Raw genomic sequence first — 72,089 nt, forward strand, 5'->3', positions numbered from 1 at the left:
CATGTTGAGCTATATTTACGAATGATGTCCTTATACCGATGATAAAATTTAGTAAATGTTTTGACTAGTTTGTGATATCAAAATCCCTGGTGTAATAATTTTTCAATAATACATAAATTTCTCTCGTTAAAATCTAAAACAGTGTTACATACACGAGCGAGTCGTACAAGTTGAGATATATAAACACCGTAAGATCATGAAGATGGTGACAAGGGAACGTCACCATCTAAAAATGGATAATTAATGATAGGAAATGAAAAATCACCTCTTTTTTATAAATTTTAGTATTAAGCTTTCCGTCAGTTATATAGATATCAAGATCGAAGAAAGGGCAGTGGTCATTGTGAGTATTAGGTTTATTTAAAGTAATTTCAACAGGATAAGTTTCGCCCTATCTCTTACAGTAAATTGCTTTAATAATTGGCAATAGTTCATACATATAAAAGAAGAAGATGTGGTATGAATGCCAATGAGACAACTATAGGTCACTGTACAGCCTTCAACAATGAGCATAGCCCATACCGCATAGTCAGTTATAAAAGGCCCTGATATGACAATGTAAAACAATTCAAACTATAAAACTAACGGCCTTATTTATATACAAAATGAACGAAATACAAATACGTAACACATAAACTCAATAAGGCAGTCATCGAACATTAACAAAAGTCATATGAAAATTGGTTTAGTTTTTCTATCAATTTGAATATTTTTACCTTGGTAGACACACAAATAACAGTACACACAACACAACATAGAAATATAAAGACTGAGTGACAGGAACCTCACGAGGGCATCTCAGGTGCTCCTGAAGGGTAAACAATTCCTGCTCTGGCACTTGTCGTGTTGCTCAATTGCATAATGTAGTAACAGTGTTTTCTTCCCATAATTTGTGCTCATTATTTTCGTATAATCAGCTATAAAAGGCCCCGATAAGACAATGTAAAACAAATCAAACGAGAAAACTAACGGCCTTATTTATTTAAAAAAATGAACGAAAAACAAATATGTAACAAATAAAAAACGACAACCACTGCATTTCAGGCTCCTGACTTGGAACAGGCACATACATAAATAATGAGGCGAGGTTAAACATGTTAGCGGGATCCCAACCCTCCCCCTAACCTGGGACAGTGGTATAACAGTACAACATAAGAACGAACTATAAAAAATCAGTTGAAAAGGCTTAACTGACAGCTAGTTCAAATCAGATGGACAAAAACAAGTGGACGTGGCCCGGTACTTATACATCATGACACAAAAAGACACAACGAACAGATCTGAGAGTACTTGCAGTTATCTGACAGCTAGTTCCTCAAAGCCACTAACAACTAATAAAAAAAATCATGCATCTAAGACTAAACTATCAATCCGTACACATCCAACATCCAATAGATTTAGTGTAAAGACGTCATAAACAGCCAGAGAAAAACATGACCTTGTGCAATGCCAAGTTACAGGTATCGACAGATTGTAGATCCATGAATATGTATGTGCATATAACATACTAGTAATATTGAGCTAGGTTGATGGCATTGATATACTTGATATATGTATTGATTCTCCTCAGAAATTTTAAGTTCCCACCAAAAATGTCTCTGGACGCTGCAAGAATAATCATTAGTGGGAACTATGTGTAAGTATACATCAGTAAAATACTAAAAGTTTGTAGATACATTCTACTGTATCCACACAGTAAAGAGACAACTCTGTAAATAGGGTTGCCTTCCTTTCATTTCAGAATTTTCAAAATTTAATCTGCTTTTGTCGAAGGACGTCACAGAAAAAGCAATAACATCCAGAGGTAATTTTGAGTTTAAAAAAAACCTGACAAATTGTAGAGATACTCTATAAATAGAATAAATAGAATAATGGGTTTTACTCATTGTTGAAGATCAATTACCTATAGTAATTCTACATTTCTATGTTATTTTGTCTCTTGTTAGGAGTTGTCTATTTGGCAATCATATCACACTTCTTATCTATATGTCCAACTTTTCATGGCGGAGGATTCAAAATTTAATCTTTATATAAAGATTCTGGCCTTATTTAAAAAAAATAATTATGGGGTTGATACTGTTTCTCTGCAGAACTTAGAACTTTGAAAGTACATTCACCAAAAAAGGCGTGGAGATATCCTAAGATACATTCTACTTTAGCCACACGCCACATAGTGAATAGACAATTAACTCTGTAAAAAATGTGGATGCTGCATCAGCAAATTCTAAATATTCTACATTTGAAAATGCCTGTACCTAGTCATGAATATGACAGTTCTTGATCATTCGTTTTTGATGTATTTTGTTATTTGATTTTGCAATGTGATTATGGACTTTCCGATTAGATTTTCATCTTAAGTTCAGTATTTTTGTGATAGTACTTTTTGTTAGCCGTTTATATAAAAGTAACAAATTGGTTTTAATTTAACAATAAAGCCACACACATATTCTTAAGTATTTTCACAAATTAGTTGCCAATAAAGAAGTCACAACTTATCAATTGAATGTTAAATGTTTTGTGTTTGGCTGTTACTGTGGTGACAGGTGTTCATTATTTAGAGGTAAATAACTTGATATTTGCATATAAATTAACAAATCCCACTCTTACGTGGGCTTACTCTCGCAATAACAACTGCAAATTAGACGAAAAAATAAGACAACACTGTGAACATATATCAAAACAGCAAATGCTTAATAAAGGCAACAGTTGTATACCGCTGTTCAAAACTCATAAATCCATGGACAAAAAACAAAATCGGGGTAACAAACTAAAACCGAGGGAAACTCATTAAATATTAGAGGAGAACAACGACACAGCACCGAAACGGACCAAGCAACAGACAAAAAAACACGAGAATAACAAATATAACATCAAAACCAAATACATAAATTTGGGATAGACAAGTACCGTGCCACGTCTTATCTCAATATCTCAAAAATAAGAGAAAACACAAACGACTCCACGTTAATATGCAACACACACAGAAACGATCAATATTATAACAATGGCCATCTTCCTGACTTGGTACAGGACACTTTTAAAGGGGAATAAAAGTGGTGGGTTGAACCTGGTTTTATGGCATGCCAAACCTCGCACTTTAATGGCAAAGTTAAATATAACATTGAAATGACAACATAATATTACAGGACTACAATACAAATAAAAAGGAGAACATATTAGACAAAATAAAAAGCATGATTAATAGATAACAAAAAGCATCAGGTTTAAAATCCAATACGCCAAAAACGCGTCTTGTCCACACAAGACTCACCAGTGACGCCCAGATATAAAAGATCGGAAGTGAAAAAAGTACAAAGTTGTACAGCACTGAAGATCAAAAATTGAAAAGGTTTTGCCAAATACGGCATTGTTTGTATGCCCGGGATAAGAACATTCTTATTATATAGAACAATCCCAGTCCACAGAACACTGCACAGAAAACTAAATTTCAACAAGAGTGCACACACTGAAATGTCTCGCCTTCTTTTCTAATCATTGATATTATGTTGATAGTCCTAAGTATAAAGCTTTGTTACAACTGTCACATAAACGTTACATTAACCAAGATAACTAAACAAAGATCAATGAACCATGAAAATGAGGTCAAGTTCAGATGAACCATGCCAGGCTAACATGTACAGCTAACAAGGCTTACATAAAACAAATATAGTTAACCTGTATACTTATAGTTTAAGAAAAATAGATCAAAACACAAAAACTTAACCCTGAGCAATGAACCGTGAAAATGAGGTCACGGTCAAATAAAACCTGAGCGACTAATATATAGATTATAAAATATTTCCATACACTTAATATAGTTGTCCTATGGCGTATAGTATCAGATAAAAAGACCAAAACTGAAAAACTTAACTTTGACCACTGAACCATGAAAATGAGGTCAAGGTCAGATGACACCTGTCCGCTAGACATGTTCACCTTACAATCATTCCATACAACAAATATAGTTGACCTATTACATAAAGTATGAGAAAAACAGACCAAAACACAAAAACTTAACTATAACCACTGAACCATGAAAATGAGGTCAAGGTCAGATGACACCTGCCAGTTGGACATGTACTCCTTACAGTCCTTCCATACACCGAATACACTAACCCTATTGCTTCTAGTATCTGAGATATTGACTTGACCACCAAAACGGAACCTTGTTTACTGAGCCATGAAATAAGGTCGAGGTCAAGTGAATACTTTCTGACGGGCATGAGGACCTTGCAAAAGAGGGACGAAAGATACCAAAGGGACAGTCAAACTCATAAATCTAAAACAAACTGACAACGCCATGGCTAAAAATGAAAAAGACAAACAGAAAAACAATAGTACACATGACACAACAAGGTACGTACATACCAAATATAGTAATCCTATTACTTATAATAAGAGAGTATTCAACATTACAAATAATCTTAACTTTTTTTTTCAAGTGGTCACTGAACCATGAAAATGAGGTCAAGGACATTGGACATGCGACTGACGGAATCTTTGTAACATGAGGCATCTATATACAAAGTACAAAAGCTCAAGAAACTAAAATCAGCAATACCGATTTTTTTTTAATATCATATGCCAAAATCAAAAGCTCAAACGAATGAAAAACAACTCTTTCCTGACTTGGTACCTGTATAGATGTTTCCTTGTAAAAATCTGAGTCTTGAATACCGAAATGTGTATCCCATATGCAGGAGAAGTTTGTATTTTGCTCGTAAAGCGAGAGAAATCTTTAATTTAAAAAAAAATAAACTTCTTGTTTGCCATAGATTTTGGTACTTATTATTTGACTGCTTGTATTAAATTAAGGTCTAAACCTCAAACGAGGCGGCGGAAGCCATGTATGGTGCTTCTTTCTTTTCACGTTCTTAATAATATATCAAAAGACTATTTATTTCCTCATCTTTTACAAGACATTCACAGTAGTACTAATCATACATGTCATATATAAACACAATAATTTGTTTTCAGTGAAGAGGGATTAATGGCCTGTTGCCCAATCCAAATCAATTAAACTAATATTTTTATTGGATGATGGAGCTATATCCTATTTATCGTAAAGAGACAATAGACATTTCACAGTTTCAATTTTCCTGAATATGAACTTGATTTATATAGTGTTTTCAACTTTTTTCGTTTTTTTCTTTAACTCATTTTGACAATGTATCCGGTTCAACTTCTTCTCGTTTAGCCCATGCTTTGGAGTAGTCCTAAATAGAATCTATAATTATTTTGAGTAGTCCGCAATGGAATCTATAATTATTTGGAGTAGTCCACAATGGAATCTTTAATTATTTGGAGTAGTCTTCAATATAATCTATAATTATTTGGAGTAGTCCTCAATGGAATCTATAATTATTTGGAGTAGTCCTCAGTGGAATCTATAATTATTTGGAGTAGTCCTCAATGGAATCTATAATTATTTGGAGTAGTCCACAATGGAATCTATAATTATTTGGAGTAGTCTTCAATAGAATCTATAATTATTTGGAGTAGTCCTCAATGGAATCTATAATTATTTGGAGTAGTCCTCAATGGAATCTATAATTATTTGGAGTAGTCCTGATTATTTGAAGGCATGGCTCCAATAATAGGATGGTGTTCTTTGAACTTAAGAAATTGATATACGAGTATATATCACCTTTCGGAAATGTTCATGTTGAATTATGTTAGAATCTCTAATATTAACATGGCCAGATAACTACATTAATGGTGAGTTGGAACAGTCACATTTAAGTGATTTTTATGTATTCTTGTAAATTATTGACCTTGTAGATGTACAAGAGTCAAATGAGGAATATTTCCCATAGGATGTTTCGTGGAACACACAATTGAAATGGTACTGTAACAGTACAATTTTCTGCGTAGCAGAAGAGGACCTTTGTAATCCGGGCAACGGCGTCTTAGCAGTTTGTTCTTTGTATTGAAGGATCATTTTCCGGTTGATTAAAATGGTTATAATAGGTGTTGATTCGCCGAAGCGGAGCTACCGAAAATATTAATAGAACATGGTTTAACTTTAGAAAATTATCTGATTTTGGAAGTAAAAATTACCTTTAAGCTGTAAAAGAGCGACGAAAGATACCAGAGGGACAGTCAAACTCATAAATCGAAAATAAACTGACAACACCAAGACTAAACATGAAAAAGACAAACATAAAAACAATAGTAGACATGACACAACATAGAAAACTAAAGAATACACAAGAATGTGTCCAAAGTACACGGATGTCCCACTCGCATTATCATTTCCCATATTCAATGGACCGTGAAATTGGGTAAAAAGTATAATTTGGCCTTAAAAGTAAAAAGATCAACCAATGGGGAACATTTGAACTAAGTTTCAAGTGGATTGGACTTTAACTTCATCAAAAACTACCTTGACCGAAAACTTTAACCTGAAACTCACACTTTTAATTTCTATGTTCAGTGGACCATGCAAATGGGGTCAAAAGTCTGATTTTGCTTTACAATAAGAAAGATCATATCATAAGGAACATGTGTACTAAGTATTAAGTTGATTGGACTTCAACATCATCAAAAACTACCTTGACCAAAAACTTTGACCTAAAACTCACACTTTTAATTTCTATGTTCAGTGGACCATGAAAATGGGGTCAAAAGTCTAATTTTGTCTTAAAATAAGAAAGATCATATCATAAGGAACATGTGTACTAAGTATTAAGTTGATTGGACTTAAGCTTCATCAAAAACTACCTTGACCAATAACTTTAACCTGAAACTCACACTTTTAATTTCTTTGTTCAGTGGACCATGAAAATGGGATGAATAGTCTAATTTGGCATTAAAATTAGAAAGATCAAATCATAAGGAACATGTGTAATAGGTTTCAAGTTGATTGGACTTCAGCTTCATCAAAAACTACCTTGACCAAAAACTTTAACCTGAAGTGGGACGAACGGACGGACGGACAGACAGACGAACAGACGAAAGGACGCACAGACCAGAAAACATAATGCCCCTCTACTATTGTAGGTGGCGCTCAACAACAAGAACCCCACCAAAAAAACTTTGGGTGATCTCAGTTGCTCCGGAAGGGTAGGCAGATCCTGCTCCACATGTGGCACCCGTCGTGTTGCTTATGTGATAACAAATTCTGGAAATAGTCTAATTCGGTAGGTCACATTCATGAAAGGGAAGGGGATTGTAGTTACGACGAAAGTAACATATCATTTGTGAAACGGTTATTCTGGGGTTCGTGTTGTTTATTCTTTAGTTTTCTATGATGTGTCATGTGTACTATTGTTTGTCTGTTTCTCTTTTTCATTTTAGCCATAACGTTGTCCGTTTATTTTCGATTTATGAGTTTGACTGTCCCTTTGGTATCTTTTGTCCATCTTTTATTCCATAACAGTCAATCGACTCGTGATGGCGTCCGTAACATTTACGAAGTGATGATTTCAACGTCACCATTTGGAACTCTTGGTTTAATAGCTTTCTTGTGAGCAGCAACCCTCTGTATCAATTGGGAGATATATACACCGTATGAAGGTGCTGCTGGAATGTTGTTACTTAGAAATAGAAAGTTCACAATTTGAAAGCTGAAATCATCTCTTTTGTCGTAAAGTTTTGTTTTCAACCGACCCTCATTTCTAGATGTAATTCAAGATATGAGGCCGACTTAACTGTGTCTGTTGTATCCTGTATCTATAGTTCGATGGGATAGATGCGTTCATAATAGTCACCAAATTTTGAATTATTTAGTGAAAGAACATAATCTATATAGCGGAAAGTAGAGTTAAAGGATATTGCTAACTTCTTATCTTTCTTCCTAAGAAGTTCCTGTATGAAGTCAGCCTTATAATAATAAAGAAACAAGTCGGCAAGAAGAGGGGCACAACTTGTTCCCAGTGGAATGTAAGTCAATCAGGGTAATCCCGTAGGATGTTCCGTAGAACACATAAATCAGATGATACTACAGTATTCTATGAAGCAGTACCTTGTTAATCCGGACGACGTCCTAGCAGTTTGTTCTTTGTATTGCTATTCATCATGCATTAAGCTACCAAGTTATTGATGCCCTCAGGGAATAATCCATCAGCAGTAAAGTTTTTCGTAGGAAGAAATTTGACATCGACTTGGTTGTAGTAATAGGTAAAATAACAATACATTCAAATTCTGACCGAAAGGACAATTTGATAGCTAGTGGTTTGAATACGTACAGTGTAAGAACATCAACATGAATGTTCCAGTGAACAACTTTTGATTAATGAATCATTTACGGATATATTTTAAATAATATAGATGATTAATTAAGCTAAGTTGACTGATCCCTTTCACTTGAAACCTGAACTACTGGGGACATTTGTTACAATCGGATTGGTCTTATCTTGCAACGCATTTATTTTTTCTATGAGTTTTTGTAAGAATTTAAGCATTATATCTGGCCTATCACTAGCTTTTCCCAGTTTTTGTAACATGTGGGTATATAAAAAACCATAATGAAAATACCGAAATTTCAAAATTGGCAAATTCAACAGTAAAAGATCAATGAAAACTGACAAATTGAAACACTACCAAACAATGAAAAAGTGAAAACAAGTGTCATAATCCTGACATGGAACAAACAAGAGCTTGCATAATGCGACAGAACCAGACAATTAGTTAGATGCTTTTGATTTAAAAGTTTATAATCTTGTAAATATTTTTCTAAATTTTTTTCGACATTAACTTTGGAAAACCCAAGGGAAAATATATTGTTATAATTTGACATTTTAATGTCGCTTGTTCAATTTATCTGGGTGTTGACCTCCACAAGCTAAGAATGTGTGTTTGAATCTGCAAAGTTGCAACGCTTCTATTTTGCGTTGTTCACATTTTATGTCCTTGGTGGCTAAAAAAATATGCTGGCCTGATGCATGCTAGATTTTTAATTGGGTCCACTTCATTATCAATTCTTTGGCCTTGATCAACCATAGCTGTTAAAATGGGAGGAGAAGACCATAAGTCTAAATTTATGAACTGATTTTGTTCGTTAAATTTGACAGATAAAGGTACGGTCCAAGTAAACGTCTGGGAATACGTTTAATACTGTAAAAATCAACAGCTGGCTGCCCCCAGGTCTGTCGATATTTTTCTCTAATAGTTTGCTGGACATCGATCGGTCTTCTCTCCTTAATTTCATGTCTTCTTGCAGTATTTAACCTTCCTGCATATTTGCTTGCATTGGCAAACGTCTGGTCAGGGAACAAAAGGGGTGTCTCCAGTAGTTCAAAGCAATAGTTGTAAAACATTGGATTGATTATATTTACGTAGTATGATCTTACAAATGCAAAGTTGTTTTGTGATCTTCATGAGTTACAGGGGCGGATCCAGCCATTTTAAAAAAGGGGGTTCCCAACCCAGAGTAAAAGAGGGGGGATCCAACTATTTGCGTTCATTCAAATGCATTGATCGTCCAAACGGACCCCCCTTTGATACACCAATGAATTAAACATGTAACAGCTTTTCAATCCAAATGTTTGTATTATAGTTTATCGATTCTGCAATCAAGTGAAGGTATCAGGAGTAAGAAATTTCAACACGCTTTACACTTTTAAGAATTCAAAACACGCGATAATAATCATTCTAAACTAACAGATGTAGACATTTATAACACATTATTAAAAAAAAATACCGTGCGCCAATAGATATAGGAAGATGCGGTGTGAGTGCCAATGAGACAACTCTCCATACAAATAACAATTTAAAAAGTAAACCATTATAGGTTAAAGTACGGCCTTCAACACGCAGCCTTGGCTCACACCGAACAACAAGCTATAAAGGGCCCCAAAATTACTAGTGTAAAACCATTCAAACGGGAAAACCAACGGTCTAATCCATATAAACAAAACGAGAAACGAGAAACACGTATATATTACATAAACAAACGACAACTACAGTAACTGTACATCAGATTCCAATGTCCACATTAAAATCAGGTATCTAATATACATTTTTTTTAAATATGCGAGCCCGACACTTTTTCCGCATTGTTGATGAAACGAAGAATCCTTAAATTGAAAAACATAATGTGCTTATTATTGAACTACCTAAATCCATATTCTGAGTTAAAGTAGCTGTTGAAATTATTGTTGTTGTTCTTTTGCAAAGCCTCAAACAATATTATATGTGTAGGTAATTCCTCGTATTACGAGTGTGTTATCAAACAATTAGGCTTAAATGAAAACTCTTATAATTCTACGTAAAAAAACTGTAAACTTCAAAACAGATGGGATAGTGTCATACATTGTACCACAAGTCCTCTATAGTGCCGCATTGAATATTTCAATAAAAAACACATCTGAAGCATCGGAACTAAACACATTTATTTAAAAACCAGTTGTTGGCATGACACGGGTTGTTCTTCTGATACATGTTATGATGGTATGATACTAAACCCCTAACGGAAGGAGTGTGCCTGATATTCATATGATGAAGACATAATCTTTCAATCAGTTTAATTGAAGTCTGGAGCTGGCATGTCAGTTAACTGCTAGTAGTCGGTTGTTATTTATGTATTATTGTCATTTTGTTCATTTTCTTTGGTTAAATCTTCTAACATCAAGACTCCTCTTGAACTGTATTTTAATGTGCGTATTTTTATGCGTTTACTTTTCTACATTGGTTAGAGGTATAGAGGGAGGGTTTAGATCTCATTTACATGTTTAACCCCGTCGCATTTTATCGCCTGTCCCAAGTAAGAAGCCTCTTGCCTTTTTTAGTCTTGTATTATTTTTAATTTTAGTTTCTTCTGTACAATTTGGAGTTTATTATGGCATACATGATCACATAACTAGTATATATTTGTTTAGGGGCCAGTTGAAGGACGCCTCCGGGTGCAATAATTTCTAGCTGCATTAAAGACCTGTTGCATGGTGACCATCTGCTTGTGTCTGTTCTATGGTCGGGTTGTTGTCTCTTTGACACATTCCCCATTTCCATTCTCAATATTATAACCTTGTTTTTGTTAGATACCTAAACTCTACAGGACTTGGTAAAGAATTAGTGGAATAATTGAAATCTTTGTATTTTTCTGAAACACATTTAAGCAAGACCATCGATTTGCCCATTCTTTACACCACCATATCACAAGCTAAATAATAATTCATCGTCTTAAAAAGCATCTACCATGTCTTTATCCATAACAATAGAACAAGATATATAGCTGACACGATATGTTCCATAGAACATGGAGTTGTCAACTGAAGCCTGAAGACCCTGAACGTTGACCGTGGAAGTTTTACAAACATGATGACACACCCTTTGGCGTTGGTTAATATGCATGTCAAGTATAAAGTATGACAATATATTGTTTATCTTGATATAGAACGGACTCAATTTGTTGCTGACTGATCACTATAGGCCTTTCGCATGGCCCATAATAATGTAAAATACTCCAAAATTCTGTAATGTGCATTTAACCAATGTTTCTTTCTACATGTTGGTGATTTCAACTAGTCTATCCATATGATGGTCGAATACTAATGGAAACTGCAAAATATCATTTAACCAGATGCTCCACAGGGTGCAGATTTAAACGACCGCAGAGGTCGAACCCTGAACGGTTGGGGCTAATATGGACACAACATTCAAACTGGATAGAGCTCTAAATTTGGATTGTGATTAAATAGCTGACACAGCATAGGTTTCTGACACAGAATGAATGTGGTCTAATGACATGAATGAACTTAAAATGTTTTGGTTTTTTTTTTGCTTTTGAGCAATTCAATATGCTGTTGAATATTAATCCTTTAATATTTGGAGAAATTTTCTTTTTCATTTCTGAAATAAGAAAAATTGAACCCCTCCAAATTTTGTTCACCTCCCCCTTTCCCTTATTCCAAAAATTCTCTCAAGTCAAATTTCTTATGGAGTTTTCAACAATAACTACTCATTTAAATACATCATAAAATATAAAATATCATACAGTCATGATTTAAGTTTATTTAAATACTATTCTGGACAAATAAAGAGAACTCCGATGCAACATTTTTTATTGGCAAATTTCCAATGAAGTTCATTAAACCAAAGTTTTTGGCAAATTTCAAATGGAATTTATTAATAATAAAGTGTTTTGCAAATTTCCAATATACATAGTTTAAGAGCAGTTTAGGTGGGATATTAAAATGAGTTTCAATTACCAACCTTTCACTGCTTTTAAATTATGTTTTGTACTTAAGTAATTGTCCATTAACCTGAAAACCCTTTTCCCCCTTTTTTGCACCTTATTCCTTTATGGTTTGAGCCATAACTCCCAAAGACAATTCTTACCATCCCTTTGTGGTATTCCAATATCCAACATCTAGATGCATGGTTAGATTCATCATATCAAAGAACCCCAATAATTCAATTTTTTATGAAATCAAATAAAGTTAAATTTTGGACCCTTTAGACCTAAATGTGAACCAATTTGATAACCGGTCCTAAATATTAAAAATCTAAATGCATGGTTAGATTCAGCATATTGAAGAACACCATATATTAATGTTGGACCCTTTGGACCTTAATGTAGACCAATTTGAAAACGGGACCAAAAATTAAGAATCTAAATACACGGTTAGATTCTGTATATCAAAGAATCCCAATAGCTCAATTTGGACGAAATCAAACAAAGTTTAATTTTGGCCACTTTTTGCCCCTTATTCGTTCGGACCAAAACTCCCAAAATCAATCCCAACCTTCCTTTTATGGTCATAAACCTTGTTTTCATAGATTTCTATTAACTTATACTTAAGTTATGGTGCGAAAACCAAGAAAAATGCTTATTTGGCCCCCTTTTTGGCCCCTTTTTCCTAAACTGTTGGGACCTCAACTCCCAAAATCAATCCCAACCTTCCTTTTGTGGTCATAAACCTTGTGTTTAAATTTCATAGATTTCTATTAACTTATGCTAAAGTTATGGTGTGAAAACCAAGAAAAATGCTTATTTGGGCCCCTTTTTGGCCCCTTGTTCCTAAACGGTTGGAACCTTGACTCCCAAAATCAATCCTAACCTTCCTTTTGTGGTCATAAACCTGGTGTTTAAATTTTTTTGATTTCTATATACTAATACTAAAGTTATTGTGCGAAAACGAAGATTAATGCTTATTTGGGCCCTTTTTTGGCCCTTCATTCCAAAACTGTTGGGACCAAAACTCCCAAAAGCAATCCCAACCTTCCTTTTGTGGTCATAAACCTTGTGTCAAAATTTCATAGATTTCTATTTACTTAAACTAAAGATATAGTGCGAAAACCAAGAAAATGCTTATTCGTGCCCTTTTTGGCCCCTTATTCCTAAACTGTTCGGACCAAATCTTCCAAAATCAATCCAAACCTTCCTTTTATGGTCATCAACCTTGTGTTTAAATTTCATAGATTTCTGTTTACTTATACTAAAGTAATAGTGCGAAAACTAAAAGTATTTGGAAGACGACGACGACGACGCTAACGTGATACCAATATACGACAACAAAAATTTCAATTTTTGCGGTCGTATAAAAACGTGAAACGTGTGTGGGGAAAAGTCGAGTTGCTGACTTATTGATGTAATCTACCTTCAGTTTTGCATATAAACTTTTCATCATGTACTAATAATAACAAAACAAAGAAAGTTAAAGTGTACTTAAATGTATTTATTCAATTTTCTATTTCATAATCTGTGTTAGTATGAATATCAAATCAATGGCGGGTCTACACATATCAAAAGTAGGATATTATTTATTTAACAAGAATTTAAGTAAATAATATAATTTGGTTTTCAACGCATGGGCATATCCACAACTTTCACTAGTTTTATCATCAGTATGTGGTATAATGCGTTATAAAACAATTATTGGATTCCGAAAAGAAACAAATATTTAAGAAACTTAAACTCTACGAATATAAAATGAGATTAAAAAAGAACATTTACAAATTTTGAATTTTAATACCCATATGTATTTGTGTGTGTATATAAGAAAAGAGGGGCGAAAGATACCAGAGGGAAAGTCAAACTGAGTCTCATAAATCAAAAATAATCTGACAATGCTGTGGCTAAAAATGAAAAAGACCAACAGACAAATGATAATACTAATGTCAAAATTTAAAAAAAAAAAAAGACTACGCAACATGCATGAACCCCATCAAAAATTGGGATGAAGAGAAGGGTAAAAAAAAATATTATTTGTATAAAATCTACTGAACAACAACAACATTGAATATGCTGTTTGTGCAGTCTATGTTTTTTTCTTGTATGTTGGCATTTTGTTACATATACAGGCATATACACTGGCTCACTTATCAACATTGTGAAGCAAAACAGAGATAGAATACTAGTACCAGGTTGATGTATGGATTAGTAGACCTGGAAAACAATAAATGTCTTCCTCTTAGTTGAGGTACAGATTATACGTGACATTTAAACATAGTGTTTTTTTTCTAGCAGAAAATGCAAGACATGTTTTAGTGAACTGAATAAACAAACAATCCTAAATCAATTTGAATTGTTACATAGCAGCTATGTTAAATGCGTATATTTCAAGAAAATTTTTAAAAAGATTAAAAAAAGAAATATATGAAATCTTTGTCTGAGAAAATAGAACATTGTATGGATATAAAACAACTATCTATGCGAATACAGAAAACACAACCAACAACACAAACAATTAAAAACGTCCGCTAAAATGCCATGCACTGCTCTTAACAGGATTTCTACACGGCATAAACAATACAAAGCATCTCAGTCGGCAATACAGAAGTGTTATAGATTGCTATTTTTCATAATAATCGTTCATTAATATTTGACTTTATAAAAAAATCCTCATTAAACTTTTTTTTTTAATTTCATCTTTTCCCCTGAGAACACAGAACAATATGTGTAGTTTCTTAATCGAGACGATTTTTTTTTTAAATTTAGCTTTTATAAATGTCGATCTTATGACTCATCGCTCTTGTTTTTTTTATGAAACCCCAATTGTCGCTAGTGAAACTAAAAAAGTATGTTCGAAATATGGAACGTCATAGCTGTCTTATGTGGAACTATGATACTACTTTTTGTTATTTTGTCTTTACTAAATATGGTTTTGACATTACGTAATGATATTTTAATATAACTTACTATGGAATAGTCATTACTTGATGATATTTCGATATTACACGATATGGTTCCGTTTTGACTTGCTATAGTTTTGTCATTACTCAATATGGTTTTGTCATTACTCGATGTGGTTTCACCATTATTTAATATGTTTGTGTCATTAGTCAATGTGATTTTAACATTAGTTGATTTTAAAGGTACTGTCCCAGTTAACGTTTGGGAACACCTTTGAATATTGTAAAATTCAACAGACAAATCGACTCATCAGATATGTTTATAGTTCTCTAGTAGTTTAATTGCTGGGGATCGGTCGTACTTCTCTCCTTGATTGATGTCTTCTTGCAGTATTAAACTTTCCTCCATATTTGCATGCATTGGTAAACGTCGGGTCAGGGAACAAAAGGGGTGTCACAGCAATAGTTGAAAAACCCTTTATTTACTATTTGTAAAAGTAGTATGTTACCATGGTTATAAATGCAAAGTTGTGTTGTGATCTTCACGAGTAACAAGGGCGGATCCAGCCATTTAAAAAAGGGGGGTCCCAACACAGAGTAAAGGGGACGGGGAGTTCCAACTAATGCATTGATCGTCCAAAACAAAAGGGGTTCCAACAACCACCCCCATCCCCATCTCCCTTGGATCCGCCAATGAGTTCAACATTTAAAAGTTTTTCAATCCATTTTTAGCTCACCTGGCCTAAAAGGCCATGTGAGCTTTTCTCAACACTTGGCGTCCGTCGTCGTCGTCGTCGTCGTCTGTCGTCGTTAACAATTTTTCAAACATCTTCTCCTCTGAAACTACTGAATGGATTTGAATGAAACTTAGCATGATTGATCCTTAGAGTATCCTGCACAAAGTGTGTGCTTTGATTCTTGATACGTCAAAAAACATGGCCGCCGTTACTTAAAATAGAACAAAGGGGTCAAATGCAGTTTTTGGCTTATATCTCAAAAACGAAAGCATTTAGAGCAAATCTGACATGGGGTAAAAATGTTCATTCGGTCAAGATCTATCAGCCCTGAAATTTTCAGATGAATCAAACAAACCATTGTTGGGTTGCTGCCACTTAATTGGTAATTTTAAGGAAATTTTGCAGTTTTTGGTCATTATCTTGAATATTATTATAGATAAAGATAAACTGTAAACAGCAAAAATGATCAGCAAAGTAAGATCTACAAATAAGTTAATATGATCAAAATTGTCAATTGACCCCTTAATCGGGTTATTGTCCTTTAATGACAATTTTTCACAATTTGTTCATCATATTTGCTAACTTTAAAAAATCTTCTCCTCTGAAACTGCTGAATGGATTTGCATGAGACTTAAGATGATTGTTCCTTAGATTATCCTGCACAAAGTGTGTGCTTCGATTTTTGATACGTCAAAAAACATGGCCGCCGTTACTTAAAATAGAACATAGGGGTCAAATGCAGTTTTTGGCTTATATCTCAAAAACAAAAGCATTTAGAGCAAATCTGACATGGGGTAAAAATGTTCATTAGGTCAAGATCTATCAGCCCTGAAATTTTCAGATGAATCAAACAAACCATTGTTGGGTTGCTGCCACATAATTGGTAATTTTAAGGAAATTTTGCAGTTTTTGGTCATTATCTTGAGTATTATTATAGATACAGATAAACTGTAAATAGCAAAAATGTTAAGCAAAGTAAGATCTACAAATAAGTCAAATTGACCTCTTAAGGAGTTATTGCCCTTTAAAGACTTTTTTCACAATTTGTTCATCATGTTGACTTACTTTAACAAATCTTCTTCTTTGAAACTGCTGTATCAATTTCAGCCAAACTTAGGCTAAATGAGTTTTAGAGTTTCAGAGTATCTAGTATAAATTTTATATTTGATTTCCTTGTATGTCAAGAAACATAGCTCCTATGGCTAAAATAGAACATAGGAGAAAATGATTTTTTTTTTTGGCTTTTGAAGAAAGACGATTCAAAGAACATTTAAATAAATTGAAAAGCCAAAATAATCATTGATGAGAGATTAAACCTAAAAAAAATCAGGTGAGCGATTCAGGCTCTTGAGAGCCTCTTGTTTGGTATGATAGTATTATCAATACTGCAATCAAGTTAAGGTATCACAAGTAAGATAGTTCAACGCGCTTTACTCTTTCTTAAAAGTATTTAAAGCACTTGATAATAATAATTTCAAACTAACAGAGGCAGACACTTTGATTTATAACAGTGACACATTATAAGAAAAATTAAGGTATGTCAATATCCTCATGAAATTCAATTATTTAATATATAATAATTTTAAATATGCGAGCCCGAAACACTCATCGCATCGTTGATGAAACGAAGGATCATTACATTGAAAAACATAATGTGTTTATTAATGTTCTACCTAAATCCATATTCTGAGTCAACGTAGTTGCAATTGTGTAATGTCGGAAATATCTTTAAATAATATGTTGTTGTTCCTCTGCTAAGCCTCAAACAATATCATATGTGTAGGTAATTCGTATTACTACTAGACACGTGTTATCGTAAAATCAGGCATAAATGAACACTCTGGTTATTCTACTTAAAAAAAAGGTAAACTTCGAAAAAGATGGAATAGTGTCATACATTGTACTACAAGTCCTCTATAGTGCCTCATTTGAATATTTCAATAGACAACACATCTGAAGCATCGGAACTAAAAACATTTATTTAAAAATCAGTTGTTGGCATGACACGGGTTATGATCTTCTGATATATGTTATGATGGTATGATACTAAACTCATAACGAGAAGGATTGTTCCTGATATTCATATGATGAAGACATAATCTTTCAATCAGTTTAATTGAAGTCTGGAGTTGGCATGTCAGTTAACTGCTAGAAGTCTGTTGTTATTAATATATAATTGTCATTTTGTTCATTTTCTTTGGTTATATCTATCTTCTGACATCAGATTACTCTTGAACTGAATTTCAATGTGCGTATTGTTATGTGTTTACTTTTCTACATTGGCTCGAGGTATAGAGGGAGGGTTGATATCTCATAAACATGTTTAACCCCGCCGCATTTTTGCGCCTGTCCCAAATTAGGAGCCTCTTGACTTTGATAGTCTTGTATTATTTTTATTTTTAGTTTTTTGTGTACAATTTGAAGTTAGTATGGCGTTCATTATCACTGAACTAGTATATAGTTGTTGAGGGCAGCTGACGAACGCCTCCTGATGCGGGATAAGTGACCATCTGCTGTTGTCTGTTTTATGGTCGGGTTGTTGTGTCTTTGACACATTCCCCATTTCCATTCTTAATTTTATTAGCTCTCTTTTGAAGCTTGACCTTTCACCATGTAGTTAGACAATTAATATAGGAAATCTCCCCTTTAAGGGTGTTGCCGTAGGCGTTCATGCACAATATACAAACATATGGGACAGTAGAAAATACCACACCAATCACCAACAATCTAATCTACCAAACAATTAGACGTATACAAACAAAACAATTAACACATAACCACATGCATATTTGTTTGGTCCATACACATGATCCATACACATGACGTCTTACTCACAGAATGTTGTGGTTAAACAGTAAAAGTTTTAAAATTAAACACAGTTCTCAACTTATTAGAAGGTCAAAGCCCAGATCGAAATCGGACAATATATACAAATAAAAAAATAGCATGGTCTGCATAAAATAACACGTACACAACGAGTACCATCTTGTTTTTGTTGGATACCTATACTCTACAGGACTTCGTAAAGAATTAGTGGATATAAACTATGAAATGGTTCTCAAGATATAGAGCGGACACGATCTGTTTTATAGGTCATGGGTTTGTCAACTAAAGCGAAAGGTTTTGACCCTGAAATTTGACCAAGGTAGTTTTACAAACATGATGACACACCCTTTGGTGCTGGTTAATATGCATGTCAAGTATAAAGTATGACATTATATTGGTTCTCTTGCTTTAGAACAGACTCAATGTGTTGCTGACTGATCACTATAGGTCTTTCGCATGACCCATAATAATGTAGAATACTCATGAAGCCTGTAATGTGTATTAAACCAATGTTTCTTTCTAGATGTTGGTGATTTCAACTAGTCTATCCATATGATGGTCGAATATTAATGGAAACTGCAAATATCATTTAACAAGAATGTGTCCTCAGTACACAAATGCCCCACTCGCACTATCATTTTCTATGTTCAATGGACCGTGAAATTGGGGTAAAATCTCTTATTTGGCATTAAAATTGGCATTAAAATTGGAAAGATAAAATCATAGGGAACATGTGTACCAAGTTTGAAGTTGATTGGACGTCAACTTCATCAAAAACTACCTGTGATATTCTGGTAGTTTATAGGTTTAGGCGTTCAGACAAAGACAATCGACTTGCACATGGATTTAATAAGGAAGTAGCATAATCATAGTATTATACAAAACAGATACGGAACAGATATGTAGTACAACTACATAGGTCTGTGTCCCAAGAAAGATAACTCAATTCTTACAATGATAAAGTAGGATATTACACTACCTTGACCAAAAACTTTAACCTCAAGCGGGACAGACGGACGAACGGACGGACGAACGGACGCACAGACCATAAAACATAATGCCCCTCTACTATCGTGGGGCATAAAAACGTATCTGGGTAGAATATTAATGGAAACTGCAAAATATCATTTTAAAAACGTGTCTTGTGAAAAAGTCGGGTTGCTGTCTTATTGATGTAATCTACCTTCAGTTTTGCATATAAACTTTTAATCATGTACTAATAATAACAATACAAAGAAAGTTAAAGTGTACTTAAATGTATTTATTCAATTTTCTATTTCATAATCTGTGTTAGTATGAATGTCAAATCAATGGCGGATCTACACATATAAAAAGTAGGATATTATTTATTAAACACGAATAAAAGTATATATAATATGTGGTTTTCAACCAAGGGCATATCCACAACTTTTATGACTAATTTTATCATCAGTATGTGGTGTAATGCATAATTAAAAAATAATTGGATTCCGAAAATAAGATATTTAAAATATTTAAGAAACTTTACCTTTACGAATAAATAAGATTAAAAAAGAACAGTTATATAATTAAATTAAAAAACCCACATGTACTTGTGTGTATATAAAGATATCAGAAAAGAGGGGCGAAAGATACCAGCTAGAGGAACAGTCAAACTCATAGATCGAAAAAAGACTGACCACGGCATAGCCAAAAATGAAAAAAACTGACCACGGCATAGCTAAAAATGAAAAAGACCAACAGATAAATGATAGTTCATATGCTACAATCTAAAAAAAAGAAAAACAACTACGCAACATGAACCCCACCAAAAGAAGAGAAGAGAACGTTAAAAAAATATTATTCGTATAAAATCTACAGAAAAACGACAACAACAATGAATATGCTGTTTTAAGTGCAGTCTATGTTTTTTCTAGTTGTATGTTAACATTTTGTTACATATACAGGCATGTACACTGAATCAAAACAGAGATAGAATACCAGGTTAATGAATGGATTAGCAGACCAGGAAAACAATCCCTGTCTTTCTCTTATAGTTAAGGTGCAGATTGTGCGTGACATTTAAACATAGTGTTTTTTTTCTAGCAGAAAATGCAAGACATGTTTAAGTTAACTGAATAAACACACAATCCTAAATCAATATGAATGGTCTCATAGCAGTTATGTCATGTATGTTAAATACTTATATATATTTCAAGAAAAATGATAAAAAATGATAAAAATAATATATAAAAACTTTGTCTGAGAATACAGATGGAATAGACTGACATTGTATAAATATAAAACACTTATCAATGCAAATACAGAAAACACAACCATAAACACAAACAATAAAAAAAAGTCCGCTAAAATGCCATGTGTATCCGACAGAAACTATATAAATCTTAGTCGACAATACAGAAGTGTTATAGATTGCTGCCTTTCATAATAATCGTTCATTAATATTTGACTTTAGTACCTTATTAAACTTCTTTTGTTTGTAATTAGTTTACATCTTTCCTGATGAGAAAACAGAACAATATGATCACGAATACATTTTTTTAAATTAAATTTAGCTTTCATAAATGTCGATCTTTAATGACTCATCGCTCTTTCTTTTTATGAGGGTGCATGGTTAAGGGGTGTGCTTGCACGAAAAAAACGTGCAATAAGACATAATTTCACGTTGAACGTGAAATAATTTCTGTCATAAACGTTGCACGAACAATAAAGACTTTGACTTTTGTGACTGAGTCACGATCTTTTTGTATTTAAAAACTCTGTTTTACTGGATATTTTCGATTTAGTATACACATTTATGATATAAATGGTTTACGGCTATTAAAAAGTATTTCTTGACGATTCCTGCCAAGTGTTTGACTTTTATTTGAAAAATATCGACCACGCAAAATTCACGATGCACGTCAAATTAAATTAGAAAACACGTTGAACGAGGCACCTGTCTTGCAAGACTGAACGTCAAATTAAAAAGTAAAAACACCTTGAACCTGAAATAAAAAAAGGCGATCACGTTGCAAGAAAATAACCCTTTACCACCCCCTTTTATGAAAGCCAAATTGTTGCTAGTGAAACTAAAAACGTATGTTTTGTTTAAAACGTTCATTAATTTGAAGGTAATTGTTAATAATTCCAAATTTTTTTATAATTTTCTAGCAAAAGCTTAAATCTGGAAACTATAATACATTTAAAGAAGTGGTTCGTTATTTGTGTTGCTGAGAATATAAGCAAAAACATATGAAAACAAAACAAAACCATATGCTCCGTAGGGCGTAGCTTTATACGACCGCAGAGGTTGAACCCTGAACGGTTGGGGCAAGTATGGACACAACATTCAAGCTGGATTCAGCTCTAAATTTGGATTGTGATTAAATAGTTGACACAGCATAGGTTTCTGACACAGAATGAATGTGTTCTAATGAACTTAAAATTTTTGTTTTCTCTTAGAGCAATTCACTATGCTGTTGAATATTAATCCTCTCAAAAAAATGTTTGAAGAAATTTCTTTTTATTTATAAAATTTCAAATGAGAAAAAATTGAACCCATTTTTTTTAATCACTTCCCCCTTTCCCTTATTCCAAAACTAATCTCAATTAAAATTTCTAATGGAGTTTGCAACAATAACTACTCATTTAAATACATCATAAAATATTAAGATGTAAAAAAACTGCTTGTTATCACTGAATGGTAAAGATTATTTTAATTTATCAGTTGGTAGTAAAAAGTGAATATACATTGTATATTGTATATAACAAAGATTTAAGTTGATTCTGGACAAAGAAAGATAACTCCAATTAAAAAAAATCTTGCTATTGCACAATATTGTGCAATTAGATATTTCTTGCTTACTATTCTGGACAAAGAAAGATATCTCTAATTAATTTTTTTTTTTGCTATTTCACAATATTGTGCAATTAGATATGTCTTGCCATTGCGCAATACTGTGCAATTGAAAAGACTTGCTATTGCACAATACTTAATATAATAATTTTAGATCCTGATTTGGACCAACTTTAAAACTGGGCCCATATTTAAAAATCTAAGTACATGTTTGGATTCAGCATATCAAAGAACCCCAAGATTTCAATTTTTGTTAAAATCAAACTAAGTTTAATTTTGGACCCTTTGGACTTTAATGTAGACCAATTTGAAAACAGGACCAAAAATGAAGAATCTACATACACAGTTAGATTTGGCATATCAAAGAACCCCATTTATTCAATTTTTGATGAAATCAAACAAAGTTTAATTTTGGACCCCGATTTGGACCAACTTGAAAACTGGGCCAATAATCAAGAATCTAAGTACATTTTAAGATTCAGCATATCAAAGAACTCAACCGATTCATTTTTTGTCAAAATCAAACTAAGTTTAATTTTAGACCCTTTGGACCTTAATGTAGACCAATTTGAAAACGGGACCAAAAGTTAAGAATCTACATACACAGTTAAATTCGGCATATCAAAGAACACCAATTATTCAATTTTGATGAAATCAAACAAAATTTAATTTTGGACCCTTTGGGCCCCTTATTCTGTTGGGGCCAAAACTCCCAAAATCAATACCAACCTTCCTTTTATGGTCATAAACCTTGTGTTTGAATTTCATAGATTTCTATTTACTAATACTAACGTTATGGTGCGAAAACCAAGAAAAATGCTTATTTGGGTCCCTTTTTGGCCCTTTATTCCTAAACTGTTGGAACCTAAACTCCCAAAATCAATACCAACCTTCCTTTTGTGGTCATTAACATTGTATTCAAATTTCATTGATTTCAATTTCCTTAAACTTAAGTTATTGTGCAAAAACCAAGAATAATGCTTATTTGGGCCCTTTTTTGGCCCCTAATTCCTAAACTGTTGAAACCAAAACTCCCAAAATCAATCCCAACCTTTCTTTTGTGGTCATAAACCTTGTGTCAAAATTTCATAGATTTCTATTAACTTAAACTAAAGTTATAGTGCGAAAACCAAGAAAATGCTTATTTGGGCCCTTTTTGGCCCCTAATTCCTACAATGTTGGGACCAATACTCCCAAAATCAATATCAACCTTCCTTTTTTGGTCATAAACCTTGTGTTAAAATTTCATAGATTTCTATTCACTTTTACTTAAGTTAGAGTGCGAAAACTAAAAGTATTCGGACGACGACGACGCAGACGACGAAGACGCAGACGACGACGCCAAAGTGTTAGCAATATACGACGAAATTTTTTTTAAATTTTGGGGTCGTATAAAAACTGAGCACTTTGATTTTTTTTATCAGAATAATTTTAAAACAAAAAATGAATTCCATGATATATGGTCATCAAAAAATTTAACATACTGTATTTGTAAAATTTATTGAGGTTAACATTTATTACAACTAAACAAAGTTACAATAGCCATTCATTAAGTGAATATATTATTACTTAATACCAACTTAATGTCATAAGGTGTACTTCTTGTTCGACAGGAACTCTGTTTAACACCTCTTCATATGTCTGTGCAGTTCTCTGCTGTTAAACCACCATTAAGATTTTTGTAGTTAACAAGTTATTTTTCACTCACCATCTTGGCAGAGAAGGATCGAGCAAATCTTATGTTTAGGTGTTGCCAAAAGCAGAAATTCTTTTCATGGCCTCCTGCACGTGTGACAATGACTATATTTAACAATATATCAACAGGATGAGGTTAATTTAAGTCAAATTTACATAATTGAATACTGATTCAAAGAAATATTGATTAAATACATGATACTTGTATAAATAGAAGTCAAGCATTTATGAATAGTACCATGGCTTATAAAAATGATTTCTACATACATACTATTAGCAAACAAATACATTACAAGAGTGCATAAAAAATATTTCTTTTGATAATGTGAATTATTTTCTAGACAATACATGGTCAAACAAGGATATAAAATATACCAAGAATAAGACATGCATATTCTTCAACATGAAATTGAATTCAAACAAAAATTTATATCGTAGAGCAATTTGAAGAACTCAATTACAATAAAACCTGTTCATAACAAAACATACACTGCTCAAAATGCGATTATTTCAGACTATGAGTGCTTTTACAGGATTTACGTCAAATGCAAAAATAATGGTTTTTACTTAACTTAAACGTCATAGTATTTCATACAATGGTATTAAAGTGTATATTACAACACACAGATAACAATATTTATTACAATACAACGATATGAGAGTTTATAACAATACAAAGATACGAGTGTTTGTTGCAAAATTAAACATGTGCATGATACAAATCACAATGTATTCCGTAATAACAGTAAGCGTGCATTATAAAACAACATGATAAGATAGTCTATCAAAATAAACCTACAGAGGGTCTTTAAGAAAAAAATACTATGCAAACAAAATAATTGTTATTAAAAAGAAAAATAAGAAAAAAACATTAACTGTATTGAGTGAATAGCCTGTATCCCTTCACTATAAACGTTCATGAAGTGTCTTTGTGACCATCACTGTGAAGGATGAACTAGAAATGATGTTTGTTCCGCATGTATACTTAATCACAATTCCTTAAACACAGCAGTGTCAATTTTGAGAATTCAATTTGGTAATAATTCTTGCAACATTATAAGCACCATAGTTTTCCAACAACTCTCTCAACATGGGAACAGAAGTACCGATGGTCCTAAATGCACAAATGATGTTTATTTAAACCATTGCTTTTGACAGAAATCCATGGAACTCAACAGTTTTCTATTGCATATACCATGTACACATTGACCGATGACATTAACACATAAATAAACCAAAAAATCACATGCATACCTTCCTTGAGATACATACAATGGATATAATGACTATTCAAATACACTCCATGAAAATATACATAACAGACATGCAATGACCAATGACATAAACTTCATGATAAACCAACTATTAACATTGTATTTCATAGATATACTGACCAATTACATACACTACATACACACACATACCAAGTTCATAGACCTATACATATACTGATCAATTACCTAATCTGTCCAATAACATACGCTCCATACATGCACTGACCAATAACATGCAGACTAAAAATATGCACTCCTTACATACATTGCCTCATTGCACACACTCAAGACATGTACTGACAAATTTCATACGCTCCGTACATACACGGACAATTTACACACACTCCATATACATAAACTAACATCATTTACATACTTTCTGTACATATATAAATCAAATAAATACACTAAAAAAATAAACATAAACTCTATACATATTAAATACACACCATGCAATAATAGCCTGAGTTAACTTCTTAGTGAATTGATTATATAATAACAAATTAATTTTCCTTCATCATGCATACTATTGTTGTGTATTGTTTGTGTATATATGTAAATATTGTATTCCTCTTATTGAAAGTATGTAGTGATCAAATAAAATAAAGTTCAAAGTTCAAAATAAACTTTACAAGTTGTGTTGAAATAATAATGCTCTTTTATATATCACTTATTTGAGTCATGTTTTTTTATAACTTGCAAAATTCAATAAAATCAATGTCATAAGAGAATGTAGAAATTATTAAATATTGTCCAGGCATTTGCTGTACATATTGTAATCTCAGATAAATCGTGTTAGTTATTTTGGTTGTTTATTCCTTTTGATAACCTGAATAACTGATTAAAAATAATGTTATGTTAAAGTAAAACCTTGATTATGTATACATACATTGACTTCCTTTATAGTGATACCATTATTATAATGTTACTATATGTCTTCGTTGTAAAATATAAACTCAAATTCATGAAATGTTTACTTTAATTGTGATTCTTTTAGTTGAAGATGTTCCTCAAAAATATTTACAAGTTCCTCACATTGTGATGCATGGGCAATATCAAGTGGTGTCTGACCATTCTTATTATGCAATGTGACATCTGCTTTCCGTGCAAGTAACGCTTTAACAGTTTCAAAGATTCTCTTAAAATATTGTGTCATAAAATATTGTGTCATAAATAAAATATTGAAATATAAATCAAAATTGCAAACCGCATGTAAAGGAGAATCTCCATTTGTATTACACTGCGAGACATCTGCCTTTTTCTGCAGTAACAGTTCTACTATATCTTTATGATTGTCTTCACAGGCCACGAACAATGGAGATTGTCCATCCTCATTACACTGATTGACATCAGCATTGTTCTGAAGTAACAGTTCTACTGTATGTTTATGTCCTTCTTTACAGGCCACATACAATGGAGATTGTCCATCCACATTACAATGATTGACATCAGCATTGTTCTGAAGTAACAGTTCTACTGTATGTTTATGTCCTTCTTTACAGGCCACATACAATAGAGACTGACCATCAATATTACACTGATTGACATCAGAATTGTTCTGAAGTAACAGTTCTACTGTATGTTTATATCCTCCTTCACAGGCTTCATACAATGGAGACTGACCATAAATATTACACTGATTAACATCAGCATTCTTCCGCAGTAACAGTTCTACAGTATCTTTATACCCTTCTTCACAGGCCACATACAATGGAGACTCTTTATATATGTTACATTGAGATACATCAGCATTGTTCTCTAATAATAGTTTAACTACAGCTGTATGTCCTCTTTTAGATGCCTTATGTAATGGAGAATTGCCTTGTTCGTCTGTTTTATTCACATCACATTTAACATCAACAATCAGAAATTCAACGATATCAAAGTATCCCATTGTTGCTGATTCTATTAAAGGAGTTGTATAATAGTTTCTTTTAAACAGATATTCTAGATTACCATCTTGGATTGTTTTGCAACCTTGTGTATCAAGCTTCTCTAGTACTATTTTTGCATCCTCATTCATTCTTAAAAAGCTTATTAATTTATCTCTAAATGTCTGATGAATTAACTGGTAGTTATCGAATGTACTTATAAGGACATGCTTTGTTAAGTCACATAACAGTCGTTCAAAATAATATTCTTCTTCATCTTTCGATAATACAATTAAATCATCATTTCCATGGACTTTCGTTACAGATTCAAAAATGAAATTATCCCGAATAAATACAGTTGGAGCATATTTGATAAAACATTCTGTAAGGTGTTGTCCACAGATTACAGCTGCCATTTGATATATTTTGTCATGTATCATTCTATACTCTGTTCCTCTCAGTTTTAAGTAGGTGCCATTTAATGTTGAAAAGCCAGCTTTTAAAGAATTTCTATGCTTCTGTTTGCTTAAGTCTATGTCAAATTCTTTAACAATGTTCTCAAGTTTGTCCGTTTCCATGTTCTTCCTTTCTGAAACTGATCCTAATTTGAGCCAATCTGTATCGAATCCATCATTAAAAACAATACACAGAACAAGAGCACAGAATTGTTCTTTGTTTTCATTTATAATGTTGTTCATGTTCTGTTTAATACTGAATAAAGGAGCTGTAAACAGTTTCTTCACTTCCTCAGATGTTTTGTTTTTTGACAATTTACAAAGTAAGGGAAAGTAATCAACATTCTCTGTGACTTGTTTTATATTGTCAATGATGTCATCCGGAAAATACTTATGCAGCATATGCATTCTTTCAACTTCCAGCAGACACAACTCGGGTGATAATAAATTGCACTCTTTTTTTGTGAATAATGAAATATGTTGAAATTGTGCTTCTTTATATATATGCAGTCTACAAGACAGCAGTAATTTTGAACTTGATACCTTTAAAACTGTTTCATCATTTTTACCTACAACATCTTTTTCTGCAACTTTAAATATTTTCTCCATTTTTTCTGAATAATCTCTCCACGTCTGTAATGTCTGCATGTTAATTGTTTCCTTTCCACAGATGTCATCAACAATAAACACTTGTTTTTTATTTTCATTATAATAATTCATAATGTCTGTTGGTCCTGTTAACACTGGTATTATCTCATATTCCAAACTGTCACGTAAGTGTAAGGCAGCTTGATGTATGTTTGAAGATTTTCCGCAGCCCGAGCTTCCTGTCACAACAATACAGTTATGTAAGGATAGAGACTCCAGTATGTGACGTGTTGCTCTGGTTTCAAAAAAGGTAGTTTGATCTTGCTCCCATTCTCCTATTTCTTGTCCATGGTGAGCTGCAAAGAAAAGAAATTGTACAAACTGATGTCTGATTTGTAAATTTAATTTTGACCATGAACTGAAGATATATGCCTGGATAATCATTTACAAATCTCCATGTCCCTTCCTCTGTTCTAATATTAAATTATGGTCCATGATTAATCTGTTCTCATGAAAACAGCTCATGAGTCAAGCTCTTATGAAAACTGCTGAATACTCTTAAAGACTCTCCCGAGTGTCCTTTTTCATTTGTGCTGATGAATTGCTGACCAATTTGTGTATAAACAACACTTTATGGGGTTCATACTTAAGATAATTTGATAGAACTATTTGCTTGATTGACTTTTGATCAACGCCATATCACCAAATGATGCAATACCCTTTCAAGCTATACATAACTTCTTATAACATAGCAACTGACCTCATCACATGAACATTGATAAAAGAACAATGATAAAAGAGTTCCAATGTCCCCCTAAAAAAATGCTTTTTTTTGGCCCCTAATTAATAAACCGTTGGATCCAAAACCACCAAAATTAACCCAAACCTTTCGCTTGTTGTATTAAACCTTCTGTTTCATTTTCTAAGAGATCCATTTACTTTAACTTAAGTTATGGTCTGGAAACCAAATGTCTTCGGATGCCAACGCCGTAGCTGACAACGACCACAGCGACATCATAGTATTATAGTACTGCAACCAGAGTTCATATTTTAAAACTTTAATGGTCCGGAAGAACACACACCTAAATCATATATCGATGGAAAGAAGAAAACATGTACAATAAGAAAAGTTGGGTCGTAAAAATCCAGAGTGGTCACAATTTTGTAAAATTGAGGTCAAAGGTCAGACCCAAAAATATCAATATTTCAAACACAAGGACAAAAAGGAGAAATATTCTAATATTTATTCAATAGAATGCTACAAAAACGATTCAATTATAAGCATATGCTATTGACGATGTTAAAACGACAACTTTGACTACTTATATGAAGAGCTGTCATTACAAAATGGCGTTGATTTGGAACCTTCTGATTTTTTTCCATTTAAGACATAGCAAAAGAATAAGAGGCCTTGACCTTTTCACATCCATAAACATTCATATTGTGTATAATGTTTCACTACAGTATATTACAGAATTATTTTCTAAACTATAAAACACCAGTTTATCAAATTATTTCAATATTTTTTCTATCTTTGAAAACAACAAAATTCAAGCACTGAAACAGTGTTTTTAATTTTGCATCGTGAAGGTTGTGTATTTTGTTAAAATTAGTTTCTAGTTATAGATAAATACATATTGTTTATTTGCAAAGCCTGGACCGAGCAGTTATAACACAAAATATACTTTAGTCACCCGAGGCGAATGCGAGGTTTAAAAAAATGAGTGTAAAACAAAGTCAGTTTAGTTAATGAACATTTTTTTAGTGGAATAATCCTGGTAAAAAAGTTAACTCATTATTTTTTTAAGGGAAGGATGAAAAGTTATACAATGCAATGCCAATTTTCTAATGTTGTAATTCAAAATCAGTCATAATCATTATATAACTTTTAAAAGCGACACACAATAGCTCAAGAACTCATTAAACAGGGACATGAATCGATCTCTTCGTCATCATATGCGGATACAGTACGCGTATTAGCATTATTAGACACTTCCCTTTTTTATAAGAACAAGTTCGGCGCAGGACAGAGTTTGTTCAAAGCAAACACATTTTTGTTAGTACAAATTCTATCTGGAGCGTAAATACCGTCATGATTCGGTCAAACTCGTCATATACAGTCTTACCTTTGCATAGGAAATACACAAGCATTGTGAGTACAAAGTTTCGATCAATGTTCGTGACACATATTCCCATATGCATACGCATGATATATCTACACTGCCAATCCCAAATGTAATGGGGCGAATGTTGCTTCAGAAACGATTGATTCTGTAATAGCCATACATTTACGAATTTTTGTTATCTTTAGGGACAGAATACGGTTCAGAAGCGCCTTTGTGTTATTTTTTCATCAATTAACTAACAAATGAACTTTTGAGCCTAGGCTCCGTGTTGAAGACCGGACCGTGATCTATAATGGTTTACTTTTATAAATTGTGACTTGTATGGTGTGTTGTATCATCGGCACTAATACCACATCTTCCTATATCTATTAAGAAGTTTTGCGGGCATCATTTCCATAGAATTACCAAAACGAGGACATAGCTCATAAGAACACTGGTGGCAGGGTGAAGTAATTGTTCTTCTTTTAATGTATCCTTCATTTTTTCATTAACTCCTTGGTGTAATTCTGAAAGTCTTAACATAGACTTCAATTTTCCTGCAGAAGATATGGCATCCCCTATATTGAATTCAGAGCTAAACTCTATACTAGTATTTTGATATCCCATGGCCCCCTGTGTCTGAATTGTAAGGTGTCACAATGTCTAGTTAGTTCTGGAGCTTGGCAGTTTGGTAAGCATCAGAGACAATATTGGGTAAAAGTGATCGGTATATGTAGAGTATGTGATACATGAGAAAGGCTTGTTCTTATGGAAGAACAAGTCACATCACTAACAATCGTTATTAATGAACTGACAGCAAGTTCAAATTCTATTTTTTCAGTAACTATTTTACTTAATTGCACAGGTGTTAACTTCAATAAGTACTTGGTTATGCATGAATAAATGATTACTCACATTAATAAGCACAATAAGACTGTCAACACGTTTAGAGGACTCAGTTTTGTGTAGTTTTCTGTTTTTTGTAAAGGTTTTTCTTTTACAGAAAAACACGGTTTTCATATCCAAACTACAAAGAAGAAACTGAGCGCGAGATCTTATAAAAGTGTCAGGTTGTGAGGATACATGTCGATCAGTTTGATCACAGATATGAATTTCTGTTGTTTCTAATTTAAAGTTCCCCATTGGTGACTGGGGAAACGAAATATGGTCACTTAGTCTTCTTCCGACCGGCAGTAAAACGAAGTGGGACGTCTGTTTTGCTGTGCGGGATGAATCAAGTTCGCAGTCACGTCCGGTCAGAATGGGGACTTAAAATCCGATGCCTCGTGTAAAGGGAGAACCACGTTCTTTGCACGTTAAAAACCCTTGCAACAACTCTTTGAGGGGTCCGTTGCAATGGAAAATTTCTGTCCAAGTCCTATAGACCATCATTTTCCAGTGGCAGTCTAAATTTTCCAGACCATCATCCCTAATGGCCTCTATTATATGACAAAACCTACCTATTGTTTTTATTCTTAACTTGTTCTCGTTCTGAACATGCATAAAATATTTGCCACTGGACGTTAAGCAACCAACGATCAATCAATTAATCAATCTAATTTAATGACGCACCAATTGTGCCTTCTGGTGCAATTAAGTCTCATAACATCACTGATGATTCGCCAAAGGAAAGCAGAATGTTAAGAGAAGTTGGTTTTAGCATCACCTTGTCACACACCAAATCTCTGCGAAACTTATAGTACTTTTTCCCCCGACAACTTGCATGCATATCAATTTTTCTGAAGTTAAACATTAACATACAATGTATTTTCACACAATATCAACTAAGTCATTATCCGGAAAAAAACTCTTATCCAAAGAATTTGGTTAACTTTTATAAAAAGTCAAAATTGTATAAACAAAAATATAACTTATTTACAGAAAATACACGAAGGAACTACTATATATATTCAAATCACTCAAAAATAAAATAACTTCTCCTACAAAATCTACATAATCACATCGAAACTGTATTGTCACACTCCGGAAATTTACGGATCTGTTCCGTCATTATGTTGATTTTTATGATGATGTCTGCCAATCGGCAACAGCGGCAAAGCCAAACAAACTTTTTTTATGGTATTCAACCCTCCACAGGGTGAGTTTTCTGATAAACTGTAGTTTATAACCTTTATTTGTATGTCCGATTAACGTATTTTAAGTCTAAGGTCAGTCCTTTTGATTTAAATTGTGATTTCAAACGATTCTCAGGAGTCATATCTCACGTCACACTTATTTTGTATTTTACATGTTAAATTAAGCATTCCGATGTTTATTTGATGGTTATATATATTCCTGCATTTATTAGACACAATTCTCAGTCAATTTAAGCTTCTTAATTTGCGATTTTTGATTTTACTCCGTCGGTTTGTCAAAATATTTTTTGTATGGAACGCCATTAGAGCCATATATTTTGGCGTACGTTTTTTCCTAAAACAGTATGTGTATGGAACGCTTTTCGGGTTATAATTTTGTTATGCAAAATGTAATTCTATGGTATTTTTTGATCATTTTTTGTTGTTTCATAAGATAGACATATTTTTCAATGTATGGAGAACATTGTTAAGACTAATTGTACTATTATTTTGTGAAAATTGTCGATTGTGAACATTGTGCTTATTAGATTCATTTTTGTATATTTTCAGTTTTTTACCCTCTCTGGAGGTCTGCAATAAAAGATAGTAACAACTCAGGTTCAGCTTATCTTTGACATTACAGTAAAAAACCTCGGTATCGGGAAGAATAACCATGGATTCAGAAAGAACTTTTCGTGAGGCAAGGAGACTTACTCCAGAAGGACAATTGATGTTCGAGGAGAATGTAAGACAGTTTACTTCAAAACTACGAATTCAACACAGATATATAGACATGATTTTTGGAGATATACATGAGCACACCCATATGACTAAACCATTAGCTTGTACTTATAAACAAGAACTAATGAAACATTTTAAGGAATATGAAGAAATTTCTCGCAAATATGACGACTATTTAATTTCTCAACGGTGTGATGAAAGTTCTCGTGAAAGATCTTCGCATAATTTGATTGCTAGTTCGTTACAACAGCAAGTCTCTAAAGCAATAGATAAGCTAGAAGCAATGTTGCAAACCTTTGATATGGAAGAACTAAATAAAATTAAAAGTGAACAATTAACAGAAATCATTCAACCACCTGACGCATTTAGAGAACCGTCAAATACTGGTGTAGATAGAAAATCTAATTGTTCAAGAGGAAGTTCTCATCTTTCTCGACAGAGAGCCAAAGTTGAAGTCGCAAAGACCAGAGCAAAATTTGCACAAGAAGAAGTTGAACTTATGCGTAAACAAACAGCCATACAAGCAGACATGAAACTTCTAAGTGTGAAACGCGATATAGAGGAAGCGGAATGTGAACTCAGAGTCTTGAATGAGAATTTTGATGAAGATTGTGCTATTTCAGAGCCAAACAAAGAAGACGTCAAAAGACGTACTGCAGAATTCATACTAAAACAAACTGATCAAAATGCCAATATGCCTTTAACTCAAAATTTAAATGTTGATGCACCTACATTTAAACCAGCAGTAGTAAATCAAATGCCTACTGCCACATTTACTCAGACAGACGCCTGTAGAGAGTTTACACAATTCATTGTTAAAAAGGACTTGTTGTTATCACGGCTCTGTAAATATGATGACACACCTGGTTATTTCTTAGCTTGGAAAGCAAGTTTTACAAATGTAATGCGTGAATTAAACGTTACTCCGTCTGAAGAATTAGACTTATTGGTAAAATGGTTGGGACCCGAAAGTTGCAAACAAGCATTGAGCATTCGAGCAGCTAATGCAGGAAACGCATCTCAAGGTGTAGCCAGAATTTGGGCTAGACTTCAAGACAGATTTGGAAGTCCCGAAATTGTAGAAAGTGCTTTACGTAAGAAACTTAATAACTTTGCCAAAATCGGTAATAAAGACAATAAACGTTTATTTGAGCTTTTTGACATAGTTTCAGAAATAGAAGCAGTTAAAGAGAATGACATGTATAGAAGTATTTTTAGTGTTTATGACTCATCGGCTGGTGTAAACATTATAATAGCAAAACTGCCATATAATATCCAAGAAAAATGGACAACAGAGGCCACCAGATATAAGACTCAAAACCACATGGTATATCCACCATTTACAGTATTTACCCAGTTTTTGCAAAGGATTGCAAAAATGAAAAATGATCCCAGTTTTTTCTTTGAGGATTGTCGAGAAGCCAAAGTACAGAATACTACAAATACAACAAACAATCGTTATGGAAATACAAGAAATCAGATATCTTGTGCACGTACTGAAACCTCATTGTCGAAACCGTTCACTGATAAAGTAAAAAGTTCAGACTCGGTATGTCCTGTGCATGGAACTAATCACTTACTGAATGAATGTAGAGGATTTCGCATGAAACCAATTTCAGAACGAAGGGAGTTCTTAAAGAAGAATGGAACTTGTTTTCGCTGTTGTGGGCCTAAACGCCATCTTAGAAGAGACTGCAAAGAGTTCTTGAAATGTTCAGTCTGTCAAAGTCGGGAACACCCTTCTGCTTTACATACCGATATCGGAAATATTAGAAAGAACAAACCCACAGAATCTCACGAGGGGGAGAATGAATCAGGAGAAGTTATAACAGCATGCACACAAATATGTGGTCAAGTATCTGGCACCAGTAAGTCATGTTCAAAACTTATGTTAGTAAAAGTGTATCCAAAAGGACAACCTGAACAATCACACATGATGTATTCTTTAATAGATGATCAAAGTAACAAGTCATTGGCCACTTCCAACTTCTTTTATTTGTTTTCTGATAATGGACCAGAAACTGAATATGTTTTGTCGTCTTGTGCTGGAAAATTTACATCATCTGGACGTTTAGCTAGGGACTACGTGATAGAAGCTTTAGATGGGTCATGTGCATTTGACTTACCAACTATCATAGAATGTAATGACATTCCGAACAATAGACAGGAAATAGCGTCCCCTAATGTGGCTATGCAATATCCTCATCTTGTAGACATTGCTCCTTACATTCCTGAAATCTATGAGCATGCACAGATTGATCTTTTGATAGGAAGAGATTTGATATTAGTTCACCATGTACTCGATCAACGTCTTGGCAAAGGTAACCTCCCATATGCACAGAAGCTGCCTTTAGGTTGGGCTATAATTGGTGAAGTGTGTCTCGGAAAAACTCATCCGCCTGGCATTCTAGATTTCGTTAATGTAAACAAGACTACCATTTTGAGTAATGGCCGTGCTACTTTTCTTAAACCTTGCCAAAGTGAATTACAAGTAGGTACAAACATTTTCCGTACAACTGACAACGATGAAAAAATTGGAGCATCAATCGAAGATGATACATTCCTGAAGATCATGAATTCAGGTTTTGTTAAAAATTCAGATGGTTGTTGGGTTGCTCCATTGCCCTTCCGTGAGCATCGGCCAATATTAGAAAACAACAAACAAGTAGCTTTGAAGAGAGCAAAATCTTTCGATTACAGCTTGAAAATTAATTCTACAAAACGAGAACATGTCATACAATTCATGCAGAAAATCATTGAAAATGGTCATGCTGAAATAGCGCCACCATTGGCTATATCGTCTGAATGTTGGTACTTACCTATGTTTGGGATATATCACCCCAGAAAACCTGACAATATCCGAGTGGTATTTGATGCGTCCGCAGTGTGTAATGGTCATTCATTAAATAACGTTCTGTTAAAAGGACCAGACCTCACAAACAGCCTGTTAGGCATTTTACTACGTTTTCGAAAAGAGGCTATAGCAGTAACTGCTGACGTCGAACAAATGTTCTATAATTTCAAAGTGAGTGAAGAGCATCGTAATTACCTTCGTTTCATTTGGCATTCTGATAATGACATAGAAAAACCATTGATTGATTACCGTATGACTGTTCACGTGTTTGGCAACAGTCCCTCGCCGTCAGTGGCAACTTATGGACTTCGAAAATCTGCTGAGACTGCTGATCAAGATGTGAAGGATTTTGTAAATCGCAACTTTTACGTAGACGATGGTCTGTTGTCGTGTCAAAATGTTGAGACAGCTGTTGATTTAGTTAAGAGAACTCAAAGTGCATTGTCAAGTGGTGGTAATCTGAGGTTACATAAAATAGCCTCAAATAGCAAACATTTGTTAAGCCAGTTTCCAGTTGATGATCTGGCTAAAAATCTCAAAGATCTGAAATTTGAAAATGACTGCTTACCTTTGCAAAGAAGCCTAGGTATGGCTTGGGATATTAACAATGACTGTTTTACCTTTCAAGTAGCGCATGACATCAAGCCATTTAGCAAGCGTGGTGTATTATCAACGATCAACTCACTGTTTGATCCGATTGGCTTCACAGCCCCTGTTTCAGTTCGTGGTAAACTTCTCTTACGTGATATGATGACTTCACTAGGACACACTGAATGGGATGACCCATTACCTGATACTTACCTACATCCATGGAAGCAGTGGATTAATACGTTACCTGATCTTGAACAATGCTGTATTCCGCGTATGTATAGTGACATCTCATATGCAGAAGCTTCGAACAGAGAAGTTCATATCTTTTGTGATGCTTCCAAAGAGGCAATAGGTGCAGTGGCTTATTTGAGATTAATTGACTCACACCATGTAACAGTTAGTTTTTTATTGGGAAAAGCTAAGGTTGCGCCTTCGCATGGGAATACTATTCCTCGATTAGAACTGTGCGCTTCTGTTCTTGCCGCAGAATTATCAGATCTTGTCAAAGAGCATCTAGGTATAGATCAAAGTGAAATGTACTTTTACTCAGACAGCAAAATAGTGTTAGGTTACTTGACAAATGAGTCAAAGAGATTTCATGTATACGTAGGAAACCGAGTGCGACGAATTCGAGTCTCTTGTGATCCAAAACGATGGAGTCATGTTTCAACTGAAAATAATCCAGCAGATATTGCAACACGTGGAATTAACCCTGCAGAGTTATCAAATAGTTTATGGATAAAGGGACCAGCATTTCTTTATGACATATCCCTTGAAAATTTAGATAACGGTCCACATCAGTTGGTTGATGCTGATAGTGACAAGGAGATTCGCCCAGAGGTGCAAGTAGCTAAAACACAAACTGTAGCTCAAAATAATGTACATAGATTAGGGACACACAGATTCTCAAAGTTTTCAGAATGGAGAACTTTAGTCAGAGCAATTTCCTCATTGAAACAACGTGTTAGAAATCGAGCTCATCATGACGATAAACCTGAACATTTAGATGCATACAAACAACCAGATGCTTTGAAACAAGCTCAACAATTCATAATTCGTGAGGTTCAAATGGAAAATTATAGAGACGAAATAGACAGTATCAAACATGGAAAATCGTTACATAACAACAGTTCTCTCTCGCAACTATCGCCCATACTTGATGTTGATGATACCTTAAGAGTTGGTGGTCGCTTACGAAACTACAAAGATTGTTCAGATCTTTCAAAACATCCTATTATCTTACCAAAACATCACCATATATCATTACTTATTGTTCGACACTTCCATGAAAAAGTGGCTCATCAAGGCAGAAGCCTCACAGATGGTGCTATCCGTACAGCTGGTTTTTGGATTTTAGGCAGTCGTCGTTTAGGTTCTTCATTGCTGCATAAATGTGTGATATGTCGTAAGCTTCGTGGTTGTTTCGGTTGGCAGCAAATGGCAGATTTGCCTCAGGACAGATTGACACCATCACCGCCATTTACATTCGTCGGTGTTGACACTTTTGGCCCATGGCCTATAGCTTATAGACGCACTCGTGGAATACAAGCTAATCAGAAAAGATGGGCACTTATGTTTACATGCCTTGTCAGTAGAGCAATTCATATAGAGGTCATAGAGGAGCTCAGCAGTGCTTCATTTATAAATGCGTTGCGTCGTTTCATTGCCTTAAGGGGTGAAGTTAAACAATTCCGTTCAGATAGGGGAACAAATTTTGTTGGCAGTTCAAAAGAGTTAAATATGATTACTGAATTTGTTGAAAAAGACTCTGTGAAAAGTTTTCTCTCAAACAACGACGTCTTGTGGCAATTTAATCCTCCACACGCCTCCCACATGGGAGGCGTGTGGGAAAGGATGATTGGTGTTTCACGTAAGATTCTCGATTCAATGTTATTACGAGAAGGTTCGAAAAATCTTACGCATGAAGTTCTAACTACCTTGTTATCGGAGGTAACAGCAATAGTGAATGCAAGACCCTTGGTTCCAGTGTCAACGGACCCAGAATCACCATGCGTTCTTTGTCCGGCAATGCTTTTAACACATAAAACAAATCAGGACAATATTTCTTTTCCAACGTTTGGAAAGAAAGACATGTTGAAATCTCAATGGAAGCACACTCAATTTCTAGCAGAAGAGTTTTGGAACCGCTGGCGTAACGAATATTTAAACCGTCTACAAACTCGACAAAAATGGACTGGTGAAAACAGTAATATGAAGGAAGGCGATTTAGTACTTTTAAGAGATAATGAATGTGCTCGCAACTATTGGCCAGTCGCAATCGTTGAAAAGACATTCCCTAGTTCTGATCAGAAAGTCAGAAAGGTTCAAATTCGTGTCGTGCGTGATGGGAAACCGGTTAGTTATGTGAGACCAATCAACGAACTAGTAATGTTGGTAGAGCATGTGGAAATAAAAGAAAGTGAAATAGACTAATGATTATGATTTTAATTTGTTGAATCTTCAAATAGTCAGAACATTTAACAACAGTTATAACATTTTGCATTGATAATTTGTTCATGTTATTTTAAATTTGTTTATAAATTGGTGATTTCAGTTTGAAATCAGAGGGGGAGTGTATTGTCACACTCCGGAAATTTACGGATCTGTTCCGTCATTATGTTGATTTTTATGATGATGTCTGCCAATCAGCAACAGCGGCAAAGCCAAACAAACTTTTTTTATGGTATTCAACCCTCCACAGGGTGAGTTTTCTGATAAACTGTAGTTTATAACCTTTATTTGTATGTCCGATTAACGTATTTTAAGTCTAAGGTCAGTCCTTTTGATTTAAATTGTGATTTCAAACGATTCTCAGGAGTCATATCTCACGTCACACTTATTTTGTATTTTACATGTTAAATTAAGCATTCCGATGTTTATTTGATGGTTATATATATTCCTGCATTTATTAGACACAATTCTCAGTCAATTTAAGCTTCTTAATTTGCGATTTTTGATTTTACTCCGTCGGTTTGTCAAAATATTTTTTTGTATGGAACGCCATTAGAGCCATATATTTTGGCGTACGTTTTTTCCTAAAACAGTATGTGTATGGAACGCTTTTCGGGTTATAATTTTGTTATGAAAAATGTAATTCTATGGTATTTTTTGATCATTTTTTGTTGTTTCATAAGATAGACATATTTTTCAATGTATGGAGAACATTGTTAAGACTAATTGTACTATTATTTTGTGAAAATTGTCGATTGTGAACATTGTGCTTATTAGATTCATTTTTGTATATTTTCAGTTTTTTACCCTCTCTGGAGGTCTGCAATAAAAGATAGTAACAACTCAGGTTCAGCTTATCTTTGACATTACAGAAACTATCAAACTGATTGTGAAGGAAAAAATAAAAGCTGGAGTTGATTGACGGATAGGAAAGTTCCGTAGTTAAAAAAGGTACAAATGATGTTTTTATTTTTGAGTTTTTGACCAAATTGTTTAGAATCTGCCCAAAAAAATTTGCATGCAGTATCGCAATAATATGTTTTGTTCTCTCAAATGTCAAATACTGTTTTTGAATCATACGTTTTCTCGTTTTCAAAGAAAAACGCGTTAAATTTCTATCTAAAAAAACAGCCAACTTTAAGTTTGAAAGTTTTACTTGGAGATGGTATTATATTTATGTCTTCATCATTCCGATGATCCTTGATGATATGTGCATAGAAAATATTTACGAAAATAAAGGTTAATTTAACCAAAAAATATATTTTTGGATTTTAAGGTAACTACCCAAAACAGTAAATTGAGGGGTACCCCCATTAAAGATATAAAATACAAAAATGTGACCATAGAAACATTTTACGACCCGACGGAAATTAAAATATAGATATTATTCTATCATATAAAACAATTTGCAGCCGTGTGTTATTCCGGACCATTAAACTCGTTAACTAAGCGTCTTTTTCGATGTCAGTTGCAGTACTATTATACGAAAGAAATTGTTTTTTGCGGTTGTATAAAAACAGACTATGCAATAACAATTGCAAATTCCTGATTTGGAACAGGACATTTTAAGAAACAAGAGGCTCTCAAGATCCTGAATTGCTCACTTCTTTTTCAGCTGAGAAGATTTTAAAATGGATGAGCAAATTGTGAAAATTTGTCTTTCAAGGGCAATTACTCCTTAAGGGGTCAATTGACAATTTTGGTCATATCAACTTTTTTGTAGATCTTACTTTGCTGAACATTATTGCTGTTTACAGTTTATATTATCTATAATAATATTCAAAATAATAACAAAAATATGCAAAATTTCGATAAAAGTACCAATTCAGTGGCAGCAACCCAACAATGGAGTGTTAGATCTTGACCAAATGAACAATTTTACCCCATGTCAGATTTGCTGTAAAAGTTTTAGATTTTGAGAGATAAGCCAAAAACTGCATCTGATCTCTATGTTCTATTTTTAGCCATGGCAGCCATGTTTGTCGATGGATCAAAACTTCAGATACAATTTATAAACTAGATCCCCTAAGGAACATTTATCTAAAGTTGTCCGATTAATCAATTTTAAATTCTTTTATAGATTTAGGAGTGGAGTTTTAGTATGACGTCCACTATCACTGAATTTCAACATGTAATATACATTTTTGTTTAATAGCCAGCTGAAGCACGCCTCCGGATGCAGGACTTTCTCGCTGTATTGAAGACACATTGGTGGCCTCTGGCTGTTTTCTGTTGTCTCTTTGACACATTCCCCGTTTCCATTCTTAATTTTACTTACATTTGTAATAAATTTTTTATTAATGTCCTTAAAAATTGTTAGGGTATCTGAAATAGGTATACCAAAACATTTTTTCTGAAGTGTTTCCTAATAAATGGTAATGTCTATGAGTTTTGAAAACCCTTTGTTTAAACAGTAGGTCAATGAAAAACAAGTTAATGTATTTTTATCTCCTCATACATTTGCTTCAAATCAAGGAATTTGCAACAAAAGCTGATCATCTTAACTTGTATTTCCAAAGAAAAGAAGCTGGATTATGTATTTCTTTTATTTTTTGCTTCTTGAGCGCTGCAGTAGACTTCAATACTTTAAATTTCCTGTGATCCTTGTTGTAGAGTGGTAAGATGAATTAAATGACAGCAAAAAAGTGCTTGTTCAAACCTAGGAGGTTAGCAAAAATAAAATCCTGTAATAACTTAACTTTACTCAAAATTCAATTAAAAAAAAAAACAGCTATTAAAATACTTAACTAAATGACAGCAAAAAAGTGCTTGTTCAAACTTAGGAGGTTAGCAAAAATAAAATCCTGTAATAACTTAACTTTTCTAAAAATTCAATTTAAAAAAAACCCAGCTAAATACTGAACTAAATAACAGCAAAAAAGTGCTTGTTCAAACCTAGGAGGTTAGCAAAAATAAAATCCTGTAATAACTTAACTTTACTCAAAATTCAATTAAAAAAAAAAACAGCTATTAAAATACTTAACTAAATGACAGCAAAAAAGTGCTTGTTCAAACCTAGGAGGTTAGCAAAAATAAAATCCTGTAATAACTAAACTTTTCTCAAAAATTCAATTAAAAAAAACCAAGCTAAACACAGACAAAAGTCAAGTTCAGGGCAGCTGATCTTTAATTACAAAAAATATATCTAACACGTTATACTCTGATACCATGTTCAGATTTAACTAACTTAATGTTCTGTTTCCGGTGTAGTAAAATTTGTACTTTATAAACTTTTTTTTTCTCTTTCGATTATGGAATTGTATATTATTGCATATCCGGTAGGTTACTTCTGAAAATTGAAACTGGATACAACACAAAACCTTCATCAATAATATACAGGTTGCATGAAAGATGAGGGCTATTATCGGACCACAGATGAATTATCACGTTGTGATTGGTTAAACGCCGTCACCTGGTGACCCCCTATGAGACCGTATAGGGTTAGTAAGTTTCATATGGGGTCCATGACGCGTTAATGGCGACGGCATCTAGTAATGTTGTGTTTCATTGATTATTTTTCAACAAAACGCCACAGAAAAAGTCCAGCATCCGATAAATTCGTTATACGGTTAACTACTGACCCCCTACGGATCCATAGAGGGTGAATAAAATTCATAGGGGATTTGGCCTTCGGCCTCACCCCCTATGGATTTTACTAACTCTCTATGGATCCGTATGGGGTCAGTAGCAAACCATATGACTTATATTTTTCTCTTCAACTGTTTTTGTCCATATACATGTTATACATCTTTGGCTTTCAAATAATTGGCTTTAAGTGTTCCTTACAAAGGTAAATACAGAAAGGAGCAATGGATGCATCAAATTATTAAACATGCTGTTTTCAATATGTTCTATCCCATCAACTATCTACCAGTTTATATAAATGTAGAGCACTAGCTATCTGTTATAAATACATACATAAATACATAACAACTGATGGGCTTGCATGATAATTAATAATAGAGACTTAGTTAACTACAAATATGCATACCTCGAATGTGATGGGGAATATGATCTTCAACTTGCTTTTTTCTTTCTTCTTTCAAGGTATCTGAAAAATAATTGAAATTTCCAAATCTCCTGATCTGAGTTTCACAGTCCATCAAATGTATATAATTCAAGTTGCAATAGATCACACATTTTTTTATGTTTATTCTATCTTTTCTGTCTTCAGTCCTAATTAAGCACTTGTTTTAATTAGGAGTGTCTTTGTTGTATAGATAAGAAGTTCCTTCAATGTTCTATATTGCTCTCTTTTCTTCAGTGTTTTTTATTTATGTCTTTGTTTGTTATGTTTCGTATCTAGTGTTTCCTTATGTCTTTGTTTGTTATGTTTAATTCAAGTGTTTCGTTATGTCTTTGTTTGTTTGTTATGTTTCATATCTAGTGTTTTTTTTATATAAATTGTTTTGTCCAAGATGAGGTCGTTAGTTTTTTCGGTTGAATTTTTCTTCCAGCCTTTTATAGCTGACTATAGAGTGTGGATTTCCTGATTGTGGATTGCCATACAGAGACCTAGCTATAGTTGTTTAAATTAGCATCATTTTGACTCATTTGGATAGCTGTTGGCTGCAATCATACCTCATCTCCTTATTATTGTATTCCTGATTTAAAAAAACAAAATAGAAACCAATTGGTTTCCCTATAGGTTAAATTAAAACTTGGCATCTCTAACCTTATAAGCAAAGTATCCAAATAGCTGTAACAGTTATCCTTCGGCTATCCAAATTTTGATTGCTTTTTTTTAATGTTTTTGGGAATTGTTAATACATTGATTTACACTTCGTAAGCAAACAGTAAAAAGATATTCCTGGTCATTAATTTAATTAAATAAGATGATTTCAACAGTAATAATGCTTGTGAATTCTTTTAGACAATAGCATGAATAGTGAATCACTATTTCTATTGTTAAATATGTTTTAAAGTTTGTTGTCTTTTGGTATTAACCCAAGTATGATTTCTACCACAAGCCTCTATAGAATTCGAAATTAGTAAATGTAATGTAAGAAATATCTTTAATATTCTTTGAAAAGGTATTGATAAACCAGATGCTCCACAGGGCACAGCTTTATACAACCGCAGAGTTCGAACCCTGAACAGTTGGGGCAAGTATGGACACACCATTCAAGCTTGATACAGCTCTGAATTTGGATTGTGATTAAATAGTTGACACAACATAGGTTTCTGACACAGAATGAATGAGGTCTAAAAACTTAAACTTAAAAACTTAAAAATTTTAAATTTGACATTTATGGTCCAATATCCAAAATCTAAATACATGGTTAGATTCAGCATATCAAAGAACCCCAAGAATTCTATTTTTGATGAAATCAAACAAAGTTTAATTTTGGACCCCGATTTGGACCAACTTGAAAACTGGCCCTATAATCAAAAATCTAAATACATGTTTAGATTCAGCATATCAAAGAACCCCAAGGATTCAATTTTTGTTGAAATCAAACAAAGTTTAATTTTGGACCATGATTTTGACCAACTTGAAAACCCAGCCCATAATCAAAAATGTAAGTACATGTTTAGATTCAGCATATCAAAGAACCCCAAGAATTCAGTTTTTGTTGAAATCAAAATAAGTTTAATTTTGGACCAACTTGAAAACTGGGCCCATAATCAAAAATCTAAGTACATGTTTAAATTCAGGACAGCATATCAAAGAACCCCAAAAAATCATTTTTTATTAAAATCAAGTTTGATTTTGGACCCTTTTGACATTAATGTAGACCAATTTGAAAACAGGACACAAAATTTAAAATCTACATACACAGATAGATTCGACATATCAAAGAACCCCAATTATTCAATTTTTGAAGAAATCAAACACAGTTTAATTTTGAACCCTTTTGGCCTCTAAGGACGCAAACTCCCAAAATCAATCCCAACATTCCTTTTAAGGCCCTAAACCTTTTGTTTAAATTTCATAGATTTCTATATACTTAATCTAAAGTTATTGTGTGAAAACCAATGTGTCTTCGGATGACGACAACGACGACCCCAACGTCATACTAATATACTTTTGTTGTCGTATAAAACAGAATTTATGTGCTATTCCTTTGCTTTTGGTGTGCTTTTAACTTTTGGCTGTGCATGTACTGATTATGTATCATAGATGAATACTCCATACCCTTGTTGTTCCTATTACAGGTATATGACTGAAACAATTTTAAATATACTCACTTAATGTTTCATCATGCTTCATAGATTTCTGAAAAAATAATTGAGTTAAGGACATTTAATTCAAAACTATATACATCTCAAAAGTAACTGTATAGTAATGAAGCAATCAAGTAAATCAGTGTTGATGTTAAGTTTGGTGTGTGGTGTGAAAATATTATTTACTCAAGACACAAGATTGCACCTACTTGATATAATTTTTTTATGTGAACAGATTCTGTTCTATTTTGAAGTGAATTTACTCATAAAGAAAAAAGAGCTGGAGATTAAGAGAGGCATGAAAAGAACAGAAACAGGGAATCACAGATCCATATCAGATAATAAAATTGAATCGGAAATTTAAAGTTTGAATTTCATTTAATTGAAACTATTAACTTACAAACTTCCAGAAAATTTGGATTTTTTAATTATTGTTTAGCTGATATCAGTCTTTGACCATCTTCAATGTGTAAGCACCTTGATTTTCATTCAATTACAAGAGAGGTTTTTTTTTGGTTTTCAGGGGAATTTCTGTTGTAGAAGTTTCAAAGTTTTGTATGGAGATCCACAATTTGAATCCTTCTTAATACATTGGAATCCTTCTGAATCTGTCTGAATCCATCTGAATGTTGACTGAATATTTCTGAATGGTGTCTGAATATTTCTGAATGTTGTCCGATTGTTTCTTAATCTATCTGATTAAGGGGGCTCGCGGGTCTAAATCATATTTTTTTATTTAATATAAGATTTTGCTATATTTTTCTATAAATTAACTTTATTTTATACCTAATAGAAAAATGAAATAAAAATATGGGGTCACTTTCCATTTACGCTCACAACCTGCCTTCGAAAGAAGCATACATTTTTGCTATGTCTTTTTTTTCTGTTGAATAATAGGAGAAATAGGGGTAATGTAGAAATTAAAAAAGAACTAAATTACAGAAATCGCTAAAATTTTACAATTATTTAGTTCATGTACAGTTTATTTGAAAACAACAATAAAAAATCATCGGTCACCGATGAGTTAAAAAAGATATTTAAATTTTAATACAAAATTTTTTTATTTTTGTACCAAAGAGAGATAATTTGGAGCTTTTTCAATGATATCTACATTTTAAAAGTCACCTGGGGCCAACACATATTGATTTTTTGGAATAATTTTTGTACCATATGATAAAGTAACAACTTTTATATCCACGTGCCTCCTTAAGTTCAGAATTTTTCTAAATTCATTCAAAATAATGTTATAATTTATTCTTACATTATTCTGATGTTTAAATGCTATTCTGATTTTTGTCTGAATTTTTCCTTAAAAGTCCAATATCAGAAATTTGCGTAAAACTACATTTTCATAGCCATTCAGACATTATTCAGAAAAATTAAGAATACTTGTTATACAGAATTCAGACCCCATTTTTCATGAGGGATTAACCTATTTCTAAAATTGATAATGGAAATGGAAATTTGTATATGTATCTTTGTTTATTTCATCACACATAAGAAACAAGAGTGTGTCCCTAGTACACTGATACCCCACTTGCACTATCATTTTCTATGTTCAGTGGACCGTGAAATTGGTGTAAAAACTCTAATTTGGCATTAAAATTAGAAAGATTATATCATAAGAAACATGTATGCTAAGTTTCAGGTTGATTGGACTTCAACTTCATCAAAAACTACCTTGACCAAAAAGTTTAACCTGAAGCAGGACAGACAAACGAACGAACGGACGGAAGGAGGAACAGACAAACGGACGCACAGACCAGAAAACATAATGCCCCTCTACTATCGTACGTGGGGCATAAAAATACAGCTGATGGAATAAAAATGATTTATCCTTTTATGGATTCCAGAAAATATCGTGCATATCACTGAGTCTTTGTAAAGTGTAACTAAGGTACAATAGTTGCATATTTATTTGTTAATCTTACATACACTTTCTAAATTCTTTATTCTTCCCTGTAAATCGTTTTCTATTCTTGATAATTCTTTTTGCACTTTGATAAACTGACTGTCTGATTCTGTACATAAAGTCTGTACATATTCACTAAGAATGTGTGTATGTTGACGAATGTCCCCCACTATGTCTAAACCAAGTGCTGTTCCACAATGTTGACCTGTAAAACAAGACCATTTGTTTGCATAATCATGTATGGATTACTGATCAATGTATCAGAAACGTATTTTATGTTTTTCTTATAAGAGGAATATATTTTATGTTGTCTTCAATTTGGATCATGCCATAAAATTTGCATTGTAATTTAAACATATTTATTTATAGTGGATTGGGAAACAAGTTATTGCAACTTTTATTAATCCTTTTCCACTTTGCATGTGTGTGTTGGCCTGTTGCCGCATTAGCCTGCTCTTTGTTCCAAATCTACAAGGGTGTCTTTTACATGCAAGAGATATGGCTCTCTCTTAACACAGGTCAGTCATTTGTCGTATTTTTCCAACAGACTATTATCGTTTCCTCAAGATCATACTCACAAATGGTGCCAATGGAGAGTCGAAATTTCTCCCTGGGTAGAGATCAAACCAGCAACCTTTGTAATATACCTTTTCAACAATTGCCTACACATACAGTTGAGCACAACAACAGGTAAGATGTGAAGGGGTCAAATCGTCTCAAAAATATAAATTGAAAATAATACTATCCATCACTAAGAGATTTAATGCTTGAAATTTATTTGATTGACAATGATATAACTTTCCCACAGAGTAAAATGGCATGGATTTTTAAATTAAGAAGGAAAAAACCAAGATCAACTCATTTTCTGTATGGTGAAAAAAACCAGAAGAAAAACAGATAAAAAAACAACAACAAAAAAACAGCGATCTCTGATCGACTAAAAAGGAATCAAATATAAAGACAAAGCATACTTTCCACCGTGTGAAGTCTGTACACATTATCAACATTCTCAGGACTTGGTTCAGGCGCATAAAACATGTGACGGCGTTTTACTTATCTTATTTTTACATGGTCATAGATGTTATTTGAAAAGAATCATTAGTACGACAAAAAAAGATTTTAAAACTGGCAAAGCTTTGTCGAGGAAAAAAAAAACAGCATAACAATTTCTGATCCTAATGACAGTGTAACATGTACAATTAATGATACATGATCAACACGAACCACGTTAAACTATTGTTAAGCAATTCCCACTTCTTGAAAGAAACTCAAGAGGTCATTTTTGAGAACAGGGGAATGGCTCTACGATATAAAGGACAATGTCTGTTGTTTTTTGTCGGAACACTGGCAATTAAATTGGACAATCAGTTCGTGAGGACAACCATACAATTAAATGAGGAAAAAAATTAGTCATTGGACAGCAGTTTTTTCTGAAATATGCATATTTTTGGACCAGAAAAATGTGTCGGTTGAAGCAGGCTGTTGGAATACTCAAGTGTCGGATTAGACAGGTTAACCTGTATACATCAATAAGACAGCAGCAAAGCAATTTATATTAAACAATACTTTTACCATTCATTGCCCATCTGTTAAGTTCTCCTAAGATTCTGTTTTCCTCTCTGTTACTCAGCCTGAGGTTGCTAATAAGTTGTCCCATCATCTGGAAGGAATCTGTATATTTTGTAGCAGTCCATTCTGTAAAGTCACAATGTGCCCAGGGATTACGTATGTCTGATCGTATCTAATAAAGAGAAGTATTTCCTTGAATCAATTTTAAAAAAGACAGGACATTAATCTAGTGGTAAAGCACTAGCTGTGCATATGTGTTTGCAATATGAAAATAAAACAAAAACTGCCATCGATTTTTTAGCTGTTTTCACAATTCCAAGATTTATATTACAGAACATGGTATTTTGTTGAGAATGTCAATTCTGTTCAGATGTGTTGAAATGTTATATATTTGTATATATTCATATTTGTAATCTTAAGGAGTAATTTCAGTTAGGGCCATTATATATTTGTCCCTGCATATTAAGTCCATTGTTTTAAGTTAATGAAAGGCACGTAAGAAAGGGAAATAAGTAGAGATTTTGGTGAAAATTTGTAGGAAACGTCTGGATTTCAACAAGATTTATGTCTATAGAAACAAAGAGGCAGACTTCAACAAACTTAATAGTCTAGATATATTTGTTAAACATGTTTAATGTTATGACAAACATAAAAAATATTTTAAAAGTTTTTTTGTCAATGCATCCAGATGAGCATGGAGAAATGCCTGACGTGTTTTCATTAAAATTTTGTGAAAAAAATCAAAATGTGTGCTATTTATGAAGTCATGAAAAGAAAGCTAATATGTAAATTAAAGCTATATTTCATAGGTAAGTAAATAAATTTTTCATTGAAATTTTGTCTAAAAATGGGGGCAATGTTATGGCCTTAGCTTTAAACCACCTACTCCTTTCATTCGTTTAATATAATACATTGTTTAAATTATTTTTTAAAATACCTGTCTAGCATCAGCCCGTACAACTGGTGGGAATCTATCAATGCTAACAATGATACCAAGTAGAGCTGATGAGTCACACGAATCATCAAATGCTGTGAAATGTGCCATGTGTGTCTGAAGGAACAACCTGGATAAATCCACAGGAGTTTTGACTCGGTAATCATATCTTGCTCTATTCCGTCCATACAAAGTTTTGTTGTTATTAATTGCTTCATAATTTAGTTCTGTATTGGTAGGTGAGTATCTTTTCAGAAAACTTCCATATGTTTGTTTATGAATTTTGTTCTGACTTGTTAATGAATAAAAAAGCTTTGTGACAACATTCACAACATATGTCCTCAGTATTGGAGATATGATTGTATGAAGACATATACCCACTATTAACCATCTTTTTCTTCTGTCATCTAAATCATCTGGTGGGCCTATATATATAAAATAAAAAAGTAAGCAAATTGATTTTCTCCCTAAACCATCAACTTATTTTTGTCAATCTGATGAGTTCAGCCTTTTTCTACTGATTTTTATAGTTCGTTCTTATGTTGTACTGTTATACCACTGTCCCAGGTTTAAAAGGGGCAGGTTGGGATCACGCTAACATGTTTAACCCCACCACATTATTTATGTATGTGCCTGTCCCAAGTCAGGAGCCTGTAATTCAGTGGTTGTCATTTGTTTATGTGTTATATATTTGTTTTTCATTTATTTTTTTACATAAATAAGGCCGTACGGTTACCTATAGTTGTTAACGTCTGTGTCATTTTGGTCTTTTGTGGATAGCTGTCTCATTGGCAATCATACCACATCTTCTTTTTGATATGACCAAATACAGGACTAGGTATGTGTTTCACATACAAATCTAATGACTTTAAGGTGTAACACCACTAATTCAGGCCCGGTCAGAAAGCACATACCAGAAAGTAGTACATATTTAACCCAAAATAGTTCCTACGCATGAGTGTAACTTTCAAAATATATAGGATATTTAGGTATTTTTGGCATCAAATAAAAGCTGAAGGACTGATGATCATTGTAGAATACTTTTGGACTTTACATTTTAATCATTAAAAAAACTGCACCATTTTTTAAAAAGAGGGTACATTTGGTCTGTTTGTCAGATCTGAAGTACCTGTTTTAGTACATCCGAAGTTCCGGGAACCAGTTCTTTCTTATATGCCATGTAAGGTATGTTGATTTTTTCAGTAGAAGACACCATAAAGTGTTGCTTTGACATGCAATGATTGCCACTTTATTTGAACTTAAAATGAAAGAGGTGTGCCTGGTTGAAATGGAGGAATTTAACATAGAAAGTAATGGGACCATGAATTAGTGGTGTACTTCCTATTACAGAGAATCATCAGAAATCCAATTTTTAGAAGTTGTACCTATTCCAATGAAAATAAGTCAAATTTGATGTTAGTAATCATGTTCATTCATCTTTTTTTGGTTGACAATTTTGTTTAAGGAAAATTTCAGCTCTTAAATTGGCATACTAAGGTAACGTTTAGCCTTTTATGGTCATACAACCTGCATGCAGTTAAGACTTGACTCCAAGTTCATAATTTTGCATTATTTGTGATTGAAATCAAAGAAACATGTATATTATGACTTGTGTATGGTACAAAAAGGCTCTTGGTCAAATAATCTTATAATTTGTTTGAGTTTTATTGTTTTTCTTATGGTAGCCTTTTACAATCTAGGCAAATGGTATATACTCATATAAGAATTCCAAAATCTTACTGTACATGCAATTTTGAACCAGTTTAGCAAGTTATCTGGCTGAGGGATATATAAATTGCTCTTAATAATCTATGTTTAACCACAGAAGTATGGTTTATACAAAACAAATGCCCTTTTCCAATTTGAAGAAAAAAGGGGGGACAATATTCTCAATTATGTTTGAACTTTGGATTAATATATTTTTATTTAATGAAGAACCTCTGATAAAAATATGACTTTTGGTAAGCACATAGCCTTCCGAAAAGATACTTGATATCATTGAGATGGAAGCCATCTCTGTGGGCCCCGCTGTCAATAACGTTGGGTAAATAAATATAGTGTGAATCAAAATTGTAAGCGATGGACAGACCAACAGACAGACAGACCTTTGACCTAGGAAATTGTACATACATCATGACACACCCTCTGGTGTTGGTTAAAATGGATGTCAAGTATAAACTTTGAAATCATAAGGGTTCTCAAGATATAGAGCGGACACGATCATCACCACAGGACACAGGGATGTCAACTGAAACCAAAGTTTTTTTTACCTTGACCTTTGACCTAGGAAGTTGTACATACATCATGACACGCCCTCTGATGGTGGTTAAAATGGATGTCAAGTATAAACTTTGAAATCATAAAGGTTATCCAGATATGGAGCGGACACGATCTTTACCACAGGACACAGGGTTGTCAACTGAAACCAAAGTTTTTGACCTTGACCTTTGACCTAGGCAGTTGTACATTCATCATGACACACCCTTTGGTGTTGGTTAATAAACATGTTAAGTATTAAGTATAAAATCAGAACGGTTATCTAGATATGTAGCGGACATGATCTTCATCACAGGACACGGGGTTGTCAACTGAAACCAAAGTTTTTGACCTTGACCTTTGACCTAGGAAGTTGTACATACATCATGACACACCCTCTGGTGTTGGTTAAAATGGATGTCAAGTATAAACTTTGAAATCATAAGGGTTCTCAAGATATAGAGTGGACACGATCATCACCAAAGGACACAGGGTTGTCAACTGAAACCAAAGTTTTTTTACCTTGACCTTTGACCTAGACAGTTGTTCATACATCATGATACGCCCTCTGGTGGTGGTTAATAAACATGTAAAGTATAAAGTATGAAATCATAATGGTTTTCTAGATATGGAGCGGACACAAAGTTAAAGTGTTACGGACGGATGGACGGACGGACAGAAGGATGGACGGACGGACGGACAGACTGATCACTATAGGGCGACCAGACTTTTAGTTGGGGCCCTAATTAATAGATAAAACAATGATATTAAGAATAAAAAAGCATGTTGACCAAAATATGATATCCATATGCAGTTTTCTTTGGATAATCAATATATTACTACCAGTCCAATTTGAGCTTAAAATTAGTAAAATAGTATTTGGATTAAAGCTTTATATGTTTTTTATTGCTTGAAATAGGTCATATAATGAAATAAAGTAATGCTCAAGTCAATATAGCAAGTTTGGTTCTGTTATAGGTGTAACACCACTAATTCAGGCTCAGTCAGAAAGCACATACCAGAAAGCAGTACATATTTAACCCAAAATAGTTCCTACGCATGAGTGTAACTTTCAAAATATGTAGGATATTTAGGTATTTTTGGCATCAAATAAAAGCTGAAGGACTGATGATCATTGTAGAATACTTTTGGACTTTACATTTTAAATATTAAAAAAAATGCACCAACTTTTAAAAAGAGGGTACATTTGGTCTCTTTGTCAGATCTGAAGTACCTGTTTTAGTACATCCGAAGTTCCGGGAACCAGTTCTTTCTTATATGCCATGTAAGGTATGTTGATTTTTTCAGTAGAAGACACCATAAAGTGTTGCTTTGACATGCAATGATTGCCACTTTATTTGAACTTAAAATGAAAGAGGTGTGCCTGGTTGAAATGGAGGAATTTAACATAGAAAGTAATGGGACCATGAATTAGTGGTGTACTTCCTTAAAATTGATTTTCAGAATACTCAATTGTTCAACTAACAATTAATTTCTATCTTAAGATATTTGTGAAACAAGCCTTTTTCAACTGATTTCTATAGTTTGTTCTTATATAACAGTCCAAGCAATTACTGAAAACCGTAATATTTCGTCATATGGTCATTTTATGTAATATTACATAAATCTGTAATATTACTCTTTTCTGTAATACAACATTTTTAAAAAGGAAGTAAGAGTTATCTCCCATTTGGTACTACAAATAATTACATTTATTGCAGAAAACCATTTTCTTGTTGGTTTTTCTCTTTCTTTCAAAGACTAATAGTGTTGAGAGTTGAAAAAAAAAACCAACAAATTTATCAAATTGAATTTATTATGTTCATCGTTTACTTAACAATGAAAGATCAAATAAAATAATATAGATATCATACACTTGGACTATTAAATTAAAAGAAATGTCACTGATTTCCATGAGTTCCCATCATATGTTTGCAATTCATAATATTTTTTTAACAAATGTTAACCAACAAAAAATATCAGGAAGAAAAAAGGCGTTTTAAATTGAAATTTTAGAGGGAATCTTCTTCAGAATCCAGTTTAAATAAAAGCTCAGCTATTGCTCATTTTAAGACAAATATGTTATCTGCTATTTTAGGATTATTCAAATCTTAAGGCATATTTGCTTTTATTTAAACTAGAGGCTCTAAAGAGCCTGTGTCGCTCACCTTGGTCAGACCTGCCATTTTTTGAAAATCTCCATGGGGGATTTAGCGCGCGACAAGAATTTTAAGGGTTACAATTTTAGTGACCTTTCTGTGAGCATTGTTTTTTACTCCTAAAATAGTCTAAGTTCTCTTCTTTTTTCTTTTGGTATACTAATGATGACATGGTAGGCTTTGATTTCTTTTATTTGCATGATTCTTGTACTGTTAAATTATAAAATTGACAAAATAACTGAGAAAATGGCATTAAAATAAAGGATTCAGATTAGAGATCCCCCCTTTTTTCCCCCTCCATAGACCTTCTCATCTATGAACCTTGACTCAAAACACCTAAAACCACATGTCCTAAAGTAAAAAGGATGAAGACAGATTTTGATTTAGTCAGGCTTACTGGTCTTATAAACTAGAGGCTCTAAAGAGCCTGTGTCGCTCACCTTGGTCTATGTGCATATTAAACAAAGGACACAAATGGATTCATGACAAAATTGTATTTTGGTGATGGTGATGTGTTTGAAGTTCTTACTTTACTGAACGATTTTGCTTCTTACAATTATATCTATCATGAACTTTGCCCATTAGTAACAGAGAACTATATTTGGTAAAAATTTACATAAATTTACCAAATTAATGAAAATTGTTAAAAATTGACTATAAAGGGCAATAACTCCTTCAGGGGTCAATTGACCATTTAGATCATGTTGACTTATTTGTAGATCTTACTTTGCTGAACATTATTGCTGTTACAGTTTATCGCTATCTATAATAGTATTCAAGATAACCAAAAACGGCAAAATTTCTTTAAAAATTACCAATTGAAGGGCAGCAACCCAACAACCAGTTGTCCAATTCATCTGAAAAATTCAGGGCAGATAGATATTGACTTGATTAACAATTTAACTTCTTGTCAGATTTGCTCTAGATGCTTTGGTTTCATAGTTATAAGCAAAAAACTGCATTTTACCCCTATGTTCTATTTTTAGCCGTGGCCGCCATCTTGGTTGAATGGCCAGGTCATCGGACACATTTTTCAAACTAGATACCCCAAAGATGATTGTGGCCTAGTAGTTTCAGTGGAGATTTTGTAAAAGATTACTTAGATTTATGAAAAATGGTTAAAGATTGACTATAAAGGGCAATAACTCCTAAAGGGGTCAACTGACCATTTTGGTCATGTTGACTTATTTGTAGATCTTACTTTGCTGAACATTATTGCTGTTTACAATTTATCGCTATCCATAATAATATTCAAGATAATAACCAAAAACAGCAAAATTTCATCAAAATTACCAATTCAGGGGCAGCAACCCAACAACCGATTGACCAATTCATCTGAAAATTTCAGGGCAGATAGATCTTGACCTGATAAACATTTTTACCCCATGTCAGATTTCCTCAAAATGCTTTGGTTTTTGAGTTATCAGCCAAAAACTGCATTTTACCCCTATGTTCTATTTTTAGCGGTGGCGGCCATCTTGGTTGGTTGACCAGGTCACGCCACACATTTTTTAAACAAGATACCCCAAAGATGATTGTGGCCAAGTTTGGATTAATTTGGCCAAGCAGTTTCAGAGGAGAAGATTTTTGTAAAAGATTACTTTAATTTACGAAAAATGTTTAAAAATTGACTATAAAGGGCAATAACTCCTAAACGGGTCAACTGACCATTTTGGTCATGTTGACTTATTTGTAGATCTTACTTTGCTGAACATTATTGCTGTTTACAGTTTATCTCTATCTATAATAATATTCAAGATAATAACCAAAAACAGCAAAATTTCCTCAAAATTACCAATTCAGGGGCAGCAACCCAACAACCGATTGACCGATTCATCTGAAAATTTCAGGGCAGATAGATCTTGACCTGATAAACATTTTTATCCATGTCAGATTTCCTCAAAATGCTTTGGTTTTTGAGTTATAAGCCAAAAACTGCATTTTACCCCTTTGTTCTATTTTTAGCCGTGGCGGCCATCTTGGTTGGTTGACCAGGTCACGCCACACATTTTTTAAACTAGATACCCCAAAGATGATTGTGGCCAAGTTTGGATTAATTTGGCCAAGTAGTTTCAGAGGAGAAGATTTTTGTAAAAGATTACTTTAATTAACGAAAAAAGGTTAAAAATTTACTATAAAGGGCAATAACTCCTAAACGGGTCAACTGACCATTTTGGCCATGTTGACTTATTTGTAGATCTTACTTTGCTGAACATTATTGCTGTTTACAGTTTATCTCTAACTATAATAACATTCAAGATAATAACCAAAAACAGCAAAATTTCTTTCAAAATTACCAAATCAGGGGCAGCAACCCAACAACCGATTGACCGATTCATCTGAAAATTTCAGGGCAGATAGATCTTGACCTGATAAACATTTTTACCCCTGTCAGATTTGCTCTAAATGCTTTGGTTTTTGAGTTATAAGCCAAAAACTGCATTTTACCCCTATGTTCTATTTTTAGCCGTGGAGGCCATCTTGGTTGGTTGACCGGGTCACGCAACACATTTTTTAAACTAGATACCCCAATGATGATTGTAGCCAAGTTTGGTACAATTTGGCCCAGTAGTTTTAGAGGAGAAGATTTTTGTAAAAGTTAACAACGACGACGGACGCCGGACGCCGGACGACGACGGACGCCGGACGCAAAGTGATGGGAAAAGCTCACTTGGCCCTTCGGGCCAGGTGAGCTAAAAATGAGAAAATGGATAAAATTTGAGTTATCTTTCTTTGTATTCAGAGGTGCTCTTACCGGCGGAGGCTTATACAGTAACACAGTAGAAGTGTATACAAAATGGCGTCGATTTTAAATCACATTTTTACAACTACATACCCCAATGATGATTGTGGACACGTTTGAATTAATTTAGCCTAGCAGTTTTAGAGGAGACAATTTTTGTAAAAGAATACCAAGATTTACGAAAAATGGTTAAAAATCGACTATAAGGGGCAATAACTCCTCAACTGACCAAAAACTGCAAACTTTCCTTAAAATTACCAATTCAGGGGCAGCAACCCACCACAGGTTGTCAGATTCATCTGAAATTTTCAGGGCATGTAGACAATATTATCCCATGTCAGATTTGCTCTAAATGCTTTGGTTTTTGAGTTATAAGCCAAAAACTGCATTTTACCCCCTATGTTCTATTTTTAGCCATGGCGGCCACCTTGGTTGGTTGGCTGGGTCACCGGAGACATTTTTGAAACTAGATACCCCAATGATGATTGTGGCTAAGTTTGGATTAAATTGGCCCAGTAGTTTCAGAGAAGAAGATTTTTGTAAAAGTTAACGACGCCGGACGACAGACAACGTGGGACGCCAGACGCAAAGGGATGGGAAAAGTTCACTTGGTGAGCTAAAAAGCCTGCTCATCAACACACCTTAATGACATACATTCTTGAATGAACTGCTCCAAGAATATACTATTTTTTTCAGTTTATATGTGTATTATGTGCACACACATGATAACCATCATACCATAGGGAACTATATTTCAGTGTTAACACATTTAGTAACAGTAGCTAACCTGTCCTGTTGTTAGGGAGGCCGGTGCCTAAGTAAAGATTTAGAGCAAGTTCTTATCTTTCCAAAAACATTACTGACTTAGACTGAACAATTATGAAAGTCAGAATGAAATAAAATGTAAGATAAATCATGTAAATTCTGATCTATACCTGTAGTTCTTGGTACTTTTATCTGTATGTCTTCTACTTGTGTCTGTAAATCAGGTGGTATTGTCCGTTTTAGTGGTCTATCTTCTACCCCTCTCTGTAAATCAGCTGGCATTGTCCGTTTTAGTGGTCTATCTTCTACCCCTCTCTGTAAATCAGGTGGTATCGTCCTTTTTAGTGGTCTATCTTCTGCTGGTTCAGTCATTCTGTCATGTATGAAATTTACTCCTCACTTCTCGTTATTTCAAGTCAATCTTTATAGAGCTTTCAATTGGACAATTACTGTGAAAATATAAGTAAAAATCATATATATATATATATATGCATAAGTCACCCCAAAATAATCATCAACAAAATATATCCAATTTATCTCAAATGAAGTTAATCATATTAAAAATGTGTGTTTATGTTTGTACCTTACCGATGTATGTGTTGTAACCAAAAATTGATTGTCTAAAAAAAAACTACTCATAAAACCCAATGGATTTCGAGACGTTTCGGCCATGAACCAATAAAATCAGTTGACAGTATATATTGATTGTCCCATGAACCAATGAAATCAGTTGACTTAGTATATTGATTGTCCCATGAACCAATGAAATCAGTTGACATAGTATATTGATTGTCAAACACAAAGTACACAAACACAAGATAATAAATTTATCATTCACTCAAAGTCAGAGTCTGGAATGTCTGCTTGACAAGGAACAGGTAGTGCGTACATATATAAGTATACCTAATCTGTTTGAGGAACACTGATGTCTTCAGTGTTGGCGTCTAGTGGTGGGTCCAATAAGTCAACCAGTTTACCCCACACCTGGCGATAGGTCTCTTGTTGGTACCGGTCACTTGCTGCTCATTAACGTGTCTGTGGGTTATCTTTACTGTCTCAAGGCTTCTTCACAGAAGGCAGGAACTATCCTATAGAAGTGAAGGTTAGCCCTCCCAGCTTTGCCATTGAAGCTTCTATTGTCATCTTGCAGGATAACAAAAGAAATGTTAAAAAGTTGCAGTATATACACATAGCAGAACGTAAATACACAATTAATATGGATCGTATAAATAAATGACATCTAATAAACTAGCCGTTACATAAATTAATGATTTTTTCTGTCTTCTAATATAATATTTAAATTAGTCATGTTATATATGTTTTGGATTAGTAATGATTCTTCTTATCATTTTTTTGTAAATGTAATACAAATTATTATATATAAGTATTTTAAATTACCGTCAACATCATTGTTGGTTCTCACAGACAGTCAGGGGTACTACTTGTACAAGTTATTTCTAATTACTTGAAGGCGTAATTAAGATACTTATATAAGTAAATTTGTAGGCTACTTATACAAATGAATTTTATTTACTTGTATAGGTAAAAAATATATTGGCTGAGTCATGTCCCTTAGACATTATATCAATAATAGTTTTTCACTGTGCAAAGGGAGGAAAATCAAATTTTCCCAAAAAGGTGCTGTATTGCCAGCTGATGGTGCTACACATGTATATCAGCAGGTGCTCAATCAGCAAGTGAGTGATCTAGACCTTACTGAGATTTTCTTTACTTGTATAAGTAAAAAATCCTATCTTCTTTTATTGAATTCTTAGGATTTCTTTGCTCTTATATAATTTAAAGTTATCTGCCCTTTGCAGATGTCTTTACTAATTATTTATTAATAGTGTAATTTCATGGGCAATTACATCCCCGCTCCTTTGTTCTAACAGGGGTGATCTAAGCCGAATCACCCCTAACAGATCACCCCAGTTTCAGTTTTATTGTTATGCATGCTTTCCTTTGTTCTGTAACATTTTGGCGGGAATGTCAAATCCACTATAAAACTTATAATTAAATATACAATTCTACGGAATCTATCAAAATTCACGTAAAAAAATCCAGTGTATATGCTGGGATTCGAACTCAAGACCTTTAGCATATCAAGCCACGACACAACCACTACACCAGGAAGACTGGATACGTACTAATCAATAATTAGCAAGTCGGTAAACAACAGTGGGGCGATTTTTTCATAGGGTGGCGATATAGTTTGGGGCAATTTGCCAGTGGGGCGAGTTGACATTGTTTGATATCTACTCAACGTGTTTGGGGGTCAAAAAGGGTATACATCATATAGTAACGTATACAGTATATTATAATGGTTGTGTGGCGTTCTAAACTAGATTTTATGAATTGTAAATGTTTTTTCGTCTAATCTTAAACAGCTGGGATGTAAAAAAGTTATCCCACTCGGACTTGGTGTGTCAGTGTAAGATCACCCTCTGGCCTCCGGCCATCAGGGTGATCTTACACTGACACACCGCATCATGTAACTATTAAAGGGAAACTTCGCAAAAAAATCAAAAATTGATATGATGTTCATTCTGTATAAAAATCCTCAAATTCATAGATATTAAAGTTTTATTCGGCTAGATAAGCGATCACCATCGATTTTTAATTTAGAGTATGAATTCTCTTCGTTCAGCCATTTTGTGTTCTTTCCCGATGAATAAAACCATATGTCTATAAACCACAAAGAAACAAAACTACAGTAACCGATGAAGTTGTAATTGCGTGTTGATATCTTGTCAATCGTTCGGTTGGTTTATCCGACTAACTAACTTGAAACGGAAAATATTCTTATTTTTTTTAAATTACCATGGTTTTTAAACTGTTGATATTGGAATTAGATAAAAAGTCAAAGTTGAAATCATAAATAAGTGTTCCTTGAAAATAGTTTTCGAAAATCTAATTTGTTCATAATTCTTCATAAAGTAATAAATTTTTTTTTTTAAATAAATTCGGATCTTCCCTCATCTGATCACCAGCATGCCTAAAGGTATTACTTCCAAAGTTATTGTGAGGGGTGTGAGGTGACACGTCCAGGTATTCAAGCGATTTCCTGTCGGGCTTGCAAGTTCATGCATCGTTTCACTTCTGCAGGTATTGATAGTGTACACGGCCGATAACTTATAACTTTCCATTTTGAACTATCAGATGTATAATATACAACTATATCTTACTTGTCATTACTAAACTCATACGCTTGTTTACAAATAACATTTCTGGTGTAAAAAATATGATTCATAAAAATATAAATAATACCCAAAAAATTGGATTTGATGAAATTAATATCTATTTAAATATTTTTTCCAAGGGTGAATTTGGGAAAATGTAATATATACTCGTTGTCAATTGTGAAGGACAGATTGGAAAATACCAGAAATATTGATTTAAAAAAATTACGCACTTGTCGACGACTCGTGTATACGATTGGGTAGAAAGTTACGGAACTAAAGCGCAATTTAAAATATATACATACTTGTATACATTGAACATAAGAAAAAAACATATATTTTTAATGAATTGGGTAAAAGTTTTGTAAATAGACTAGTGTTTTTTATGTTAAAATGAACATTATTAGATGATAAGTAAAAAATCGCGGAATTTCCCTTTAATGAAAATCCCATTTGTCTGTTATCTTCAGAACACTGCTCATTTACAAGCCCCCAAGGAGCAATTTTTGAAGGCCTTGTGCAAATACTTAAGATCTTTGCCCAATCAGTTTCTTTGTTGGATTAATGAGATGAAACATTGAACTTAAATTAAAAAATATGAGCTAACCTGGGAAAAATCATTAATGCCTTGATTTATCATGTTTACAGCTCAAAACTTTTTTTGTAGGATTGTAAGAAAAATTTATACAAAAAACTTATACTGTTATACAAGTAAATTTTTGAGAAAATTAAAGGGAGATTATTTAACCATTATTAATTAACTTATCATGCTTATATGTGTATAATTTTGTTTACTTCTTCAAGTAAATAAAAATAATTTGTACAAGTAGTATCCCTGAATGACAGACTGGTGGTAGACTGACAACACATCACAGCAATTATGAAGATATAATAGTCATGATAGTATGTGTTATCTGCAATAAACTCTAAAATGTCTAATGGTTGCAAATACAATGTAGTACCTGGGCTTACCTGGTATATCATGAAAGATGCAATGTCTCTCGCCAAAATGTCATGTGTCTGGTCAAACAATCAAACAATAAACCAAGGATTTACATCACTGAATTACCCAACTTTTCCATTAACATATTGATGCCAATTTTTGATTTTTGTGTACTTTCGTTACAAGGAGAAATAAGTTTTTACAATATTTGAGCCTCAATATTTTGTTCGGAACTCTCCGGATATTTTGGGAAGTAGGACAAATCGCCCCCACACCAAATCGCCCAACTTTTTCATCAACTCGCTCTGGACACTTTAAAAAAAAATCGTCCCTCTTGTGAAAAGGGTTGAATCCCGTTAATTTTAATTTTACCAACTCTAAATAAAAATAGTTTTAACGAAAATTTATTAAATTGTTACTATTGAAATTAAATTATGATTCACTCTCTTAAAATATAGGAAAAAGTAAAATCACAAAAAATACTGAACTCAGAGGAAAATCAATTTTGAAAGTCCTATTGGTCAATCAATTTTTCCCAAATTAAGTTAAGAGGGGGGTGTGGGGGTCAGTGAAAAAAATATGTGAATCAAGTTTTTTATCCTTCATTGAACTTAATTTTGATGTCGTCCCTAATATCAAACAGCTGAAAAATATAAATCCTAACAAAGCAACAGGACAAGATATCGGATACCTTGCAGAGTCCCGAAAGAGACAGCAAAACAAATAGCACCGTACTTGGAGGTAATATTTAATAAATCCATCAAATTAGGAACAGTACCATCAGACTGGCTCATCGGTAATGTCATCCCGATCTTTAAAAAAGGCGATAATTAAAACATTGAGATCCAGCAAGTTACCGTCCGGTCTCCCTTACATCTGTCCCTTGCAAAATTATGGAACACATAATCTTTAGTAGTATTATGAACTACCTGGACAACAATAATGATCTCCTGTCACCATACCAGTATGGATTCAGGAAAAACCACTCGTGTGAACAACAACTCATAAACACCACAGAAGATCTAGCTAGAATAAGAGATAACACTTGAAAAGCCAGGCAGATATACTGATACAGGACTTCAGTAAGGCCTTCGATACCGTGCCACATCGCCATCTTGTACACAAACTTAGGACAAAGGGTATTGATAAGTACACAGTAAACTGGATAGATAACTGGCTCCAAAATAGAAAACAGACAGTCCGCCTAGATGGCTTTAAATCACAACCAGCTACCGTAAGATCCGGAGTCCCTCAAGGAACCGTACTTGGCCCACTTCTATTTCTCCTATACATCAATGACATTCAGGGGATAATTTAACAACTGGCACCAGTCTAAGACTCTTTGCAGATGATTGCCTACTTTACAGAGACATCAAAACTCATAATGATGCAGAAATATTACAGAAAGACTTAACTGAACTAGAAAAATGGTCTATCGATTGGAAAATGTCATTCAATCCAAAGAAATGCTACGTTCTACAGACAACGTATAACATCCGTAATAGAATTAAAAGACCATACTTCTTATATTCTACTAAATTGGAACTTAAAGAACATAACCCATACCTAGGAGTGGAGCTGGACAGCAAGCTCAATTGGAACCATCACATAACCTCAAAAGTTAACAAAGCTTCACAACAACTGAATTTTGTAAGAAGAAATTTATATAGATGCCCTCAAGAAATTAAACAACACGCTTATATTGCTCTGGTAAGACCACACCTATATATACATGCGAGTGTGAGTGGTTGCTAGGTTTGTTTGTTGTTGGTTTTTTTTTTTTGGGGGGGGGGGGGGGGGGGTCTCGCGTGGGGTGGGGGTCAGATATCATCGTTTCTATATATCGATATGTTTTACGTTTTTTTACTTTTTACATTACTGTCAATTGATCTTTATTAAATTCGACCTAAACATGCATCAAATACTTGCCACTGGACATTTAACAACCATGCAACAATCAAACAATATCTTCTTTTAACATATTTCATCGCCTCTATATTCTTTTATATCTATCATATTTTTTGGCCTCGCTTCCAGACTTACTTATTTGCACATTGTTCTAGTAACTGCAAAACACCTTCATATCTTCATAAATGGTGACCTTTTGCATAGCCTCATACGTGTACGTGGTAATTGAGACAATGACAATAAAAACGAATATAACTGCATACTTCGTCTTTTAGAGAAATGTATAAGTCCCAGATTCTGTTACAAACTACGAAAATCAAATAGCATTTTATCAATGATTATTCAATAGGAAATGTCAATTTATCAAGTTTTCCTGGACGGGGGAAAGCATTAGGGAAAAAGGGAGGGGGAGAAAGGCAAATTGTTGATTTCCCTTGAAAATAAGAGGGGAATGTAATATGACATTCCGTTTAAAAACATATCTTCTAAGTTATCAAAAAATAAATAGTTTAATTTGTTGCTAAATAAATTCACAAAAAAAAGGTTTGAAAAAAACGTACAGTTACAGGAAATGTTTGTACCTATTCTTCAAATACACAGATCAGAAGTTTCACCTGGTAATCGATCTTAATTGGTATTGTATTATAAACCAATACAAATTTGTACTATTCCAATCAACATGTAAATGTATTTTACATAAAAGCTTTTCCATAGAGATGATTACACACAGGTGTCAATATTTACACACCCACCGATAAGTTGTCATAAACCACCGGCATGGGGACGCTGGTATTAATTAACGGCCAGTTTAAGAAGTCTAATCAAGCTGAGACAATTTCCTCACTAGATAAAAAGTTTCAGTAGCAATACAATTATGTTAGAAACAAAATTTGGTGACCTGAACTGGGGGGGGGGGGGGGGGGGCACGTGCCCCCCTGTGCCCCCGGTAAATCCGCCACTGGGGACCCCCATTGGAAGAAGGACATAAAGCGTATAGAAATGGTACAACACAGGGCGGCAAGATTTGTAACCAAGAACTTCAACTACCAACCCGGCTCTATGACCGCAATTCTACAATCTTTAAATTGGCCTACCCTTGAAACGAGAAGAACAGCAAATCGATTAATATTATTTCAGAAAATACCGTACCACCAAGTAGCCACTGAAATTCCCAAAAACTACCTCGTCAACAACAGGAAAACACGTCATAGTCACACAGTCAGCATCATGCAGCCACAATGCAACACCTCCGAATACGAGTACAGCTTCTACCCAAGAACAATCCGAGACTGGAACCATCTACCAGGAAACATTGCAACTGACACCGACAGTGGCGTAGCTTGGCCATTTTTAAGTGTACGCCCGAAGCTCAGCTAGGTTTCTGATGGTCTACAGCGGTTTCGAGAATGAGATATAATTTGTCATAAAATTCATCAATACCAACACACTTTAGAGTCTAATTATTTATCTTTTATGTTTTCCATTGTGTTGATTTGGAAACTTATTGTCATTGGCTTAAGAGAAAATGTCCCGACCAGTTACTTTAAATATATATATATATATATATATATATATGTTGAAAAGGAGCAGTTGGGTGAAGCAATCACTAGATCAAAACCCCATTTTTGTGCAAATTTCAGAAATGGACATGAAATAATAAATTGTCATATATGCTAAGATTCACAGCAGGTTTCGTGACATCGCCTGGAATTGCTTCCCACAAAAAGTGAATCCATTCTTCGGTCCACAGCAGTATCAATCATTTTCTTTATTCTTCTTATTTCATTTAACTTCTGCCCAATTTTCATGATAATCTGAAGGTTTACAAATTTGTCATGAATGACGTCTCTGACGAAATTTAGGATTGCTATGTGTCGCTTTCGCGACATAAATGTTGTCTGAAGACACAACAAAAAATGCAAACCATATTTCGAATCTCAGCAGATAATTATTGAAATTAAACTGACTTGATAAATGAAAGTAAACTTCACAGTAGATTCAGACTTTGACAGAAACTGAACAAATATAAAATACATACTTTTTGATTACAGCAAATTTTATAATTTCAAGCCATTGAAGAAAGATTTACAAGGCTGATATGCTTTCATCAGTTCATTTTGATTTATTAAGGTTAAAATATTTGTTTACCAAAATTCAAGTGTACGCCCGGGCGTTTTGACGTAAACGTAGCTACGCGCATGACCGACTCGGACTCTTTCAAGGAAAACCTCTGGTCACACTTCCATCCTGAGACCAGCTAGAGTCACAGTGATGCTGTAAAGATCATCCTTTATCATGCACCGACCACAATTTTAAACTTGTATATATTTACTTACTTTTCGGTTTTGTTGATCACAACTTGTACAGCACCTGCACTTGATGACACAGCATCAGCGTGATGGTATTTTTCCGTTGCTGATTAACGAAAGAAGAAGAAGAAAGAGCGGGGGCTATAGGAGGCGTCCTGATCCCGAAATCCCGGGCTTGAAAACACGAAATCCCGAGGTCCCGAACTTAAATTAGTTAATTTAATCCCGACATCCCGAAATCCAAAAAAATAAAATAATCCCCGGATCCCGAAAAGGTCAATCCCGAACTCCCGATCCCGGAGTCCCGATAAAGGTCATATCCCTCCTCAGTAAAAATACAGTACAATCAAAAATAGAATATCAGTGAAGATGTTCATAAATAAATAATTTGTAACTTTATATTATTAATTAAAAGCATGAAAACACATTTGTATATATGTTCCACACCATATGAGTATTTGGACCGTACGTGTACGGTCCGGACCGTATACGTATACTCGTACGGTCCCATACGGCGTACGGTCGGATCGTATGAGTATACGTTTACGGTCCAGTACGAACTGACCATTCATGTTATTTGATCATAACATAACATATACATTACTAAATATACTGTCATCTCGGGGACTTTTAATTGTAGCTGACTTTGCAGGCTTACGGTGACCTATATTTATACTAATATCTGTGTCATTTTTGTCTCTTGTGAAGAGTTGTCTCATTGACAATCATACCACATCTTCTTTTTTTTATTCACTCATATCATACCATTATTGGTACTCAATATAATAATTCCTTTGGAAACATGCTGATGAAAGATGCCTCTGTCAATGTTAAACATAAACAAAAACAAATACTATACTCCGAAAGTTCAAACAGCTAAAGTATTTTCATCAAATGCCAATAGAAGAGGCCAGCTTCAGCACTTTTTTTCTTATTTCTGTCCTTTGTTTAAGAGCTTGTTCATCTTTTCACTGCAGTATCTATAAATGTCGTGATGAGAAATATACACAACCATGATAACGGGGTTATCGAGGCAAATCTAACAGACAAAAAGTCGCAATTTTGATAGGACAAAAAGTCACAGGACATACAAAATAACAAATAATTTGTGGACAATTGTTTGAATATTTAAGAAATATCTTTTTCATTTTATTGCTGATATCCTTTTCATAGTTACGGATACTGTTCATATAAGCCTTGCAGTGGCACATCCGGAAATTTTCATAAGTGGGGCCCACTGACTGACCTAAAAGGGTAGGGGCCGCTCCAGTCATGCTTCAGTGATTCCCTATATAAGCAACCAACATTTTTCCCCAAAAGGGAGGCCCGGGCCCCCTGCCCCCGCCTAAATCCGCATCTGCCTTGATCAAAAGATAAAATATAAACTTGGGTAAAGCCTTTTGCATAAAGACGGCGTCCACTTTCACATTTTGTTTTCTCAACAATTATTTGATCATTATCGGTTTCTTATTCTATTAAATACATTAAGTACAAACTGAATGTTTTGTTTTTATAATAGTTATCTTTTCAAAGAAACTTGATCTCGAAAAACTGAATGTGATTTTTTTTTGTCCTGTGTCTTAAAACTTTTATTTTTTGTCCATGACTTTTTCATATGACGTTCTGTCCTGCATTCTGAATCAATGTAGGGCGAGTGTGCGGAAAAAGGGACGAGATGAAAAGAGTGCGAGTTTGTAAAAGGGTCCAACTTCCGTCGAAAACTTTCTCACACAAAACTTTCAGAATAGAAATTCACATGATCTACAGTACAATATAGTAGTTAGATGTACAACATTATGCTGAATTTACTTTTTTTATTGTCGGGTAAAATAATTAACAAGTATGGTATGCTTCAGTAGAGAAAAGGAACGATAAATTGATACATGATACCACAAAGATTTTTTCATTAATCTATTTTTAGAATAAGGGGATTTCCGAATTAAATGCGGAGGATTTCCAGTTGAACTTGAACTTGTGAAAGTATGAATAAGAGGATTATCAGTGTTGGAACTTGAACATTTTTACTTCTAAACACCAGGAAGATTGGTATGATATTTTACACGAAACTCAATTTTAAAGTTATGGAGAGAAACAATAACTGATAATTAATCAGTCCCTGAACTTGTTACACGTACAGCCAGCCATTATATTTTCTTGAATAAGTTGAAACTTATAAATGAACGACTAGTTTCTTTCTGGTAGCTACGTGAATGTTCCTACATGGATCAGGATTTCAGATCACATTTAATTTATTACATATAACACATAAATGTCAATCCCATTCCTGTTTTCTGTGGTTACTTCCCCTTCTTTTGACAATTTGTCCAAGAAATGAAATCTGTAGAAATTCAACAGATTTGCTGTCTTTGTTCATCAATTTCTCATTACGTGTGTACAATAATATGAGTAAGAGAGGATTTGCCATTTATCCCTTCTGTGGTATGTCGTTTTGGTCATACACACCACATGAAAAATGTTTAACAATTCAAACAAGATCATGAACATGAACATGATGAAGATGGCCTAATTTATAAAAAAAATGTTTTATGAGAAAAAAAATACATGTATGACAGACCAGTGACCAGTGACAACCTGTGACTGTACTACAGGATCCTGTCTTGAGACAGTGACATAAAGAATGTTTGTGAGCGCTCAGCCCTAAATGAACCTGGGACAGCGGTGATATCCCACAATATACAGGGGTGATATGGCACACCATAAGAACATAATGTAAAACCAGACTGTGCAATTTGCAACTAAAAGGATCGACAAGAGGCGCTACAGAGACGTCATATTATATAAACTTAGAAATTGTATGTACATCATGTACATGGTATATTTTGGAAAACTATTGGAACCTATTTATTGTACAATGTTACGCTCAATATGATTGATTGACTGAATGGTGTTCTTTCAACACTATTGTGCTATTTCTAGACGGTCAGTTTTTATTAGTGGAGGAAGTCACAGTCTACCATGTCCAAGGAGAAAACCACCGTCCTTAGGTACCAATGTAGGAAAACAATCCTAGTCAATTAAGTTTGGATTAAGTGCACCTGCCCCGTGTAGGATCTGAACTTACAACCTCAGGTTTGACAGGCTAGTGATAATGGTGATACAATAGTAAGACCTATTCATTGTTTTTAGACAACCAAGGCCTCCTGAAACTCTTTTGAATGTCCATCATTAACCTTATAGTTAAAAACATTTATTAGTTTCAGAAAATACATGATACATTTGATCATGTTGATTGATTTTCAACATTTCATATTTTGATATATATTTGTATTTTTATTTTTCAGAATTATATGAGAGAAACTAGACAATGTGAAAATTTAAGTGAAAACTTTAAAAAAAACCCAAAAAACTTACAATGATTGAGTTTGAATCTTTACAAAATCATAACAATATTAATCAGACAGAATTAACAAGAGGATTAATTACGATTGACGGTGAACTTGAATCAGATGATATCAAATCGTTAAAATTCCTCTGTCAAGATCACATAGCACAGAAAACGTTAGAAAAAATTAAAGATGGAATTCAAATTTTTAACGAACTTGAAAGACTTGGAAAAATTGACACTTCACGAGGGGAGGTGGATTACCTGTTGGAATGTTTATGTAGATGTCATCGTATCGACTTAATCAAGAAAATGGGATTTAATCAAATACAAGTAAAGAATCGAGTGGAAAGTGGACGTTCTAATTTTTCACCTTTTAGGTAATATTATTAAATATATTTCTTTTTTATTATATCATGTTCATGATGTTTATAGCTTTTTATTAGATGTTCTTGACAATATGACATGTACATACATGTATGACCTGTCCTTGTACTCAAATAAAAAAAAAATATTACTTTTAGCATTGTTTAGTAAAAGTCAAATTAATAAATGGAGGTGTAAAAATGTATGGTACTGGTACAAGTAATATATGTGTATATAAACAGGATATACGTCTATGACATGATTGAGCACATGAAAAAATTCAGACAATTTATGAATTAAAACTGATATTTTTGGTGTACAAATATTAATCCTAATGATTTGACAATAAATGTACCATTTCATGTATTATTAGTCATGTTAGATACATAGTGTGCTAGTGACCTAATACTGACCCCATATATACCGTTTTACGTCACTAGCTAGCACACTATGTAACAAATTTATCTTTACAGACTATCTTAACATGTGAAATTTAGACTAGTGACCTTTCAAAATGAGCAAGTCTTTAATACTGTTCATGCTGTTAGCAATTGAGAAACTACTTCCATTGATCCTGCAAAAATAGATGCTAACGATAACAACATGAACAACTTGTTAGGTTTAAATATGTTTAATGAATTTGTTTCCATCTTAATCATGTTAATCATCAATTTTTTCATCTGTTGAAACCTTCAAGATTTTTTCTCAGTACTGTTTAAATGTTTTTATAATGGGACGTAACACCACTACGTACTAACATGACTATACTCAAATGCACTCATGTTTAGCGAAAGGTCCTACGACACGATCAGTGAACAAAACTTTATTGGATCGACACGTAAAGAAACGATCATTGTCATTGGTCGCTTCAAACCTGATTCCACCTTCAAGCGCTGAAGCTCCGCCCAGACACACATGCTAACAACTCACATGATAAACATAGCAAGAGTTTTGTGTGAAATGTGTATTTGATTACACATATGAACGGGAGTTTCCCTTGCATTTCTAGTTATGATGTGTGAATTTTATAAATGTATAAGTATTATTCAAGTCTTTTGTTTTATGTTTGATCAATGTTCTATCTTTTAACGGCGTCACAGAGATATAAAGTCAATTAGATCCCATGTACATGCATAGGCGGATCCAGCCTCAAAGGTGCGAGGTTTTGTTTTTATTTAATGTTGGTTTTTTTTTGGGGGGGGGGGTCATACAATAGGAAAAATGGATGTTCCAATCAGTCCATACGTCTCCATTTAAAACATTGATCGTCAATGTATTCGCCCCTGACAAGTTATTTCTGTTTTTAAATGTTTAAAAAGGAAGAAGATTACGTCAATTATTAATAAACAACAAAAATATCCAAAAAGCTGTCCAAGGTACAAATTCAATTAGAAAGGAAAGCCTTAAATAACTAACTAAACCATATACTCTCCACTATATGGTCAATCAACGGAAGGGAAAGATGTCATATTCCTGGCTTGGTGCTGTATATGTTGTTGTTACCAATTATACGTAAATCAAATGTATCTGATTTTATGCCCTTTATGGGCCCTGTAATTTGGGAAATACAACATTGTCTATTCAATTCCATTATATATGTCGGTCTAGTACACTACATGCACTTCGAATTTGTGGATTAAATTTCATCGGGTATGGAAAATCTTAAACTTCAGTGTCAATAGCAAAACCAAAATGTAACATTTGACACAAAATAAAAAGCTAACAAAACATGTTTAACTCCGCCACATACTAATTGTAAGAGCCTGTCCAAACCAGGAGCCAGGATTTAGTGATTGTCGTCTGTTGATGTGGGCATATTTGTTTTTCGTTTATATCGATTTTACATAAATGTCATTAGAGTTCATGTTTAAACTGCATTTGTCATTTAGGGGCCTTTTATATTGGACTATGCGGTTGCTCATTATTGAAGGACGTACGGTGACATATATATTTTAATTTCTGTGTCATTTGATCTCTTGTGGAAGAGTCGCATCATTGACAATTATATACCACATCTTTATATGTACCACACATCAGGCGCTTAATTTTTTTTTTTTTGTAAATATGTGACAAATGCTAAACATCACAACAAAATAGCTAGTATCAACGGCGATTTTTTTTTTTTTACCTTGTTATATGTATAAATGTTTTACTAGTGCATTGATTTGGTTCGAAAAGACGAAACACTATATATCTGGCCATTGCTATTCTTTTTGCAACCATTTCGAACTTCATCACACGTTGGCATACATGTAGTATGCTAAGCGTTCTGTTTAACTGTTAATATAAAAAAAAAACTGTTTTGTTCACATCTTCTTGTGTCCATATACAATTGAGAATGGAAATGGGAAACGTGTCAAAGAGACAACAGCCCGACCATAGAACAGACAACAGCAGAAGGTCACCAACAGGTCTTTAATCCAGTGAGAAATTCACAGCA

General features: G+C 33.6%; 3 protein-coding genes across 3 annotated transcripts in view; 2 read left to right on the forward strand and 1 right to left on the reverse strand.

Moving 5' to 3' along the window:
• Window positions 1-26,337: 26,337 nt before the first annotated feature.
• Window positions 26,338-58,739, reverse strand: LOC134694100 (uncharacterized). Its single transcript, XM_063555095.1, has 8 exons — window positions 58,505-58,739; window positions 57,772-58,050; window positions 49,682-50,103; window positions 48,748-48,916; window positions 47,199-47,380; window positions 45,288-45,315; window positions 43,087-43,146; window positions 26,338-28,634 (listed from the first exon to the last, which is right to left on the reverse strand). The coding sequence occupies exons 2-8, from the start codon at window positions 57,971-57,973 to the stop codon at window positions 26,338-26,340; spliced, it is 3,360 nt and encodes a 1,119-aa protein (XP_063411165.1). The 5' UTR covers window positions 57,974-58,050; window positions 58,505-58,739.
• On the forward strand, window positions 32,359-39,387 carry LOC134693978 (uncharacterized). The gene is made up of 2 exons (XM_063554964.1): window positions 32,359-32,481; window positions 33,029-39,387. Exon 2 carries the CDS (start codon window positions 33,132-33,134, stop codon window positions 39,075-39,077), a length of 5,946 nt encoding a protein of 1,981 aa, XP_063411034.1. The 5' UTR covers window positions 32,359-32,481; window positions 33,029-33,131; the 3' UTR covers window positions 39,078-39,387.
• An 8,915-nt stretch (window positions 58,740-67,654) lies between the features above and the next one.
• LOC134695503 (uncharacterized) overlaps window positions 67,655-72,089 on the forward strand; it is a 21,628-nt gene continuing 17,193 nt past the window's right edge. Inside the window, exons 1-2 of the mRNA XM_063556778.1 lie at window positions 67,655-67,986; window positions 69,243-69,663. Of these exons, the coding sequence (XP_063412848.1) occupies window positions 69,314-69,663 (350 nt within the window). The 5' untranslated portion in view covers window positions 67,655-67,986; window positions 69,243-69,313. The remainder of the gene's footprint in view (window positions 67,987-69,242; window positions 69,664-72,089) is intronic.

This window comes from Mytilus trossulus, chromosome 13, assembly GCF_036588685.1.
Source record: "Mytilus trossulus isolate FHL-02 chromosome 13, PNRI_Mtr1.1.1.hap1, whole genome shotgun sequence".
NCBI classification, from domain to species: Eukaryota; Metazoa; Mollusca; class Bivalvia; order Mytilida; family Mytilidae; genus Mytilus; species Mytilus trossulus.

What these genes read in the sequence shown, in the direction of transcription:
- LOC134693978 (XM_063554964.1), top strand. Translation starts at nt 33,132, where the DNA reads ATGGATTCAGAAAGAACTTTTCGTGAGGCAAGGAGACTTACTCCAGAA.
- LOC134694100 (XM_063555095.1), bottom strand. Translation starts at nt 57,973, where the DNA reads ATGACTGAACCAGCAGAAGATAGACCACTAAAAAGGACGATACCACCT. An exon ending in TAACAGATGGGCAATGAATG is followed by an intron (nt 47,381 to 48,747) that starts GTAAAAGTATTG and finishes CTTGTTTTACAG; the next exon opens with GTCAACATTGTGGAACAGCA. An exon ending in TATTCCCCATCACATTCGAG is followed by an intron (nt 28,635 to 43,086) that starts GTATGCATATTT and finishes TTTTCTTTGCAG; the next exon opens with CTCACCATGGACAAGAAATA.